At 46.0% G+C, this 60,948-nt stretch overlaps 1 protein-coding gene and 1 long non-coding RNA gene across 2 annotated transcripts; one reads left to right on the top strand and one right to left on the bottom strand.

Annotated features, from left to right (window-relative positions):
* Positions 1 to 15,204: 15,204 nt before the first annotated feature.
* On the top strand, positions 15,205 to 15,928 carry LOC145539921 (uncharacterized). The gene is made up of 2 exons (XR_014078057.1): positions 15,205 to 15,358; positions 15,567 to 15,928. It is a non-coding gene; the product is annotated as an uncharacterized LOC145539921 (long non-coding RNA).
* A 4,720-nt stretch (positions 15,929 to 20,648) lies between these two features.
* Positions 20,649 to 28,724, bottom strand: LOC145539576 (BOLA class I histocompatibility antigen, alpha chain BL3-7-like). The gene is made up of 4 exons (XM_081573642.1): positions 28,715 to 28,724; positions 28,489 to 28,603; positions 27,103 to 27,149; positions 20,649 to 22,942 (listed from the first exon to the last, which is right to left on the bottom strand). The coding sequence occupies exons 1-4, from the start codon at positions 28,722 to 28,724 to the stop codon at positions 22,086 to 22,088; spliced, it is 1,029 nt and encodes a 342-aa protein (XP_081429768.1). The 3' UTR covers positions 20,649 to 22,085.
* Positions 28,725 to 60,948: the final 32,224 nt, after the last annotated feature.

Raw genomic sequence — 60,948 nt, 5'->3', positions numbered from 1 at the left:
CTCCTGCACCCCAGGGTCGCCTGTCCCCCCACACATCTTCACGTCCTGTCCCTGACTCACATCCAAGGCAAAGAACAGAGCTAGGGAGAGAAAGCAGTGGGGTCTCAAGGACGCATAGGGCAGAGGCGCTGGGCCAATGGGAGTACTTGCCCCATTCGACCTGCTTCTGGAGCTTAGCTGTATCCCAGAGGTGGGGGTGCAGGAGAATTCCCATATTGGTGGGCCTGAGAAGGGGAAACTGAGACCCATCTCCAAGGCAGGAGGTAAAACTGAAGGCCAAGGCCTTCCCTGGTGGCTCAGTGGTAAAGAATCTGCCTACTGATGTAGGAGACACAGATTCGATCCCTGGTCTGGGAAGATCCCACATGCTGTGGAGCAACTAAGCCTGTGCACCACAACTATTGAGCCTGTGCCCTAGAGCCCTCATGCTGCAACTACTGAAGCGGGCATGCTCTGGAGCCTGTACACCACAATGAGAAGCCTGAGCACCGCAACCAGAGAGTAGCCCCTGCTTGCCACAACTAGAAGAAAGCCCGCACAGCAACAAAGACCCAGTACAGCCAAAATTAAATAAATAAAATTATTTAAAAACAAAAACTGAAGGCCAGCCTGCACAGGAGCTCTGCTGCCCACAATTCAGCCTTTTAGCCAAGGAAGTTGGCCAAGGCGGGGGCGGGTGGGGGGTGGGCAGCCATCGTCCAGTGTGATTCAGGGGTGCCTGCAGGGACAATAGCAAACCCAGGTGGCAGTCACAGTCTCTCTGCAGCTCAGCCCATCCCTCCCTCCATGGGCCTTCAAGACCAGGCTGGCTCAGCCCATCTACTGCCCCAGAGATGAATGACAATAGGTCAGATTCAGCCTGGGGCTGGGTTGAGACCTGGAAACAAGTCAAACAGCTGGGCAGGAGGAAGACTGTAGGCGGATGGAGAACCTTTGTGACCCATGGATGTGAGGGCCAAACTCGAAGGCAAGTTAGCACACCCTTCTCAACCATGCGCTGGAGCAACAAGCCTTTGCAGCAAAACGAAAAATAGAAAAATGAGTGATCAGGAATAGTTAAGAGCAAAACAATCATTTTCTTGCAGATGATATGACCGTCTATGTATAAAATCCAGTAAAATATCCTGATTAATAAAAGTGCAGTAAGATTTGTAGAGAACAAGAGCAATGCACGAAGTTTATAGTATTTCTTTGCAATAGCAATAACAAGTGGGAATTATAAAATATTCATAGCCACAGTAAAATCAATGACTTTCATAGTTGTGGCAAAAGCTAACAAGTATGAAAGCTCTTGGCAGAGAATACAACAAATGTGCTATTGAAAGATATAAAGAAAGCATTTAATATATGGGGAGAAGGGCCAATTTCATGGATAGAAAGATTCAATTATGCAAGTGAACTCTCCAAAATCTTTAAATTCAATGATAATTCAATCAAAGCTCTATCAAAATTATGGAGAACTTAAAAAGCTGATTTTAAAGAATGTGTGTAAAGGAATAGCTTAAGAAATGCTTGGAATGATACAGTACCTGGTTGGGGGATCAGGGGGGAGGCGTGGATGAAACATACTGGACAAGAGTTGATTATCACTGAAGATGGGAATGGGTTATACTACTGGGCCCGACTCGTGAGAGTCCCTTGGATAGCAAGGAGATCAAACCAGTCAATCCTAAAAGAAATCAACTCTGAATATTTATTGGAAGGACTGATGCTGAAGCTGAAGCTCCAAATACTTTGGCCACATGATATGAAGAGACAACTCACTGGAAAAGACCCTGACAATGGGAAAGATTGAAGGCAGGAGGAGAAAGGGGGCAACAGAGAATGAGATGGGTGGATGGCACCACTGACTCAGTGGACATGACTTTGAGCAAACTCCAGGAGACAGTGAAGGACAGGGAAGACTGGTGTGCTGCAATCCATGGGGTTGCAAAGAGTTGGATAAGACTTAGCCTCTGAACAACAACAACTACTTTTGCATGTTTAAAATTTGTAATTTTATAATTATATTATAAATTTATAATATAAAGCTTAAAAAGTTTGAGAAGAAAAACTACCTAAAACTTTTTTTTTTTAGAAAAAGCCAAATTTGGATTACTTATAAGAAAGTGAATATATCAACGGTACAATAATCAAGAGTGTGACAACAGCACAGCAGTAGAAAAGCAGGCCAACGGAGAAGAGCTCAGACAGCCCTGTACGTGTTTGAGGACTTGGGGAACTGACAGTGTTGGCATTGCCAGACGTTCAGTATGTAATGTGGGGAGACTGGACTTCTCAGTCAGAAAAACCATTCAGGGAGACTCCTGCTTTATGAATAAGATGAATTAAAGCCTAAATGTGACCACCCAAAAACTAGTAGGATGAAATATAGATAATACAGGATTTTGTGATCATGAACATGGTGTGAGAAGAGGAAAGGGCAGAATAATTACTGCAGCATGGTGACATTTGCGTAAAGCAACACTTTCAAAAACAAGTTTGGATAATAGATACATGTACATTCAGTTCACTTCAGTTCAGTCGCTCAGTCGTGTCTCACTGTTTGCGACCCCATGAACTGCAGCACACCAGGCCTCCCTGTCCATCACCAACTCCCAGAGTTTACCCAAACTCATGTCCATTGGGTCGGTGATGCCATCCAACCATCTCAGCCTCCGTCGTCCCCTTCTCCTCCTGCCCTCAATCTTTCCCAGTATCAGGGTCTTTTCAAATGAGTCAGCTCTTCGCATCAGGTGGCCAAAGTATTGGAGTTTCAGCTTCAACATCAGTCTTTCCAATGAACACTCAGGACTGATCTCCTTTAGGATGGACTGGTTGGATCTCTTTGCAGTCCAAGGGACTCTCAAGAGTCTTCTCCAACACCACAGTTCAAAAGCATCAATTCTTCGGCACTCATCCTTCTCTATAGTCCAACTCTCACATCTATACATGACTACTGGAAAAACCATACCCTTGACAAGATGGACCTTTGTTGGCAAAGTAATGTCTCTGCTTTTTAATATGCTGTCTAGGTTGGTCATAACTTTCCTTCCAAGGAGTAAGCATCTTTTAATTTCATGGCTGCAGTCACCATCTGCAGTGATTTTGGAGCCCAGAAAAATAAAGTCAGCCACTGTTTCCACTGTTTCCCCATCTATCCGCCATGAAGTGATGGGACCGGATGCCATGATCTCAGTTTTCTGAATATTGAGCTTTAAGCCAACTTTTTCACTCTCCTCTTTCACTTTCTTTAAGAAGCTCTTTAGTTCATCTTCACTTTCTGCCATAAGGTTGGTGTCATCTGCATATCTGAGGTTATTGCTATTTCTCCCTGCAATCTTGATTCCAGCTTGTGCCTCTTCCAGCCCAGCACTTCTCATGATGTACTCTGCATGTAAGTTAAATAAGCAGGGTGACAATATACAGGCTTGACGTACTCCTTTTCCTATTTGGAGCCAGTCTGTTGTTCCATGTTCAGTTCTAACTATTGCTTCCTGACCTGTATGCAGGTTTCTCAAGAGGCAGGTCAGGTGGTCTGTTATTCACATCTCTTTAGGAATTTTCCACAGTTTATTGTGATCCACACAAAGACTTTGGCATAGTCAATAAAGCAGAGGTAGATGTTTTCCTGGAACTCTCTTGCTTTTTCAATGATCCAGCAGATGTTAGAAATTTGATCTCTGGTTCCTCTGCCTTTTCTAAATCCAGCTTCAACATCTGGAAGTTCACAGTTCACATATTGTTGAAGCCTGGCTTGGAGAATTTTGAGCATTACTTTACCCGCCTGTGAGATGAGTGCAATTGTGCAGTAGTTTGAGCATTCTTTGGCATTGCCTTTCTTTGGGATTGGAATGAAAACTGACTTTTCCAGTCCTGTAGCCACTGCCGAGTTTTCCAAATTTGCTTACTTATTGAGTGCAGCAGTTTCACAGCATCATCTTTTAGGATTTGAAATAGCTCAACTGGAATTTGGAGAAGGCAATGGCACCCCACTCCAGTACTCTTGCCTGGAAAATCCCATGGACGGAGGAGCCTGGTAGGCTACAGTCCATGGGGTCGCTAAGAATCGGACACGACTGAGCGACTTCACTTTCACTTTTCCCTTTCATGCACTGGAGACGGAAATGGCAACCCACTCCAGTATTCTTGCCTGGAGAATCCCAGGGATGGCGGAACCTGGTGGGCTGCTGTCTATGGGGTCGCACAGAGTTGGACACGACTGAAGTAACTTAGCAGCAGTAGCAGCAGCAGCAACTGGAATTCCATCACCTCCACTAGCTTTGTTCATAGTGATGCTTCCTAAGGCCCACTTGACTTCACATTCCAGGATGTCTGGCTCTAGGTGAGTGATCACACCATCTTGATTATCTGGGTCATGAAGATCTTTTTTTGTATAGTTCTTTGTGTATTCTTGCCACCTCTTCTTAATATCTTCTGCTTCTGTTAGGTCCTCGCCATTTCTGTCCTTTATTGTGCCCATCTTTGTATGAAATGTTCCCTTGGTATCTCTAATTTTCTTGAAGAGATCTCTAGCCTTTTCCATTCTATCATTTTCCTCTATTTCTTTGCATTGATCTCTAAGGAATGCTTTCTTATCTCTCCTTGCTATTTTTTGGAACTCTGCATTCAAATGGGTATATCTTTCCTTTTCTCCTTTGCTTTTCGCTTCTCTTCTTTTCACAGCTATTTTAAAGGCCTCCTCAGACTTCCATTTTGCTTTTTGCATTTCTTTTTCTTGGGGATGGTCTTGATCCCTGTCTCCTGTACAATGTCACGAACCTCCGTCCATAGTTCACCAGGCACTCTGTCTATCAGATCTAGTCCCTTAAATCTATTTCTCACTTCCACTGTATAATCATAAGGGATTTGATTTAGGTCATACCTGAATGGTCTAGTGGTTTTCCCCACTTTCTTCAATTTAAGTCTGAATTTGGCAATAAGGAGTTCATGATCTGAGCCACAGTCAGCTCCCGGTCTTGTTTTTGCTGACTGTATAGAGCTTCTCCATCTTTGGCTGCAAAGAATATAATCAATCTGATTTCGGTGTTGGCCATCTGGTGATGTCCATGTGTAGAGTCTTCTCTTGTGTTGTTGGAAGAGGGTGTTTGCTATGACCAGTGCATTCTCTTGGCAAAACTCTGTTAGCCTTTGCCCTGCTTCATTCTGTACTCCAAGGCCAAATTTGCCTGTTACTCCAGGTGTTTCTTGACTTCCTACTTTTGCATTCCAGTCCCCTATAATGAAAAGGACATCTATTTTGGGTTCTAGAAGGTCTTGTAGGTCTTCATAGAACTGTTCAACTTCAGCTTGTTTAGCATTACTGGTCGGGGCATAGACTTGGATTACCGTGATATTGAATGGTTTTCCTTGGAAAGGAACAGAGATCATTCTGTCATTTTTGAGATTGCATCCAAGTACTGCATTTCGGACTCTTTTGTTGACTATGATGGCTATGTACTACTATGACTGTGTGCATATGTAAATGTTTTTAAAGTAATGTAATAATCCAAACCACCAAACTGTTTACCACTCGATTAGTGAGAACAGGCCTGTGTGTTGTTTGTAAAGGATTCCTAAACTGTATCTGTTATTTTTTTTAAGAGATTAGAAATAGATGTGACAAAATATATAGCTAAATTTGGGTTATGGGAACACAATGTGTTTCGTAAAAATTCTCTGTACTTTTCCTGTATCTTTAAATTTTTTAAAAAATTGCAGAAAACCCAAAGATATAAGAAATAACAATATCAGTGAACAAAATGAGAGCCCAGACAAGCTCTCTTAGGAAAAGAGAAGGAGGAAGAGGTGTAAGGACTCAAGGAGAGCTCTTTCCTGGGCACGGGGAGTAAACCTGGAGTCACTCAGGACACCAGGTGTGCATCTGCAAAGCCATTAAGAGACTCGGAGGCCGACAGTGGAAGCCATGGGAAATATCCTGTGTATAATTGGTGCTCTCAAAGATAAGAACAGAAGAAATAAAGGGGGAAATTCAAGATGTGAGTGCATAAACATATCTCTTAAAAAATGAAAACTTTTAATCTGTTGGTCCCATGTTCCAGGAATAAAAAATGATACAAGAGGATGGGTATAAAACACCTGGATTAAGTAACTCAAACTTCAAGGATAGAGAAAGCCCCCTGGGGTCTAAAAGGAAAAGTATCAAAGGCAGGAAGAGGCTCAGACACCAGGACCAGAAGAGGGGCCAGATCACCAGGCAGTTGGAGGGCTCTCTCCCAGCCTGCGGCAGCTCCCACACAACGTATGTCATATGCTCTGTATGTGGCACTCCCCTGCCTCCCCTGGTCTCCCCTGCCCCTGACAAATAAATGCCAGGCCCTGGTCCTTGGAATGTGTGAGTGCCATCTTGTGTCTGTCCTGGAACAGCTTGTGTCCCTGAATGTGCGTCCTCCAGACTCATCCATTCTGTTGCACACTGAGAATCCCCTTCTTTTCCAGCAGCCTCGGCATGTGACGAAACCTCCCCACTCCCCACTTATCACCAGTGTAGCTTCTTGCTTGGTTGTACTGATCAAACATGTGTCTTTGACTCCACTGCCTTAAATGGTGCTCTAGAGCATGACCATGAGCATCGGATGGGGGACTCAGAAAGAGTCGCAGGGTCCAGAGGGCATGGTGTGGGGAGAGTCAGCTGTCTGCCCTCCTCACCTTCAGCAGCAGAGCTCCAGGGCTGAGAGTCTCATGGCAGCTCCGCCTTCCAGACTCCAGTGTGGTAACTGACTGGAAGCTGCTAAGCCAGTAATTTTCCTGACTATGTGACTTTGTGGACATGCAGAAGGCCCTGCAAAGTCACTTGAAGTGAACATATGGGCTGTGACATCTCATTTGTGAATTTTGTCAGCAGAAAACACATGGCTTCATTAATGACATGGCATTCGATTAAGTTTAATCATTTAAAGTTATTACCACCATTAGGCCAGACAAAGTCACCAGTAAGTGCTTTACTGAATTCATTAGCAGATGTAAAAAGTCGCTGGGGAACATGTCATCTTGAAAGCTCAGCAAATTGGCAAATAAAATGACAGAGAATCTCACACTCGGGTGCTCTTCAAAAACCAAAATGTGTCTTGTCCTCTGGAACAGACTCCCCTGCAGACCTGAAACCCCACTGTTCTGTGGGCAGCTGGTGGATCCGAACTCTTTCCTGGTTGTGTCCAGCTCTGCAGACCATGAGACCCCCCAGTATCTGGAGCCCTGGAGCCCAAACAAGATGAGCCCACGGGGAGGCAAGGAAAGCCATTCCTCTTGCCAGTCACTGAGACTTTCCCCTGGTCTGTCCCACGGCTCAGCCTAGCTGGTCTTGACTCATGCCCCCATCTTTCGTTCCAAGAAGTAAGACCGATTTCTTGTGATATTGCCTGTCTGACCTCCATGTGCGTTTCAGCAGCATGTGAGAACCAGTGACCATCTCAGGCTCTGGTCACTCATACCCTAGCCAGCTGCTCCCTAGCCTCTGTGCCCAGACCTCAGCTGATTGCCCCCAGTCAGGTGTGTTCTGAGGGCTGGGCCTTTGAACCATCTAGGTAGTGAGGTAAGGGTGGCATGGTCTTGGGAATGATCTTCCAGGCAGCAATGGCAGAGCCCCAGGATCTCTGAACAGCTGAGGGTTGGCATCGTTTCCAGAAGAAACTGGAACCCTGGTCCTGCACTGCCAAGACCTAGGGTCGGCCACTCCCTTTTGAGGGCATCAGCTCCCCTGGACTTGGAAGACCCCTGACCAGGAGGGTTCAGAACCCTTCAGATGAGAACCTGCCTGCACTTGTCTCAGGAAAGCAAAGAGGCCCCAGGAAATGGTGGGCGAGCCCAGAGGGGAGCCCGCCTACAACTGGCCCCCAGCATCCCGCAAACTGTCTGGGATGGGGGGCATTGTGGTGCCAGGCCCCCTTCCCCTGCTGGCGCTTGAACCATCCAGACCTTCGTGTCATCCTCTTTAATCCTCTTGTCCCTGGGTGTCCACATCCCCAGGCGGAGGCCAGGGTGGCTTTGGGGCATCACTCTTCCCTTGGCTGAGCTTCTCCCAGTAAATGGTTACCAGCGCGCCTCTGCTTGGTTCATAAGCACCCTGACCACACGCTGGAGGAAGGAAGTTTTATATTGAAACAAAATCAATAAACACTCCAGATCCAATGGCCATTCAGTCACAGCAATGCCAGCTCCCCCTTGTCAGGCTTCTGCAGGAATGTTGTCCCATGGAACTGATTTCCGAGGTGCCCACACCTCGTCAATCAATTTGAATTCTTCGTGAAGAGGCTCTCTGACCTGCCTAAGTTCAGACCCTACAGAGCCCTGTCCCCACTATAGTCTAGCTTCAGGAACTGAAGTCCTCAGAGCCCATCCTGATACTGCTCTCCCCCAAACCCTTCTCTCACCTCTGAGTGCTGCAAACAGCCCCATATCTTCCTGGAAAGAGCAAGGTGCTGACTTCGCTTGCTTCCATGTCTGCTCTGCTCCTTCGCCTGCCCCACAGTCCTCTCTCTGGGTGCCAGATCAAGTCCCCAGACCCAGCGCAATACGAATCATGTCTTCACTTTGATTTCACTTAATTTCTATCTCAGTCGAAAGGCATCACTCTGACACCAGCAGGAACAGGAGCCTGTGAAACAGGTGATCCCTTCAGAGGAGAGTGTTCATGGCTAGCACAGTCTTGCTGGGGAAATAAAGATAAATCTGCCTGCCACAACCACTTTGTACCTGGCCCACTGAAGGAGGTGGTTTGATTGCAAAGATCTGTGAGCTGCCTGATAATAAGAGTCCCCGGGTGACTGATGAGAGGAGAGGAACGGGAAACACCATCTGGTTTTTAAGGAAGGCTGGTGTGGGAGGGCGCCCCTGCTCCATGCCCTCCTCCCCAAGCAGCAGCCCCACCCCCTTGTCACCCACCCATAATGTCCCAACCATTTCTCCCCAGCTCAGCCTACCCTGGCAGACCCTAAGCCCTAGGTTCTCGCCTCATGGTGCCAATCTGCACAGTCCACACTTTCAGACTGGGTCTGTGGCTGCTGTGATGGTCTGAGTCCCATTACCACCCCACAGTGGGTGTCCTTGAGGGCTGGGAAGTTTCTTGCTTTTGTTTTGATAACATCCCCTTACACATTCTTTCCATTGTCCCCTCTCTGCTGTAAACCATCTCTTTGTTTCCCTGCTCTACTCCTCTAAGCCTTGTCTCCTGACCATTCCACTTCATTGTTACCTCTGTTTTTGTTGGTGTTAAGTCACCCAGTCATGTCTGACTCTTTGCTACCCCATAGACTGCAGAACACCAGGCCTCCCTGTCCCTCACCATCTCTGGGAGTTTGCCCAAGTTCATGTCCATTGCTTTGGTGATGCCATCCAGCCATCTCATCCTCTGTTACCCCCTTTTCCTCTTGCTCTCAATTTTTCCCAGCATCAGGCACTTTTTTAATGAGTTAGCTGTTCGCATCATGTGGCCAAAGTATTGGAGCTTCAGCATAAGTCCTTCCAGTGAGCATTCAGGGTTGATTTCCTTTAAGAGTCACTGGTTTGATCTTCTCACTGTCCAAGAGACTCTAGGAGTCCTCTCTAGCACCATAGTTTGAAGGCATCAGTTCTTTGGCACTCTTCCTTCTTTACAATCCAGCTCTCACAACCATACATGATGGCTGGGAAGACCATATCCTTGACTATAGGGACTTTTGTTGGCACAGTGATGCCTCTGATTTTCAACACTCTGTCTAGGTTTGTCATAACTTTCCTGCCAAGAAGCAACTGTCTTCTGATTTCATGGGTGCAGTGACCATCCACAATGATTTTAGAGCCCAAGCAGAGGAAATCTGTCACTGCTTCCACCTTTTCCCCTTCTATTTTCCATGAAGTAAAGGGGCCAAATGCCATGATCTTAGGTTTTTTTTAATATTTAGTTTTAAGCTGGCTTTTTACTCTCCCCCTTCATCTTCATCAAGAGGTTCTTAAGGTCCTCTCTGCTTTCTGTGATTAGAGTTGTTGATGTTTCTCCAGCCTATCTTGATCCCAGCTTGTAACTCACCCAGCCCAGCATTTCTCATGGTGTGCTCAGCATATAGATTAAATAAACAGGGTGATAACAGACAGCTCTGTTGTACTTTCTCAATCCTGAACCAATCAGTTTTTCTATACAGGGTTTCAACTGTTGCTTCTTGACCTACATACATGTTTCTCAGGAGAAAGGTAAGATGGTTTGGTATTCCCATCTCTTTAAGAGCTTTCCACAGTTTATTATGATCCACACAGTCAAAGGCTTTAGTGTAGCTGATGAAACATAGGTAGATGTTTTTCTGGCATTCCCTTGCTTTCTCTATGATCCATTCCCACTAAAGCACGGCTACTATATGTTGGCCTGCTTACCTCCACATCCTCTGGTCAGGGACCCACACCCCAGCTGCCTGACTGCTAGCCTGAGCCTCACCCACATCCACACTCATCAATGGACGCTCCTGGTGGCCACCGCATCTCAGAGTCTGGGGGGCTTCAGAAAAGCTCCTGCACACTGTTTGGAAAACCAGAAGGAGAACAGTAATAATTTTATCCTCCTGCTCCTCATCTTGTGGATATTTAAAAATGCTGCCCAGTGCATGAAAATTAACTCAAAATGGATTGAAGACTTGAACGTAAGACCTAAAACCACAAACTTCTGGAAGGAAAACATAGGCTGGGTCATCTGGCAGGTGCTCCTTTTCCCACCCTCTCCCGGCACTGAGCCTCCGCTGTGGCCAGAAGCCCCACACCTCGCTCCTCTGCCCGGACCCTTTCTTGGGTCTGAATTTCCCCCGCAACCTGCTGGTGGCTGAGGAGTCAGGAAGGCCAGAACCAGAGGAAGAGGATGTAAGAATGGAAGCAGAGTCCAGAAAAGAAGCTGCTCTTACGCCTGGAGGGCAGAAGAGGGGTGTAGCCTCAAAGGCAGGGGGAGGAAAGGAGCTTCACTGTGAGAGGGTAGAGGAATATTGACCACGTTTTCTTGGTGGCTGAGAAAATTATTTCATAACCTCAAGAGAAGCGTACAGACCAGAACCTTTGGAGACAACCTTATAGAGGAAGCACACCAAATTTGAATTTCAGTGAATGATTATATTGTCCACAATAATAGTGATGTATTCTTTTCTATCAACCTTGTTCTGAGTTTCATTAGACAGTTGAAAGCCCATTTAAGAAGGAATCTGGGAAGATGGTGGCAATTTACTGTTTTCGTATTTTCTCCAATACTCCCAGATAGACATACACTAGATTTGAAAAGCAAAACTAACAACCTAATCGTTCAGTTCAGTCCCTCAGTCGTATTTGACTCTTTGCGACCCCATGGACTGCAGCATGCCAGGCTTCCCTGTCCTTCACCAACTCCCAGAACTTGCTCAAACTCATGTCCATCGAATTGGTGATGCCATCCAACCATCTCATCCTCTGCCATCCTCTTCTCCTCGTTCCTTCAATCTTTCCCAGCATCAGGGTCTTTTCCAATGAGTCAGTTCTTCTCATCAAGTGGCCAAAGTATTAGAGCTTCAGCATCAGTCCTTCCAATGAATATTCAGGACTAATTTCCTTTAGGATGGGCTGGCTGGATCTCCTTGCAGTCCAGGGGACTCTCAAAGAGTCTTCTCCATCACCACAGTTCAAAAGCATCAATTCTTCAGTGCTCAGCTTTCTTTATAGTCCACCTCTCACATCCATAGATGACTACTAGAAAAACCATAGCTTTGACTATACAGACCTTTGTTGGTAAAGTAGTGTCTCTGCTTTTTAATATGCTGTCTAGGTTGGTCATAGCTTTTCTAAGGAGCAAGCTCCTTTTAATTTCATGTCTACAGTCACCATCTGCCGTGATTTTGGAACCCCCCAAAATAAAGTCTCTCACTGTTTCCATTGTTTTCCCATCTATTTGCCATGAAGTGATGGGACTGGATGCCATGATCTTTGATTTTTTTCACGCTGAGTTTTAAGCCAGCTTTTTCACTCTCCTCTTTCACTTTCATCAAGAGGCTCTTTAGTTCCTCTTTGTTTTCTATCATAAGGGTAGTGTCATCTGTATATCTGAGGTTATTGATATTTCTCCCAGCAATCTTGATTCCAGCTTGTGCTTCACCCAGTCCGGCATTTCACATGGTGTACTCTGCATATAAGTTAAATAAGCAAGATAACAATATACAGCTTTGACATACTACTTTTCCAATTTCGATGTTCCATGTCCAGTTCTAACTGTTGCTTCTTGACCTGCATACAGATTTCTCAGGAGGCAGGTAAGGTGGTCTGGTATTCATTTCCATCTGTTTAAGTATTTTCCACAGTTTGTCTTCATCCACACAAAGGCTTTGGCGTAGTCAATGAAGCAGAAGCAGATGTTTTTCTGGAATTCTCTTGCTTTTTCTATGATTCAACAGGTGTTGGCAATTTGATCTCTGGTCTCTCTGCTTTTCTAAATCCAGCTTGAACATCTGGAAGTTCTCGGTTCATGGAATGTTGAAGCCTCGCTTGGAGAATTTTGAGCATTACTTTGCTAGCGTGTGAGATGAGTGCAATTGTGTGGTAGAATTTGAACATTTTTTGGCATTGACTTTCTTTGGGATTGGAATGAAAACGGACCTTTTCCAGTCCTGTGGCCACTGATGAGTTTTCCAAATTTGCTGACTTACTGAGTGCAGCACATTAACAGTGTCATCTTTGAGGATTTGAAATGGCTCAGCTGGAATTCCATCACATTCACTAGCTTTGTTGGTAGTGACGCTTCCAAAGGCCCACTTGACATAACACTCCGGAATGTCTGGTTCTAGGTGAGTGATCACACCATCATGGTTATCTGGATCATTAAGATGTTTTCTGTATAGTTCTTCTGTGTATTCTTGCCACCTCTTCTTAATATCTTCTGTTTCTGTTAGGTCTATACCATTTCTGTCCCTTATCATGCCCATCTTAATATCCACCCAATACCCAAGGATCGCGCAGTTCTGGAACAATCTGAACCCTATAAACTCAAAACTAACAGAGCTCCCCCAGCACCCAGATTCCTTCTCTCAGGAGAAACACCTGAGTCCAACAAAATCGAGCAGATTGCACAACAGGGGCACAGGGAGAAGAGCAGAGGGGGTTGATTTCTTAATGTCCCAGGCCAGACTGTTCATTGCTTTGTGAAAACAGCAAAAGAGAAAGCACCAGGGCTGTGAAGTTAAAGCGCTATGTCCACCCACTGCTGCCTCCTAGACTCAGGAGAAGCCTTCATTTGTCTTATTTTTTACGATAAGCTGCAGTGGACAATCACAAGGGAAATCTACAAAAGCATTATCAAATCCCTGCCTACCTTATCTGTGTGCCAGGAAAATACAGGCCTTCCTGCATATTGAAACATTCCCATAATGGCACAACTATCACAACACTGACAGGAGGAAACCACCAGTCCTGGGAGTATGGGCATGGGCCCTGTTTTTCTGAGACTAATGTTTTTACATTGCAGTCAGATTTAGTGAGTCAATACTCTGATATCATTGAGAATCAAAATTGTGTGAGTGAAAGGTGATGTTTATACGATGGGTGAGGTTAAGTAAAAACACTGTATTCCCAAATTCAAATGGTATAAATACGAAATGACAAGCTTTGTACAGAGAAGGACTGAAAACAGTGCCCAAACCCGATCAATAGTCACCCCCAAGCGAGCAGATTTCTCATTAAAACCATCTGTGGCTTCTGGAAGAAATGGAAGATTTCATGTCTGAGTCGGGAAATGAACAGTCTGAAACACTGTGTCCACCAGAAAGCAAGAAAGCCACCATGGGTCACCAGGTCCATGTCAAAAACATTCAGTGAGGAGGCCCCCACTGACTAAAGATGTGAGAATTATCACATTGAAACATTGAGTTTCCCTGCGGCTCAGTGATAAAGAATCTGTCTGCCAATGCAGAAGACATGGGTTTGATCCCTGGTCCAGCACCTAAGCCTGTGCGCCACAACTACTGAGCCCATGGTCCAGATTCTGGGAGCTGCAACTTCTAGAGCTTGTGTGCCTAGAGCCTGTGCTCCACAACAAGAGAAGCCACCACAATGAGAAGCTGGTGCGCCACAACGAAGAGCAGACTCTGCTCACTGCAACTAGAGAAAAGCTCGTGCAGCAACGATGACCCAGCACAACCAAGAATAACTAAATAAAAATTTTAAAAACACATCGAATGTTTAAATCCACGAGTTAATAAAGACATTAAAACAAAATAAAAAGCACAAGATCTAAATTGAATCTAAAGATATAAGTAGTTGATGAGGGAAAGTGTTTTGTTTTAAATAGAAGCTTGGAATTAAAATGTCATTGTTTCACAACTCAGATTATCTGGGCAAACCTAGGTGACCATTTTCAAAGGCTGCTAACATCACCTAAGAGAGACAGAGAGAGATAGAGAGAGATCTCCCCAGGCAGGGGTCCCCATGATAGGAGCCTGCTGTGTTACCTGGAGCCTGTACACAGCACAGCTGCCTCATCCTTTCACAGCCCTGTGTTCTCCTGGCGAAACAGAAGCTGTGGATGAACAGATCACCACCCCGGGTGTTCTGTTTTGTTAAGCAATTGTTGTTAACTTTTTGCTTAATAATAGAAATGCAATTACCTTTGTAAAGCACTCCCCATCTTTTAGAGAAGGGCTTCCCAAGCAATGCTAGTGGTAAAGAATTCACATGTCAATGCTGGAGACACAGGAGATGTGGGTTCAATCCCTGGGTTGGGAAGATCCCCTGGAGTAGGAAATGACAACCCACTCCAGTATTCTTGCCTGGAGAATCCCACAGAGGAGCCTGGCAGGCTACAGTCCATGGGGTGGCAAAGAGTTGTACTCAACTGAGCACATGCACACACACACGCACATGCGCATGTGCACACAGACACACATACACACACACACACAGGGTAGATGAAACAGTAGAAGAGAGACCATCCAGAGCAGTGACTGTGAGTGAGCGTGCTGTGTCAGGTCCTGCCTGGAGTGTGCGCTGGAGCAGGTCTCAGAGGCCCTGATCACAACCGCGGTCACCATATGAGCTGGACGTGCTGACTAGCTTGGCTGTAGCAACCGCTTCACTTTGTGCTTTTATCTCAAGACAGCACGAGGGCCTCCCTGAATACACACTATTCTGGTTTAAATTTAAAAATGTAAATGGTGAGGAGTTGTGACACCACACTCCAGCTAAATGCCACCTTGTGGCAGAAGTGCCACCCCCTTCCCCTCTGCAGTCCTAGAAGCAGGTGATGTCATAATCAAGTGTGGGGTTGAGAGGCATGGGTCACTCAGCCCTGGGAGCAGGGCCCCCAAAGAGCGCCCCCGACACTCCTGAATCCGGCTGTCTTCTTTCCTCTGATTTTCTCATCTACACTAAGGGAGGGCTCGCAGACCAGGAGCAGGTGTGGAGCACAGCCGAGAGCCTCTCGTCCTCCTCAGAGCACCATGCATGCTCCCGGCAGGGTTGCTGTAGGACTCTGCCCACAGAGGGCAGGGGGTGGAGGGCTGGGGGTGGTGGGGGTTGGCTGGAGGCCTCTGTTCCTCCCACAGAGCTGGTCCGCCAGGCTCTCTGTGACTTTCTTTTCCTCTTTCCCAAACCTCCATTCCCAGAGTGCTTCCTGAGGGTCAGTGGGGCTGGGGCCTCCCGACACCATCCCCGTGAAGACAGATGATCATCTGGGTCACGTCCACTCTCAGAAGACTCCAGACTTGCAGAGCCGAGGCAAATCCAACCCAGCCTTTTCTCCCCAAACTTGGGCACCTCCATCACGATCATGTGCCTCTAGCCCGGGGGCTTCTGTCTGAGCTGCAGGGGCGGAGCCCATTCCCTCCCACTAGAGACCCTCACTCTTGCCGTGCCCTCTGCCTGCACCATCCCGCTCGCCTATCGTCATGTCTCTGTGTGGCCGTGATTCAGATCTGTGCACTGACACGTCTGTATCCCCCAACATGATCACAAACTAGCACTCCAAGCTTTCTTACCTGTGCTTCAGCAAGGCCCCTGTGGGGGCCTACCTCCCCGTCCCCCCACCTCTGTGCCCAAAGGCCAGCTGCAGTGCTGGGCCCAGAGTAAGGGCTCACTCTTTCTGCCCCTTGGTCTCAAGTCTGCCCGCCGTCCCCTCAGAGCAAGTTTTGTTAATCCCCCTCCTAACATGTTGTTCCATTTCTCTGAAGGGAGGAAATGGGTTCTGATCCTCCCTAAGCAGAGGCCAGTTCCCTTGCCAAGACTCCTCACAGGTGTGGCCACCAGCAGTGCACCTGGGGCCAGACAGCCTTCCCTGAGCTCTGGGCCATGCTCCTGGATGGGGCAGAGGGGTGGGAAGGGGGAGCAGAGACAGGAACCCATGGCTCCGAGGAGCAGGTGCCCAGATTCCTGGGGGTCATTTCAGTCCCAGGCACTGCCACCCCCAGGAATCACGATGTCCTGGGCAGGTTGGACCCAAAAGAAGCCTCATTTGGGAAGGGTTTGTCTGGGTTCCCAGGAGTCAAGCTCTCCTTCTACAGAAAAGTCAACCTATAGCAGGCCCTTCAGCTGCCTCTCCAGTTTAATTACAAAGAAGACAAGTGCTCACTGGCTCAGTGCCTGCTATTCTGAGACTTAGGGGTTTTGCTAGGAGGAGGCAGCCATGGGCCAGCTCCCAGTGTGACCACAAGCCACACAGGGCCAGGCTCCAGCTACATCTCAGCTCTGACCCAGACCCAGGCCGTTGCAGGATTGCTGTCTCCTGCTCTGAAGAGATGGACAGACAGGAGCCCCGCTGGACTGAATAATCCTATAAAGCGCTCAGTGGCCTGAAAAGAATGTTTTTTCAGCTTAATCTGTTATGATACGTTATTTGAGAATGTAATCTGCGGTGTGAACCACCAGCAGACTGACCGCCCTCGCTGGCCTAACGTCCCTGTCTCAGCTGACAGGGTCTCTTCAGAGCCATCCTCCAGCCCCGTCATGCAGGCCGTGAACATTAGCCCACACAAAAAGTGAATTCATTCAGTCCCTAGTAACCAGGGGAGCTTGCCACTGACAGAGGTGGGCACCAGGCTCTGCAAACGAAGGAAATGCAGATGCCCACATTCTCCAGCAAAGCAGTTAATCCAAACCCTTTAGTCCTTTCTGAGAACCTGTCTCCCCTGTTTGGATCACACCATTGGAGGGCAAGCATCAGGGTCAGACACCTACTTGGATGCTCCCACAGCCACCCAGCACCTCCTCCTCTCTGCCCAGCAGGCACTGCCCTCAGCCCTGTGGTCACAGGCCTGGCCTGGAGGAGGGCGTGCAGGGCTGCCTCACCCGGACACGTACTCTGGGGAAGGCCACGGCCCAAGGGGACACATCAGATGGAGGGACCCCCACCCCATCTTCGGGATCCAGTCTCCGGGCTTTGTGGGGCAGAACAGCAGGGTTTCAGGGTTGTAGAAGGAACGCGGGCTTGCAAGAAGAGAGCCTGGGTTTAGAGTTTGATCCTGCCTGTCACTCCGGCCTTCCAGACTACTCACTCAGTTCCCGCACAGGGACGTGGGCGGGAGGTGAAGGTGGACCCAGTCTGCTGGGCAGGCACCAGTCACAGCGGGCCGTGCTACACTCTGCCTTATTCATGCACCACATCCCAACTTCTGCTGGGGAGGAAGGTCCGCCACCTCCTGGGTGGGCTTCAGGCACCGCACTCCAGAGAGAGGTGGGGTGCTGGGACCCTACCTACCAGCCTGGTGCCTCCTGCCTCACACACTCCCAGCTGCAGGGGGATCTGCGGCCCTCACTACACAGGGCTCCGCCCACACAGCATTGCCCCCCAGACAAGACACACAGGCCAGTTTGTCCTGGGAGTAGGAATGGTCCTCGCACTTCGGACCAGGAAGGGCCAGCAGCGAGCTCACGGCACGTGGGCAGATGAGGCTCCTCCAAGCCAGTGGGGCCTTAGCAATTGGGAGAGAGGGGAGCTACCGCCATCTAGTGGATTGTTCCTCCTTTGCCTGTTTTTTCTTTTTTTTTTTTATTGTTATTATAAACTTTTTTTTAATAAATTTATTTATTTCAGTTGGGGGCTAATTACTTTACAATATTGTAGTGGTTTTTGCCATACATTGACATGAATCAGCCATGGGTTTACATGTGTTCCCCATCCTGAACCCCCTTCCCACCTCCCTCCCCATCCCATCCCTCTGGGTCATCCCATTGCCCCAGCCCTGAGCATTTGTCTCATGCATCGAACATGGAATGGTGTTCTGTTTCACATATGATAATATACATGTTTCAATGCTATTCTCTCAGAACATCCCACCCTCACCTTCTCCCTCAGAGTCCATAAGACTGTTCTATGCATCTGTGTCTCTTATTCTGTCTCGCATATAGGGTTATCATTACCATCTTTCAAATTTCATATATATGCATTAGTATACTGTATTGGTGTTTTTCTTTCTGGCTTACTTCACTCTGTATAATGGGCTCCAGTTTCATCCATCTCAATAGAACTGATTCAAATGTATTCTTTTTAATGGCTGAGTAATATTCCATTGTGTATATGTACCAGAGCTTCCTTATCCATTCATCTGTTGATGGACATCTAGGTTGCTTCCATGTCCTGGCTATTATAAACAGTGCTGCAATGAACATTGGGGTACAGGTGTCTCTTTCAATTCTGGTTTCCTGGGTGTGTATGCCCAATTGAGCGTTTTATATAATGTATATAAGGCCTTGCTTTGTTCTCATTGTATAAATTTAATCAATAATACTCTTTTTTTTTTTTTTTCCACCATGTGGGTAACTTTACTGGCTTACTCAGCCTTATGCTTTGTAGACTTTTCTTTGGTTTTCATGCAAACCAAATGCCAGGCAAGAGAATGGAGGAAGAGAGTTCTGAGTAGAGACTTGATGCTCCTCTGAAGGCCCTCAAGTGAGACTTGTAGGCAGCTGGCAATCTGGGAAGTTGATGTGTTGTGGGTGATACATTTGTCCCCTGAGTCCAGGAGTCTGTGGGTGTAGTTTCATTGGGTATGGGGAGGGGGAATGGATGACCACTTCCTCTCTGACCTCAGTTGGATCTTCCAAGATTCAAACATGAGTGGTCAGCCAAAGGCTTGTGGTTTTGCTAGAAGTCCATTTGCATGAAAAACTAAGGACATTTCCTGGGCAGAGCTGGTTTACTTTGGGTGTAGTAAAAAAAAAAAAAAAAGAGCAAGCAAACAACTTTAGTTATAAAAGGGCAGAGGTGCTTCTGAATACAGCACAGATACTACATTTGTACTTGACTTTCAGCCCATGCCCTGAGTGTCTAAATACAACTTGTGGAAGGAGGGCTCCAGAGTCTGTCCTTTCCCTGCAACATGCTTTCAAATAAAAAGGGGGCCAGGGTAGGAGGGATCCATTTAATCTGGCAACTTTGATCCCCACCCCAAGTAAGGTCACTTAAAAACACATATACGGGGGGAAGGGTGGGTGGGTATGATGAATTTGGAGCAATAATACTCTTAAAATATATTTTAATCACTGTCCTTGAGTTTGCAGTATACACTCACAACTAATCAGAGTCTTCTTTCAGGTGACACCACACCACTTTGTGGGCAGTGCAGGCTCCTCCTAACAGAATATAGGTTTTTCTGCTATCCACTTTCTTATATGTTAGCAAGGAAAAACTGGACTTTGAAACAAATTATTTATATTACTACCCCCAAAATGAAGTCCTTAGGCATAAGTCTAATAAAAGATATATCAGACATATGAAGAAAAGTACACAATGAAATCAATAAATATCTAAAGAAAAGCAAAGCTAGGCCATGTACATGGGCAGGAAGACACAGCACTGTCAAACTCCCAGGTCTTCCTGATCATGATTTACAGATTCAATAGAATGCCAGTCAAAATATCTACAAATTATTTTGGGGGTATCAATAAACTGATTTTAATGTACATATGAAAAGACAAAAGACCAAAAACTAACCTGTCATTGAAGGAGAAAAACAAAGTTGGAACAAGGACACTACCTAACTTTAATACTTAAAGTCACCATAAAGCTACAGTGATCAGAACACTGTGGTATTAAGGAAAGACTAGACAGGTAGTTCAGTGGAACAGAGCAGAGAGCACAGAGAGAGTCATGCGAACATACCCAATAATTCTCTGAAAAAAGCACACAGGGACTTCAATGAGGAAACAATAGTCTTTTGAACAAATGGTGTTGGAGCAACTGGACATTTAGCCACAAGCAAAATAATGAATTTAGATGCAGATCGTACACCCTTCACAAAAAAAGTGTTTTGCAGAGTTAAATGTAAAACATAAAACTGTAAAACTCCTAGAAAATAACATAAGAGAAAATCTGGGTGACTTTGGGTTTGGAGGTGACATTTTAGATTAAGTGCCAAAGGCAAGATACATGTCAGGAAAAAATCGATAAATTGGACTTCACTAAAATTTTAGAAATTCAACCCAGTTAAAAAGGATCTTACTTATCTGTGGAATCTAAAAAACCAAATTGACACAGGTGGTGCTTGGAGGGGGGAACAAAGTGGGTGAAGAGGGTTAGAAGTAGAAACTTGCAGCTATAAAATATTCCTGTGGTTGAAATGTACAGCAAAGTGACTATAATTAATACTATGTTCTATACTTAAAATATGATGAGAGAGTACATCTTAAAAGCTCTCACCACAAGGAAGAACATCCTAACTATTTGCCTTATTTAATTTAGTTAATTTATATAATTTATTTATTTATTTTTTTTTTTATATTAAGGCTAAACCTTTATTTATATAAGTCTCTAACTATTATACCTTTATTATACAGGCTCAAGATGTTAATAGCAAAAACATAGCAAGTAAATATATACCGAATAACAGTTTTAGAGAGTAGTATTTCTTATGTTTTCCAATAGGCTTTCTTCCCCTCGAAGGGTTCTGTGCCCATTGGGACCTTTTGTGCTTACAGGCTCTCAATGCTGTTTATTGTTGAGGAGCAGTCATGCACATTAGCTCTAAAGGCACAGGCACATTTATCAAGCAAACTAAGATGTTAACAAGAGTTTAGATTAAAATACTCTATTTTATGGATAATCTTATAGAGTGCTGCCATTTGGGGGGCATGTCGATTAGAGTTTTAAATTGACCTGGTTAGGAAAGGATCAGGGAAGGCCTTCTGCCTAAGTCACAGAAATTAGGGAGCAGTCTATTATAGCAAGCATCAGAAAGATATCATCTTTAAGGTGAGCGCTGAGGCAGCTTATCGAAATCCCTGAGGCCTGAGTTGCTTTGCTCGTCAGGTCTTCTCCTCATGACCTTGTCATGGGTGGGATCTCATGTGCTGGCTCCTGGCAGGGAGGCCTGGTGTGCTTCGGTTCATGGGGTCGCAAAGAGTCGGACATTACTGAGCGACTGAACAGAGTAATCTAAGAAAACACTGCTACGATCTATGTCCAAGTATATTTTGCTTATAGTCTCTTCTAAGAGACATATGGTGTCAAGTATTGCATTTAGTTCTTTAAACCATTTAAAATTTATTTTTGCATATGTTGTGAGGGAATGCTCTAATTTCATTGATTTACATGTAGCTGTCCAGCTTTCCCATGCGCTGGGAAGTTTTTGATTATTGATTCAGTCTTCTTACCTGTTATTGATCTGTTCAGCTATTCTGTTTCTTCATGATTTTGTCTTGGTAGGTTGTGTATACCCACTTCTTCTAGCTCCTCCAGTTTGTTTGCTGTATAATCATTCACAGTCGTCTTTCATACTCCTTTGTATTTCTGTGATATCAGCTGCAACATGCAAGAGTCTTGAAAGACAGAGACTACATCCTTCCATGAGAGAGGAAAACTCAGTTCCCCAAATATACAGCTGGGAAAGATGAGGCACTCTTAAGTCACATGACACTTGCTGAGCTGTGACTCTGGACATAATGACACATATTTGCTGGGTGTGTACACAAGGCATTTGGCAAAGGTGGTGAGTGGCAGTAGTGACATTCAGTTGCCAACAGCAATAGTGGTAGCAGTTCTAGCCACATAGTTGAGTGTCCAGCATCAGGGGTGTCGTGGTAACAAAGGCAACTATGCCCAGCAACAGAGCAGTGGTTCCTGTATGTAATTCAGTTTAGAAAAACATCAAGAATTTTGTTCCTGAATATGCTGACTCAGACCCTTGTATCACTCAGCTCCAGACAAAGCCATTCTCTAGACTGTGCTTGGTACTTGCAGTCTGAGAGTAGATCCTATTTTTTCCTTTTGGAGAGTAACAATATCCTGAGCGCTTCTTCATCCAGATCACAGCTCCAGCCACCACAGCCACCATGAGGAGAACCAGGCCAACAATGATGCCCATGATGGGGACGGAGGGCTGAGGAGGTTCCCATCTCAGGGTGAGGGGCTCCTGAAGCCCCTCGTGCTGCACATGACACGTGTATCTCTGCTCCTCTCCAGAAGGCACCACCAGGGCCGCCCACTTCTGGAAGGTTCCATCTCCTGAAGGCCTGGTCTCCACAAGCTCCATGTCCTGGGTCTGGTCCTCCCCATTGCGTTGCCAGGTCAGTGAGATCTCCTCAGGGTAGAAGCCCAGGGCCCAGCACCTCAGGGTGACCTCATGGTCAGAGATGCGGTGATGAGTCATGTATGTTTTGGGAGGCTTTGTTTGCTTTTGTGCCAGCGCTCTGTTCAGACCATCCTCCTTGGTTTGGTTGTAATATTGCTGCACATTCCTCAGATTTAAGTGGAAAATCTTCATCCGACTTGTGAAGATCTTGGTCTCATCATCAAAGTAACTTGGCTCCTCCCTCAACCAATGAACACAAGACTTTGCCTTCATCTCTTCACTGTCATAGCGAATGAAGGGCTGGTTATCCACGAAGCCAAAAGCCATAAATGAAGGGACTCCTGGACCCGGTTCAGACACAACTGAGTAGAAATACTGCAGAGAGTGTGACCCGACGGAAGGAAGCCAGAGATGACCTCCGGTATGATCCCTTGGCACCAAGTCATCGAGCAAGGTGATCAAGTGGCAAATTTCCCAGGCTCAGCTCCTCCGTCTCATCCAACCTCCATCAGGAGACTCTTCCAGCCTCATCATCTCACCCTCGTCCTCCAAAGTCACAGGCCTGCGAAGCTTCCAGCAACAGGAGAAGAAAGTAAGGAGGTTATAACGCAGGAGTCTGGAGTCTCCATACAAGTACCATCTACTCCTCCGGCCCCCCGCCTCCTTGTTCCGCAGGCGCCGCTAGGCCCTCCCGCGGCCGCCCGCCGACACCCCTGCTTCCACTGACACGAGCCTCTCCTATATAATTTATTTTTTTGCTGCACTGCATGGCTCGTGGGATCTTAGTTCCCCTGCCAGGTATCGAACCCATGCCTCAGCAATGAAAACATGTAGTCCTAACCATTGGCCTGCCAGGGAATTCACTGAGTTTGCCTTTTAAATTTGTTTACTTCCTAAATGGGTATGCCTGTATCTTTGAAGTATTGACCAAATATTTCCCTAATTGTTCTGTGTTTCACTGGCAGTTTACCATATTGTTTTGTTATAATCAGTCCTGTTCCCCACCACCCCAACCCCCAAGCCCCCCACAGCCATGAAGATATAAGAAGTAACACATTGAAAGGAGTGGAGGAGTTGAAAGTTTGTAGCCATCATGGAATGGACTGGGTTTGAAGAGGGAATTCATAGGGCCTGGACTCCATCTTAGGCCTGTTCATGTTGATCATGCTCGGCCACCTCTCTAATGGACTTTAAACTCTGTGCTTAGTGCCTATGGAAACGACAATAAAAGGATAAGACCCCCTCTGGACAGGGAAACCTTGAAGATCATATCCAGGTTACTCATCGCCTAAGAGAAAACATACACTAATCACCTCTGTCTCTGGACAGGCCATAAATTTTTCTGTACCTATCAGAGTGTAATCTCAGGCTTATTGATTATTGGCCAATTGTTTAACCGTTTGAACACATAACACATGAATGATGGGATTATTGTGATTGTGTTTACCCTTCCTTTGTTTATGTAAGTCTCAAAGAATTTGGGGTGGTGAGTTCGGACACGTACACATGGGGTATAAAAGACTTTCACAAATGCTGTTCAGGGTCCTTGGCTAACAGAAGACTCTGCCTTGGGCCCACCGGTGTAATAAACTGGACTCCACTACCTGCATTGTTCTTCTGAGTGAGTTTGTTTCCCAGAACACGTGGCTACAACAGGCTGAGCAAGAAGCCCCAGTAGATGTTAAACCTGGAGAGGAAGTGGTTGGAGAGCAGGATGTTTCCATGGTCTCCACCAATGGCTCTTTAGTGATAGGGACAGAATGCAGGGACAAGATAGGTGATTAAATAGTTCATCCCTGAAGGAGAAAATGGCATCCCGCTTCAGTATTGTTGCCTGGAAAGCCCTATGGACAGAGGAGCCTGGGAGACTACAGTCCGTGGGGTCACAAAGAGTCCGACACTACTGAGCAACTAAACCACCATCTCCTTCTTAAACTGCCCTCCCACCTCCCATCCCATCCCACATCCCTAGGTTGTCACAGAGCATTGGTTTGAGCTCTTCGCATCATACAGCAAATTCCCACTGGCTATCTATTTTACGTGTGGTAATGTATATGTTTCAATGCTGCTCTCAGTTTTTCCCACCTTCTCCTTCCCACGCTGTGTCCACAGATCTGTTCTCTATGTCTGCACCTCAACTGCCGCACTACAGAGAGCTTCATCAGTTCATCAGTACCATCTTTCTAGATTTCCTATATATACATTAATATACTATATTTGTTTTTCTCTTTCCAGCTTACTTCACTCTGTGTAACAGGCTTTAGGTTATAGAGGCTCTAGTTATAACTGGCTCTAGTTATCGATCTCACTAGAACTAACTCAAATTTGTTCCTTTATTGTATATATGTATCATAACTTCTTTATCCGTTCATCTGTTGATGACATCTAGGTTGCTTCCATGTCCTGGCTAATGTAAATAGTGCTACAATGAACATTGAGGGTACATGTGTCTTTTAGAATTGTGGTTTTCTCAGGGTAGGTGCCTAGTAGTGGGATTTCTGGGTCATATGGTAGTTTTACTCCTAGTTTTTAAAGAAATCTCCATACTGTTCTCCAAAGCAGTTGTATCAATTTACATTCCTGCCAGCAGTGCAAAAGAGTTCCCTTTTTCCCACATCCTCTCCAGCATTTATTGTTCGTAGATTTTTTGATGATGGCCATTCTGACCAGTGTGAGGTGATACCTCATTGTAGTTTTGATTTGCATTTCTCTAATAATTTAGCAGTGTTTAGAATTTTTGTGTGTGTTTATTAACCATCTAATACAACTGGTTGTATGTATGTTGACTTTTGAATGGTATCTACAACAATGTATATTTAGATTGTGTTCTTCCTGTAACTAAGGATACATCTTCACAAAAGAATAAAAGTCAATTTCAGTAAAAATAAATCCTTTTAAAAAGTTGGATTATAAACTAGTTTACTTTGTAACATTAAATGTACTTTTATCAAGAATGAAATTATTTGTTTCATACTTAATTATACTTCTTGTTTTGTTTCTATAATAAAATTCTTAGAATTAAAAAAAATATTTCACCCCACTAAGGATTGTAAGTAGAAAAATGTAGGAGACCCCTGTAAGTTAATGATCACTGGAGAAAGCAGTATTGCTTAACCACAAAGCCAAGCAGTCTTGCTTAACAACAAAACCATGTGACAGAAGCATGAGACATGCCCCAAACAATGAAACAGTGGTGACATGAGACCAACATCCTGACTGGTGAGCTCAATAAGTTAGTGATCCCTAGGACATGCTCTCTGCACACATAAAAAACAATAATCTGTGGGCCTTGCTTGACCATGTAGGGACAAGAAAACTCCCCTGCTCAACTTGGAGGAAGAGCTGATCACGGAAGCATGATGTCTACTCAAGAAAGACAAAGAAGGTCTCCTCCCTCTCCCCACTTTTCCTCTGATTGTAAAACTGTAGCCAGTAAATTCTCAGGGCACGTTCTATTGTAATAAATCACCTCTTAACTACCACTTTCCTCTAGCTGAATTCTTCTCTACACTGAGACATAAAGAACTGTGTACTAGAGCTCTTCAGAGCCCTCCAGAAATGACACCGATCGATTTCATTAGTGGTTGGAATCTCAGTGAAATAAGCACACATCTAGTGTGTTCTGAAGGCAGGGAGGAGAATCAGAGTCCTACTCTGCTTCAGGACTTTGCACGGCAAGGGTCTGAATACGCAGCCGCCAGACTCAGCCTCTGCAATATGAATCCCCACCTGTGGGGCTGCACAGGTCTGAAGCCCTAGAGCTGGGCTGTGTTCTTTTGTTGCACAGCATGTGGGGGTGGGTGGAGTGGGGGCTGTGCTTCCTGGGCCTGAGTGCCCCTGCGGCAAAGTGTAGGCCTTGAAGGAGATTCCCCCGCCCCATCTGACACTTCTGAATCCAACATCCTCCTTTTCTCTTTATGGGGAGCTGGGCAGACACGTGGATGGCTAAGGAGCTTGAAAGCGGCTGCAAGGTTTTAAAAATCCCACCAGACTGATTCTCTGCAAGGCAGTGTTAATGTCCTGGTGTGTCACTGATGTAGCTGATTGTGAGTGATTGAACCTGTTCAAGAGACCTGCCTGGATGGTGTCAACTTCAAAATAGTCACAACCTTAAAGTTGAGAGTTATGTTATACTCAGTGGGAATTTTTAGGACTTCAACACAGGGAGACGGCATCTCAAGCCACCCTGAGAGAACTGCTCCGAGGAAGTGAGGAGAGGAGCCAGGTTATCCACAAATTTGCGACTAAGGGCAGGTAGTCTGAATATCAAAAGTATTTTTGTGAATTAAAGAAAACCAGATATCACATGTTAAGGAATTTAGTGCTTTTCTATATATTGGAAGATGCAAGACTCTGGGCTCACTGACATTTCTTTACCGTACATCTCAGTTATCTGGGCCAGTATCTGGTGTGTTTTTGTTGCAGAAACCAGTAATCCAGAAACCAAGCACCATAATCGGAGAGTTGGAGAACTCAGGTTTATTACGGCAGCAGGCCCAGAGGAGGTAACACTCCAAGCTCTGAGCCCTGAACAAAGGGATTACAGGGTTTTTATAGACAGACTATAGTGGGCATCACTAGCTTTTAATAAGCTGGTTTAAACTAAAGGGTTTCGTTCATGGGGAGGGGGATGCCTGACCTGTACACAGACAGGCATGATTAAGCAGCTTTGCAGGGGCCGGGCAACTGCAAAGAGCAGGACAAGGGCGAGTGAGATAAGCTCCCGTTCCTAAGTCCCCACTTTCTGAGACTACGTGACCTAGTGACCTACGTGATCCAGACTTTGCAAGGAGCAAGCTGAGTAACAGAGGCAGAAGGAGCAAGAGGTTATGTACAATTTTAACTTTTCCTGTTCATTTTCACGTCCTGAGCTCCTCAGGGCTCACCGTGGGGGATGGCTGCAGTCTGATGACTACCAGACTGTGCAGGTATTATTCTCCTTCCTGGGTGCCCTTAGAAGGGCTGGAACCGCCAATGGCTGTGACCTCCTCATTTACTGATACAGCAGGAAATATTCCATTTCTCAACAGTCAGTGGGGTGTTGTGGGGGGCAGGGGAGGCCTCAGGAGCACACTCTGGATCAGGAAGGGCCATCTCCTCCCTTGGGAAGGCGACTTTGGTGGTCCACATCCTCACCATGCATTGGGACCATCTTTTCAGGTACCTAGGGAGGGAGCAGGAGGAGGCTGGGTGGAAGTGTAGGTGCCATGGGTGGTGAGGGGTAGCAGGTCCAGAGACACAGGGCTGCTTGACTGCATCCCACAAGGGCCACACCCATAGCTTTCCGTTCCCAGACACTCTTTGTAAAACGCAACAGATGAGAGGGCAGGGCAGCTGGTGACAGATCTCTGAGAGGTCCTTGAAGCCTGGGGGACGTGTTTAAATTAAGTAATAGGTGTCAAGACATTTTGTTGAAGAAAGTGCTACCCAAATGTAAAGTGTTGATTATTTCTGCAATAATAACCGTGAGACTTCCCTTGATCTCTACCTTCTTTGAGGACCCGAATAATCCACGAGGAAGCAAGATCCAGAGTTATGTCTCATCCCACAAATACCCACTTATTAACTATTTGACAGACTTCAGTTGGGAGCCATCGGTGACACAGTGAGGTGAAGAAGATGCTGGGCAGGCAGACACCCTACCCCCCCCACCCCACCCCATGTTTGGGGACTTTCCTAGACTCCCAGAACCATCCTGCAACCCTGTGGTGTGTCTCACTGCACCTACCCATGTTTTCAGAGGATTCTGTCTTTTAAAACACTCTCCTGGTATTTAATGAGTCAATGATTATTTTATAAATGAAATTTTAGACAAAACTGGCTCACTAGTTATGGAGAAAATCACTCAAAGACTGGCTTTAAAGGAGCTTTCAGAGATGCAACAAAGCAGAGAGGTACCCCCTGGAGACAGATTCCTCTTGTTCACTCTCAGCTCTGGCTGGATGGCCTCATGGAGAAAATGTCCCACACATGGACCAGGAGGGCCTAGAGGGTCTGTGTGCCCTTGGAGGGGCCAGTCACTCACACGCCCTCTGTTTTCACAGAATCGGGGTCCAACACAGAATAGGGAAAGAGTCGAGGTGGTGGAGTAGTGGGGGCTGCAGCAGGCACCTTCCCAGGGTCTGCGAGGTTTGTCTCAGCTAGAACAGAGGGCGAAAGGGTGGGGAGGGTGCTCACTAGTACAAATACCAAGGAGTAAAGCTGAGGAAGGACAGAGAAGCCACGAGACCCCAATTGTCCAGTTTCCAGACCATGTCTCATAACGCCCAGTCCTTCCCCAGGCCGTGGCCCCAGTCATTGGGAACATACAGTGTGCTGAAAGAAAGATGGGGAGGGCTTTCCTTTCCCATGGTCACAAGTAACAAGACTATGATTATTCAGGTCAGTTCAGCCGCTCAGTCGAGTCCCACTCTTTGTGACCCCATGGACTGCAGCATGCTAGGCCTCCCTGTCCTTCACCATCTCCCGGAGCTTGCTCAAACTCATGTCCATCGAGTTGGTGATGCCATCCAGCCATCTCATCCTCTGTCCTCCCCTTTCTCCTCCTGTCTTCAGTCTTTCCCAGCATCTGGGTCTTTTTCAATGAGTCGACTCTTCACATCAGGTGGCCAATATATCGGAGCATCAGCTTTAGTATCAGTCCTTCCAATGAATATTCAGGACTGATTTCCTTTACCATTGACTGATTTGATCTCCTTGCAGTCCAAGGAACTCTCAAGAGTCTTCTCCAACACCACAGTTCAAAACCATCAATTCCTTGGCACTCAGCTTTCTTTATAGTCCAACTCTCATATCCAGACATGACTATTGGAAAAGCCATAGCTTTAACTACGTGGACCTTTGTCAGCAAAGTAATGTCTACTTTTTAAATGCTGTCTAGGTGGGTCATAACTTTTCTTCCAAGGAGTAAGCATCTTTTAATTTCATGGCTGCAGTGACCATCTGCAGTGACATTGGAGCCCAAGAAAATAAAGTCTGTCACTGTTTCCACTGTTTCCCCATCTATTTGCCATGAAGTGATGGGATCGGATGCCATGATCTTAGTTTTTTGAATGTTAAGTTTTAAGCCAACGTTTTCACTCTCCTCTTTCACTTTCATCAAGAGGCTCTTTAGTTCATCTTTACTTTCTGCCATAAGGATGGTGTCATCTGCATATCTGAGGTTATTGATATTTCTCCCTGCAGTCTTGAAAGCAGCTTGTGCTTCATCTGGCCTGGCATTTTGCATGATGTACTCTGCATATAACTTAAATAAGCATGGTGACAAAATACAGCCTTACAAACTCCTTTCCCAATTTGAGGCCAGTCTATTGTTCCATGTCTGGTTCTAACTATTGCTTCTTAACCTGCATACAGATTTCTCAGGAGACAGGTAAGGTGGTCTAGTATTCCCATCTCTTTAAGAATTTTCCAGTTTGTTGTGATCCACACAGTCAAAGCTTCAGCATAGTCAATAAAGCAGAGGTAGATCTTTTTCTGGAACTCTCTTGCTTTTTCTATGATTCAGTGGATGTTGGCAATTTGATCTCTGGTTCCTCTGCCTTTTCTAAAACCAGCTTGAACATCTGGAAGTTCACGGTTCACATATTGCTGAAGCCTGGCTTGGAGAATTTGAAGCATTACTTTACTAGCGTGTGAGATGAGTGCAATTGGGTAGTAGTCTGAATATTCTTTGGCATTGCCTTTCTTTGGGATTGGAATGAAAACTGGCCTTTTCCTGTCCTGTGACCACTGCTGACTTTTCCAAATTCACTGGCATATTGAGTGCAGCACCTTCACAGCATCATCTTTGAGGATTTGAATTAGCTCAACTGAAATTCCATCACCTCCACTAGCTTTGTTGGTAGTGATGCTTCCAAAGGCCCACTTGACTTTGCCTTCCAGGATGTCTGGCTCTAGGTGAGTGATCACACCATCATGATTATCTGGGTCATGAAGATCTCTTTCGTAATGTTCTTCTGTGTATTCTTGCCACTGCTTCTTAATATCTTCTGCTTCTGTTAGGTCCATAGCATTTCTGTCCTTTATTGTGCCCATCTTTGCATGAAATGTCCCATTTGTATCTCTAATTTTCTTGAAGAGATCTCTAGTCTTTCCCATTCTATTGTTTTCCTCTATTTCTTTGCATTGATCACTGAGGAAGGCTTTCTTATCTCTCCTTTCTCTTCTTTGGAACTCGGCATTCAAATGGATGTATCTTTCCTTGTCTCCTTTGCCTTTCACTTCTCTTCTTTTCTCAGCTATTTTTAAGGCTTCCTCAGACAACCATTTTGCCTTTTTGCATTTATTTTTCTTGGGGATGGTCTTGATCACTGCCTCCTGTACGATATCATGAACCTCTGTCCATAGTTCTTCAGGAACTCTGTCTATCAGATCTAATACCTTGAATCTATTTATAATTTTAACTGTATTATCATAAGGGATTTGATTTAGGTCATACCTGAATGGCCACTGGTTTTCCCTACTTACTTCAATTTAAGTTTGAATTTGGCAATAAGTAGTTCACAATCTGAGCCACAATCAGCTCCCGGTCTTGGTTTTGCTTACTGTATAGAGCTTCTCCATCTTTGGCTGCAAAGAATATAATCCATCTGATTTTGGTATTGACCATCTGGTGATGTCCATGTGTAGAGTCTTCTCTTGTGTTGTTGGAAGAGGGTGTTTACTATGACCAGTGCATTCTCTTGGCAAAACTCTGTTAGCCTTTGCCTTGCTTCATTTTGTACACCAAGGCCAAACTTGCTTGTTACTCCAGGTATCTCTTGACTTCCTATTTTTGCATTCCCGTCCCCTATAATGAAAAGGACATCTTTGTTGTTGTTGTTGTTAGTTCTAGATGGTCTTGTAAATCTTCAAAGAACCATTCAACTTCCAGCTTTTCAGCATTATTGGTTGGAGCATAGACTTGGATTACTGTGATATTGAATGAGTACAACAGTGCATGCACAAGACCTTTTGAAAGAGTATCTTCATTACCCCATTGTAGTTTGGTCTCAGGTCAAACAACAGGAAGGGATCATAGCCCCGCCCATCAACAGAAAATTGGATTAAAGGTTTGCTGAGCATAACCCCACCCATCAAAACAAGACCCAGTTTCCCCCACACTCAGTCTCTCCCATCAGGAAGCTTCCATAAGCCTCTCATCCTTGTCAGAGGGCAGACAGAATAAAAACCAATCATAGAAACTAATCAAACTGATTACATGGACTGCAGCCTTGTCTAACTCAATGAAACTATGAGCCATGTCAAATAGGGCCACCCAAGATGGATGCGTCATGGTGGAAACTTCTGACAAAACACGGTCCACTGGAGAAAGGAATGGCAAATCACTTCAATATTCTTGCCTTGAGAACCCCGTGAACAGTATGAAAAGGCAAAAAGATATGACACTGAAAGATGAACTCCCCAGGTAGGTAGGTGCCCAGTAGAGATGATTAGACTCAGAGTCCAGTGAGGACCAGACACAGGCCAAGTTAGACCCAAGTCAGAGCCTAGTGAGGCAAAGTGTCAGCCATAGTGAGAACCGAAGTCAGTTCATAGAGAGGACCAGAGTGAGGCTGTAGTAAGGATGAGAGTCAGGCCCTAGTGAGCAAGAGTGTCAAGAGCTAGTGAGGACAAGAGTCAGTCCATAGTGAGGACCAGAATCAGAGCCCAGTGAGGACCAGAGTTAGGCCCAACAAGGCAAAGTGTCAGTCTGTAGTGAGGTAAATAGTCAGGCCATAGAGAGGACCAAAGTCAGTCCTCAGGGAGGACCAGAGTCAAGTCATAAAAGCACCAGTGTCAGTTTCCAGTGAGGATCAGAGTAAGGGTGTACTGAAAACCAGAGTCAGGCCATCATGAGGACAAGAGTCATGCATAGGGAGGATCAGAGTTGGGCCATGGTGAGGACCAGAATCAGGGACCTGTTTGGAACAGAGTCAGGATTCAGGAGGCAAAGAATCAGGCCATAGTGAGGCAAAGATACAGGCCATGGAGTACAGAGTCAGGCCATAGTGAAGACCAGAGTCTGGTCCTAGTAGGGACAAGAGTCAGGTCAAAGTGAGGACCAGAGTCGAAGTGTAGTGAGGACCACAGTTTAGGGCCAGTGAGGACCAGACTCAGGGAACTGTGAGGCCCAGAGTCAGTGTCTAGTGAAGACAAGTGTCAGGATGTAGAGAGGATGAGTGTTAGGCCCTAGTAAGGGAGAGAGTCGGCCCTAGTGAGGACCAGCATCAGGGCTCAGTGAGGACTAGAGCTAGGTCCCAGTGAGGCAAAGAGTCAGGTCACAGAGAGGACCAGAGTCAGACCGTAGTGAGGACCAGACCAGCTGTAGACAGGACTAGAGTCAGGGCCCAGTGAGGACAAGACTCAGGCCCCAGGAGGCAAAGCGTCAGGTCACAGAGAGGACCAGAGTCAGGCCATAGTGAGGACCAGACCGGCTGTAGACAGGACTAGAGTCAGGGCCCAGTGAGGACCAGACTCAGGCCCCAGGAGGCAAAGCGTCAGGTCACAGAGAGGACCAGAGTCAGGCCATAGTGAGGACCAGACTGGCTGTAGACAGGACTAGAGTCAAGGCCCAGTGAGGACCAGACTCAGGCCCCAGGAGGCAAAGTGTCAGGTTATAGTGAGGCAAAGAGCCATGCTGTAGAGGAGAGCAAAGTCAGGCTGTTGCAAGGATCAGAATCAGGCCAGAGAGAGGCCCAGAGTCAAGCTGAAGAGATAACCAATGTCAGGGCAAAGTAAGGACCAAACTCAGGGCACAGTGAGGACCAGAGTCAGAGCATAGTGAAAAGCTTTGTAAGGGAATATTGAGAAGCAATATCAGGTCACAGAGAAAAAAAGAGTGAGGCCGTAATGAGGACCAGAGTCAGAGACCAGTTAGGACCAGACTCAGGGCCAAGTGAGGACTAGAGTTGGGGCCTACTGAGGACCAGAGTTAGGCCCCAGTGAGGACCAGACTAAAGGGCCAGTAAAGACCAGAGTCAGGTCCAACTGAGGCAGAAAGTCAGGCAGTAGTGAGGAGCAGATCCAGGCTCTACAGAGGACAGAGTGAAGCCATAGAGAGGACCAGAGTCTGGTGTAGTGTGGACAAGAGTCAGGCCATAGAGGACCAAACTCAGGGCCCACAGAGGACCAAATTTAGGGCCCAGTGTAGACACACGTCAGCACGCAGTAAGGCAAAGCGTCAGGCAACAATGAGGCAAAGAGTCAAGCCATAGAGAGGACCAGAGTCATACCATTGAGAGGACCCAGGTCAGGCTGTAGTGAGGACCACATTTGGCCATAGAAGGAAACAGGTTTAGTCCATAGAGAATATCAACAGTTAAGACATAGAGAGGATCAGACTGAGGGTCCAGTGAGGATGAAAGTCAGTTCTTAGTGAGGACCAGAGTCAGGGCATTTTGAGAAACATTGTCAGGTAATAGAGAGGAAAGAGTGAGGATGTAGTGAGGACAGGAGTGAGTGTATAGTGAGGACCAGTTTGGGACCATAGTGAGGACCAGAGTGAGACTGTAGTCAAGACCAGAGTGAGGACAGTCAGGACCTAGTGAGGACAAGAGTCATGCTTTCATGAGGAATAGAACCAGTCTGTAGTGAGGACCATAATCCAGGCCCAGTGAGGACAAGAGTCAGGACCAGTGAGGTAACATGTCAGACTGTGGTGAAGCAATAAGACTGGCCAAATAGAGAACCAAAATCAGGCCTTAGAGAGGACCAGAGTCAGGCCATATTGAGAACCATAGTTAGGCTATAGTGAGGACCAGAGTCAGTCTGTAGTGAGGACCAGTGTCAGGCCCAGTGAGGCAAAGTGTCAGGTCATAGTAAGGGAAATAGGCTGTATTGAGGACCAGAGTCAGGTTGTGGAGAGGCCCAGAGTCAAGCAGCAGAGAGGACGTAGTAGAGGGCACAGAGAGAAACAGACTCAGGAGTCAGTGAGGACTGGAGTCAGTGCATAGTGAGGACGACAGTCAGGCCCTAGTGAGCACAAGAGACAAGACCTAATAAGGGTGAAAGTCATGCCATAGTGAGGACCAGAGTCAGCCATAGTGAGGACCAGAATCAGGGCCCAGTGAGGAATAGCGTCAAGCTCCAGGGAGGACAAGCTTCAGGCCCAGTGAGTAAGAGTCAGGCCCAAGTGAGAAAAAGAGTCAGGCCACAGCAAGGCAAAATTAGGCAGTTGGGAGGCAAAGAGTCAGATTCAGGCCCTAGTCAGGATGAGAGTCAGGGCTCAGTGAGGACTAGAATCAGGGCTAAGGACCATGCTCAGGACACAGTGAATACCAGAGTCAGGCTGCAGGGAGGACCAGAAACAGTGCCTCATGACAAGGACAGTCAGGGCCCAGTGAGGCAAACAGTCAGGCCGTAGGGCAGACCAGAGTCAGGCCAGAGTGAGTACCAGGGTCAGGCCTACTGAGAACCAGGCTCAGGCTGTAGTAAGAACAGAGTCAGGACATAGTGGCAACAAGAATCAGTCCATATTGAGGACCGTATTCAGGGCACAGTGAGGTTCAGATTTAGGCACCTGTGGCTAGATAGTCAGGCCCAGTGAGGAAAGTGTCAGGCTCCAGTGAGGCAGAGTAGGCCAAATGAGGCAGAGAGTCAGGCTGCAAAGATGTCCAGAATCAGGCCACAGTGAGGACCAGAATCTGGGTCCAGTGAGGTCCAGACAAAGGGCTCAAGGAAGACCCAAGTCAGGGCTCAGTGAGGCAAAGAGTCAGGTCTTCCTGAGGATGAGAGGCAGGACCTAGTGAGGGCCAGAGTCAAACTATAGTGATGACAAGAGTAAGGACATAGTGAGAACAATAGTCAGGGTCCATGGAGGGAGGACCAGGGTCAGGGTCTAGTGGGGCATAATCAGGCCCCAGTGAGGCAAACAGTCAGGCCATAGAGGACAGTGTTAGGCCATTATGAGGATGAGAGTCTGACCATGGTGAAAACAAGAGTCAGGCCAAAATGAGGACGCCAGTCAGGACCTAGGGAGGATGAGAGGCAGACCAGAGTGAAGATGAGAAATGGGCCCTAGTGAGGACCAGAGTCAAGCCGTAGTGAAGACCAGAGTCAGGGCACAGTGAGGACCAGACTCAGGGCACAGTTAGGATCAGAGTCAGGGTGTAGTTCGGATCAGAGTCAGCGTTTAGTGAGGACAAGGGTCAGGATGCAGAGAGGATGATTGTTAGGCCCTAGTGAGGACCAGAGTCAAGCTGTAGTAAGGACCATAGTCAGGCCACTGTGAGGAATAGATTCAGGCAAGTGAGGACCAGAGTCAGGCCCTAGTGAGGACCAGAGTCAAAGCATAGTGAGGGTCAGAATCATGCCCCAGTGGCGAAAGAGCCAGACCCCTGTGATGAAAGAGTCAGGACCCGGTAAAGCAGAGTCAGATCACACAGGAGTCCAGGTCTGGTGACTGTGAGGACCAAACCAGAGTCAGGCCATAGAGAGGACCAGAGTCAGGTCATAGTGAGGAAGAGAGTCAGGCCTTAGTGAGCACAAGAGTCAGGCCCTAGTGAATATGATAGTCATGCGTTTGTGAGGATCAGAGTCATTCCGTAGTGAGGAACAGAATCAGAGGCCAGTGAGGACCAGAGTCAGGTACAGTGAGGTAAAGTGCCAGGCTGTAGTGAGGCAAAGAGCCAGGCCATAGAGAGGACTAGAGTCCAGTCTGTTGAGTGGACCATGTCAAGTCATAAAGAGGACCAGTATCAGGGCCCAGTGAGGAATAGAGTCAGGGCATAGTGAGGACCATAATCAGGGCCCAGTGTGGAATAGTATCAGGCTCCAATAAGGGCAAGAATCAGGCTCTAGTGAGGCAAAGAGTCAGGCCATAGTGAGTCAAAGTTTCAGGCTGTAGAGGACAGAATCTGGCCATGGTGAGGATGTGAGTCAGGCCAAAGTGATGACAAGAGTCAGGCCGTAGTGAGGACCAGAATTAGGGCTCAATGAGGACATGACTCATGTGCTGTGAGTACCAGAGTCAGCGCTTAGTGAGGATGAGTGTCAGGACGTAGAGAGGACAAGGGTTAGACTAGTGAGGCAAACAGTCAGGCCCTAGTGAGGAGCAGATCAGGCCCTAGTGAAGACCAGAGTCAGGCCACAGTGAGGATCAGCATCAGGGCCCACTGTGGACTATAGTCAGGTCCCAGTGAGGCAAAAAGACAGGGCGTACTGAGGCAAAGAGTCAGGCGGTAAAGAAGACCAGAGTCAGGTTGTAGTGAGGACCAGAGTCAGTCTGCAGTGAGGACCAAAATCAGAGCCCAGTGAGGAACTGAGTCAGGCTAGTGAGGCAAAATGTCAGGCTGCAGTGAGTTAAAGAGTCAGGACATAGATAGGAACAGATTCAGGTTTAGAGAGGACCAGAGTCAGTCTGTTGAGAGGACCAAGTCAAGTCATAAAGAGGACAAGTGTCAAGGCCCAGTGAGGACCAGAGTCAGGGCACAGTGCGGAACATATCAGGGCCCAGTGTGGAACAGTGTCGGGCTCCAGTAAGGGCACAAGTCAGCCCTGGTGAGGCACAGTGTCAGGCCAAAGAGGACAGAGTCAGGCCCTAGTGGGGACGAGAGTCAGGCCGTGGTGAGGACTGGAGTCAGGCAGTTGTAAGGATGAGGACAATAATTAGAGGCAGTGTCTACAGGAAAAGCTTTTATCTCTATGCCTGAGACTGCCTCTCACTGCGCACTGATGCCTTGCCTCTTTCTATGCCTTACACTCCCTCTCTCTATGCCCTGACACTTTTCCTCTCTGTATGCCCTGACGATGCCTCTCACTGTTCCCTGATGCCGTTCCTCTCTCTATGCCCTGATACTGTCCCTCAGTAGAGGAAAAGCTTCAGGGAGTAGTGAAGGGCAGTGTCAGGACTTAGAGAGTGAAAGGAGTCATGAAATAGTTAGAGCCAATATCAGGTCACAGAGAGAGAAAAAGTGTCAGCATAGTGATAAGCAGTGTCAGGACCTACAGAGATGAAGCGCGTCTGGCGTAGTTATAGGCAATGTCAGGGCCTAGAGAGAGGGGAAGTGTCAGGGTGTAGTGGGAGGTAATGTCAGGAAATAGAGAGAGTTAAGGCATCAGGTCATAGAAAGAGGAGAAACTTCAGGGTGTAGCGAGAGGCAGTGTCAGGGCATAGAAAGAAGAAAAGCATCATGGTGCAGGGATAGCTACTGTCAGGGCAAAGACAGGAAGACGTGAGGGTGTATTTAGAGGCAATGTCAGGGCATACAGAGAGGAAAACCACCAGGACATAGAGATTTAAGATGTCAGGGCATAAAGTGAGAGGCAGTGTCAGGACATAAAGAGAGGAAAGGTGTCAGGGCAGAGAGAGAGTTAAGTTGTGAAGATATCGAGAGAGGAAAAACATATGGGAGTAGTGAGGGACAGTATCAGGGAACAGCGAGAGGCAGTGTCAGAGCATACAGAGAGGAAAAGTGTCAGGGCCTAGAGTAAGGGAAGTTGTTAGGGCACAGAGAAAAGCAGTTTAACGGCATAGAGAGAAGACAGGCATCAGGGCATGTTCAGAGACAGCGTCAGGGGAAAGTGAAAGAGGAAAGTCATCAGGGCTTAGAGAGAGGCAGTGTCGGGGCATAAAGAGAGGAAAGGTGTAGGGCATAGAAAGAGGAGAAGCGTCAGGGCATAGAGAAAGGAAAAATATCAGGGCTTAGTAAGAGGCAGTGTCCATGCACAGATAGAGGACAGATTTGAGGGCATAGTGAGAGGCAGTTCAGGCATAGAGAGAAGAAAAGCATCAGTGCATATGAGACTGAGTGTCAGAGCACAGTGAGAGGTAAGCATCAGTGTGTGGTGAAAGACAGTGTCAGGGCATAGGGAGAGATATGGTGTCAGGGTGTAGTGAGAGGTAGTGTCAGGGCATAGAGAGATGAAAAGCAGCAGGGAGTAGTGAGAGAAAGTGACGTTCATAGAAAGAGGAAAGGAAAAGCATAGAACAAGCAGATAGGCTGTATAGGACATTCATAGAGGAAAGGCGTCAGGGCACAGTCAGAGGCAGTGTCAGGACACAGAGTCAGGAAAGGCATCAGGGATTAGTGAAAGGCAGTGTCAGAGCACATATAGAGGAAAGGTGTCAGGGCATAGTGAGAGGCAGTGTCAGTGTATAGATGGAGGACAGAAGTCCTCACTTCCCTCACTTCTTTCATCATAGTGAGGGCAGTTCAGGGAAGAGAGAATGGAAAAGTGTCAGGGCATAGAGGGAGGGAAAGTGTCAGTTCGTAATGAGAGTGAGTGTCATGGCTAGTGAGAGGTAAGGCATCAGGGTGTAATGAGAGGCAATGTCAGGACATCATGAAGTAAGATATCAGGGTGTAGTGAGAGATAGTTCACGGCATAGAGACAGGAAAAGCATCAGGGTACATTTATAGGCGGTGTCAGGGCATTGAGAGAGGAAAGTCTTCAGGGTGTAGTGTGAGGCAGTTTCAGAGCATAGAGTGATGAAATACGTCATGGAATAGTGAGACAGTGTCTGGGTATAGAGAGAGGAAAGCCGACAGGGAATAGGGAGAGTCAGTGTCAGGGCATAGCGAGAAGAAAATTGTCAGAGCAAAGTGAGAGGCAGGGTCAGGATATATAGAGAAAAAAGGCATCAGGGAATAGATGCATTGTCAGGGCATAGACAGAGAAAAGGGTCAGACTGTAGTGAGAGGCAGTATCATGGCACAGAGAGAGGAAAAGCATCAGGGCATAATAAGACACAGTTTCAGTCATAGAGAGGAGTAAGGCATCAGGGCTGAGTGAGAGGCAATGAGAGGGTAAAAGGCAGGAAATATAGGGGTCTCCAAATGGAGGAAATAGGCTGCAAGTGTCAGGTGTTTTTTATCTCTCTCTTAAGTGACAGAAGGAAAAAAACTACAAGTGTCAGAGTTTTTCTCTTTTCCATACAAAATTAAAAGGTTTCCTTTAAAATTCTGTGTTACCATGAGGACACCTGGTTCCACCTGAACTTAACTTTTCTCAAACCTTGAGCTAACCAATGCGTTTTTCTTATGAAAATGTTTTTCTTAAGCTACCTTAAAGAACTATGTATTTACCCTAGACTCTGTCTTTCTTTAAGTCAGTTCTGCCTAAGACTCACAACCAACTTGACAAACCAGTATGTTTTACTCAACAAACCAGTATGTTTTACTCATGCAAATGTACTCTTAAGCTATGTTAATGAGACTATGTATTTACTTGGAAACCTATCTTTCTTCAAGATTCATGTCAATCGTTTTATGGTCTAGGATGACTCTCCTTGTGCCAACCTTATCTCCAAATGCATGTTGTGGGTGAGGGACCTGGTGCCACTCTCTGAGTTTTGAGACATTTCCTTTCTTTTGTTAGCAGCCTGCTAGTAGGTATATAACTTCCTGCTAAAGACTAGCAGGGGGCACTCTTTCTGCCCCCTTCTGATGTCTGTGTCAGAAGCTTTCTCTATCTCTTTTATACTTTAATAAAACTTTATTACACAAAAGCTCTGAGTGATCAAGCCTTGTTACTGGTCCCAGATTGAATTCCTCTCCACCAGAGGTCAAGAATCCCAGCGTCTTTCATGGCTCAGCAACAACATTTCAGCATTGTCAGGGCATAGAGAAGGAAATGTGTCAACACAGGGTGAGAGACATTGTCAGGGCATAGAGAGAAGAAAAGCATCAGGGCTTAGTAAGAGGCAGTGTCTGACTTAGACAGAGGCAGTATCAGGGCATAGAAAAAGAAAAGGCATCAGGAAATAGTTAAAGGCAGTTTCAGGGCATAGAGAGGACCAGAATCAGAGCCCAGTGCAGAACAGTGTCTGTCTCCAGGGAGGACAAGTGTCAGGCCCCAGTGAGGCAAAGATTCAGTCCATTGTGAGGTGAAGTATCAGACCACAGAGGACTGAGTCAGACCATGGTGAGATGGAAAGTCATGCTGTGGTCTGGACGAAAGTCAGGCCAAAGTGAGGACAACAGTCAGGGCCTAGTGAGGACGAGAATCAGGCCAAAGTGAAGATGAGACTCAGGTCCCTTGAGGACGAGAGTCAAGCCTAATGAGGACAAGAATCAGGTCAAAGTGAGGACGAGAGTCAGGCCTAGTGAGGGCCAGAGTCAGGTCTCATTAAGGACCTGAGTCAATCCTAGTGAGGACAAAAGTAAGGCTCTAGTGTGGACCAGAGTCAGACTGTAGGGAGGACCACTATCAGGGCCCAGTAAGGACCAGAGTCAGTTCCCAGTGAGACAAAGAGTCAGGCTGTAGAGTGGATCAGTGTCAGGCAGTGTGAGGACCACAGTTAATCCACAGTGAGGACTAGATACAGGCTGTAGAAAGGACTAGAGTCAAGCCATAGAGAGAACCAGACTCAGGGCCAAGTGAGGACCAGATTCAGTGCATTGGGAAGATAAGAGTCAGTGTGTAGTGAAGACCAGAATCAGGGCATGTTGAATAACAGTATCAGGACATTGTGATAAGCAGTGTTAGATAAAAAGAGGAAAAGAGTGAGGATGTAGTGAGGACCAGAATGAGGACATAGTGAGGACGAGAGTAAGTCAGTAGTGAGGACCAAATGGAGGCCATAGTGAACAGAAGAGTATGGATGTAGTGAGAACCAGAGTCAGGCCCTAGTGAGGAGGAGAGTCAGGCCCTAGTGAGGATGAGAGTCAGGCCCTAGTGAGGACGAGAGTAAGGCCCTAGTGAGCACGACAGTCAGGTCCTAGTGAGGACTGAGTCAGGCCTTAGTGAGGATGAGAGTCAGGCCCTAATGAGGACAGAGTCAGGCCCTAGTGAGGACGAGAGTCAGGCCCTAGTGAGGACAGAGTCAGGCCCTAGTGAAGACAGAGTCAGGCCCTAGTGAGGACGAGAGTCAGGCCCTAGCGAGGACAGAATTAGGCCCTAGTGAGGACGAGAGTCAGGCCCTAGTGAGGACAGAGTCAGGCCCTAGTGAGGACAGAGTCAGGCCCTAGTGAGGACCAGAGTCAGGCCTAGTGAGGACAAGAGTCAGGCCAAGTGAGGACAAGAGTCAGGTCAAGTGAGAACCAGAGTCAGGCCTAGTAAGGACAAGAGTCAGGCCTAATGAGGACCAGAGTCAGGCCATAGTGAAGACAATATTCAAGCCACTGTGAGGACCAGGGTCAGGCTCTAGTGAGGACCAGAGTCAAGCCGTAGAGAGGACCAGACTCAGGGCAGAGTGAGGGTCAAACTCAGTGCATAGTGACGACCAGAATCAGTGTGTAGTGAGGACCAGAGTCAGGGCACAGTGAGAAGCTGTGTCAGGTAATTGAGAGGAAAAGAGTGAGGATGTAGTGAGAACCAGAGTGAGGCTGTAGTGAGGATAAGAGTGAGGCCATAGTGAGGACCATAATGAGTGTATAGTGAGGACCAGAATGAGAGAACAGTGAGGACCAGAGTGAGGTCATAGTGAGGACCAGAGTGAGGTCATAGTGAGGACCAGAGTCAGGCCCTAGAGAGCAAGATAGTCAAGCCCTAGTGAGGATGAGGATCATACTAGAGTGTGCACCAGAGTCAGTCTGTAGTGAGGACCAGAATCAGATCCCAGTGAGGAATCATGTTTGGCTCCAGTGAGGACAGGTCTCTGGCCCCAGTGGGGCAAAGAGTCAGGCCACAGTGAGGAAAAGAGTCAGGCCATAGAGAGTACCAGAGTCACACCATAGAGAGGACCAGAGTCAGACCATTTTGAGAACCAAAATCAGGCTATAAATAGACCCAGTGTCAAGCCTTAGAGATGTCCAGTGTCGGGGCTTAGAGAGGACCAGACTCAGGGCCCAGATGGGACCCTCTGCATCATTTGGACCTAACTCTTGCCTCACTAGGGCCTGACTCTTGTCCTTACATGAGCTTCCCATTGTTCCTCACTGGGCCCTGACTCTGGTCCTCACTATGGCCTGACTCTGGTCCTCACTACAGCATGACTTTCATCCTCATTAGGGCCTGTCTCTCGTGCTCACTAGGGCATGACTCTCGCCCTCACTATGCCCAGAATATGGTCCTCAATGGGCCCTTAGTCTGTTTCTCACTGGGCCCCGACACTGATCCTCTCTTCTGCTTGACTCTTGGAATCTTTATGGCCTGACTCTGGTCCTCCTTATGGCCTGACACTTTCCATCATTACGACCTGACACTTTGCCTCACTGGGGCTGACTCTTGTCCTCTCTGGGTCCTGATTCTGGTCCTCATAATAGACTGACTCTGGTCATCACTATGGCCTGACTCTGGTTCTCACAGTGGCCTGACTCTGGTCCTCTCTAAGGCCTGACTCTGGTTCTCGATATGGTCTCACTCTTTGCCTCACTATGGACTGACACTTTGCCTCACCAGGCCTGACTCTGGTCCTCACTGGGCCCTGATTCTGGTCCTCTCTACAGACTGACTCTGGTCCTCACTATAATATCACTCTCCTCCTCACTAGGGCCTGACTCTGGTCCTCACTACATTCTCACCCTGGTCCTCACTACGGTCTCACCCTGGCCCTCACTACTGCCTCACTCTGGTCCTCACTATATTCTCACTCTTGTCTTCACTATATCCTCACTCTGTCCTCACTACATCCTTTTTCTTTTCTTCTCTATTACTTGACTTTGCTTCTCAAAATGCCCTGACACTGGTCCTCACTCACAACTGATTCTGGTCCTCACTGGGCCCTGAGTCTGGTCCTATCTGTGGCTTGACTCTGGTCCTCTCTAAGGCCTAAATCTTTTCCTCTCTACAGCCTATGATGGTCCACAAAATGCCTGACTCTGGTCCTCACTATAGCCAGACTCTGTTCCTCTCTATGGCCTGGTCCTCTTTACAGTCTGACTCTTTGCCTCACTGGGTCCTGACTTGGGTCTTCTCTGAGCCCCAAGTCTGGTACTCAATGGGCCTTGAATTCTCTATGACCTGATTCTGGTCCTCACTATGGCCAACTCTGGTCTTAATTACGGCCTGACTCTGGTCCTCTCTATAGCTTTACTCTGTCCTCTATATGGCCTGGTTCTGCTCCTCACTATGGCCTAACTCTTTGCCTCAGTGGGCCCTAGTCTGGTCCTCTCTGGGTCCTGACTCCTGTCCTCACTACAGCCTTACTCTAATCCTTGTTAGGGCCTGACTCTCATCCTCACTAGGCCCTGACTCATGTCCTCACAGGGCCCTGAGACTGGTCCTCATTTTGGCCAGACACTTGTCCTCACTAGACACTGACTCCAGTCCTTCCTGTGTCCTGACTCTAGTCCTCACTAAGGCTTGACTCTGGTCCTCTAGGGACTGAATCTCATCCTCAACACAGCCTGACTCTCGACCCTACTATGCCCTAACTTTGTCCTCTATGACCTCTTTTCCTCACTACAGCCTGACTCTTTGCCTCACTGGGGCCTGACTCTTGACCTGAGTGGAGCTAGACACTGTGCCTCACATGGCCCTGATTCTGTGCCTCACTATAGCCTGACTACGTTCCTCACTATGGCATGATTCTCATCCTCACTAGGCCCTACTGGGCCCTGACACTTGTCCTGTCTAACACTGGTTTGACTCTGTCTGATCTACAGCCTGACTCTTTCCCTCACTATGACCTGACACTTGGCCTCACTGGGGCTGATTTTGGTCATCACTGGGACCTTATATTATTCCTCACTACAGACTGACTCTGGTCCTCACTATGGCCTGACTGCAGTTCTCACTACAGCCTGATTCTGATCTTCTCTACAGCCCAACTCTGGTCCTCTCTATGTCTTTACTCTGTCCTCTCTATGGCCTGACTCATGTCCTCATTTTGACCTGACTCTTTCTCACCACAGTCTGACTCCGTCCACACCATGGCATGAATCTGTCCTCTATGGATTGAAACTTTGCCTTCGACGGCCTGACCACTTGCATCACTGAATCATGATATTGTCTCAGTGTTCCTGAATCTGTCTTTACTGGGCCTTGATTCTGGTCCTCACTATGGCCTGACTCCTGTCCTCACTATGCCCTGAATCTAGTCCTCACTGGACTCTGATCTATTCCTCAAAGAGATCTGACATTGGTCTTCTCAATGGCTTGACTCTGGTCCTCTCTATGGCCTGACTCTGGTCCTCTCTACTATCTGACTCCACCTCACTACAGCTTGATGATTTGCCTCACTTGTCCCTTACATGGGTCCTCACTGGGCCCTGTGTCTCGCCCTCACTGGGCCCTGTCAGTGGTCCTCACTATAGCCTCACTCTTGTTCTCACTAGTGCCTGACTCTCATCCTCTCTACATCCTGACACTTGTCCTTGCTAGACGCTGACTCTGATCCTCACTGCCCCCTTATTCTGGTCCTAACTAGGCCCTGATTCTGGTCCTTACTATGGCTTGACTCTGCTCCACACTAGGACCTGAATCTCGCTCTTACTTTGGCCTGACACTTGTCCTCACCATGGCTTGACTTTCATCTTCCCCATGACCTGATGGCCTGACTCCATCCTCTAGGGCTGCCTCTATGTCTCAGTACAGCCTGACACTTTGCCTCAAGGGGCTTGAATCTCATACTCACTGGAGCTGACAATGTTCCTCACTGGGCCCTGATTCTAGCTATCACTACAGCCTGACTCTGGTCTGACTACAGCATGTTTCTTGTCCTCAATGGGGCTTGACTTTCATGCTCACTAGTGCATGCCTCTTGTCCTCACTACACCCTGAATCTGGTCCTCCCTTGACCCTGAGTCCGCTCCTCACTGGGCCTTGATACTAGTCCTCTCTATGGCTTGACTCATATCCTCTCTATGGCCTAACTCTGGCCCTGACTACGGCATGTTTCCTGTCCTCACTAGGGTCTGACTCACATGCTTACTAGGCCCTGTCTCTCATCCTCACTACACCTTGAATCTGGTTCTCACTGAGCCCTGAGTCATTCCTCATGGGGCCCTGACACAGATCCTGTCTATGGCTTGATTCAGGTCCTGCCTATGGTCTGACTCTGGTCCTCTCTTTGGCCTGGCTCTGGTCCTCTCTACGACCTGATTCTTGATACAGGCCTGAATCTGGTACTCCCAGTGTCCTGAGTCTAGTCCTCACCACGACCTGAATCTGGTCCTCAATACTGCCTGATTCTGGTCCTCACTAGGTTCTGGCATTTGTCCTCACTAGAGCCTGACAGGATCATCTCTATGGCCTGATCCTTTTCCTCCCAACCACCAGACTCTTTTCCTCACTACAGCCTGAATGTTTTCCTCACTGTGCCCTGATTCTCTGGTTTTCTGGGGCCTGACTCCTGTCCTCAGTTGAGTCTGACACAATTCCTCACTGGGCCTGGATTCTTTTCATCACTAAGGCCTGTTTCTGGTCTGCACTACAGCATGATTCTGGTGCTCACTGTGGCTTGACTCTCATGCTCACTAGGGCCTGACTCTCATCCTCAAGATGGCCTCACTCTGGTCTTCACTATGGACTTACTCTGGTCCTCACTATGTCCCACTCTGGTCCTCACTGCAGTCTCACTCTGGTCCTCACTACAGCCTGACTCTGGTCCTCACCAGAGCTTGACACTCATCCTCATTAGGGCCTGATTCTCACCCTCATTTTGGCCTAACCCTCATTCTCACCACCTCCTGACTCTCATCATCACCATGGCCTGACTCTCATCCTCACCATGGCATGACTCTGTCCTCTATGGCCTGACACTTTGCTTCACATGGACTGACTCTTTGCCTCACTGTGGTATGAATCTTGTCCTCAGTGGGGACTGACTCTGTTCCTCACTGGGCCATGACACTGGTCCTCTCTATGGCTTGATACTGGTCCTCTGTATGACCTGACTCTTTGCCTAACTTGCCTGACACTTTTCCTTACTATGCTTGACTCTTGTCCTCACTGGGCCCTGACTCTGGTCCTCTATGTGGACTGACTCTTTGCCTCTCTGCATCCTGATTCTTTGCCTCACTGGGACTTGTCTCTGGTCCTCACTGGAGCCTGAGTCTGGTACTCACTGAGCCCTTATGGTGGTCCTCTCTACGGACTGAGATCCTCACTATGGCCTGACTCTAGTCCTGACAATGGCATGTTTCTTGTCCTCACTAGTGTCCAAGTCTAGCGCTCACTAGGGCCTGTCTCTCGTCCTCACTACATCTGAGTCTGTTCCTCAGTGGGCCTTGACACTGGTCCTCTCTATGGCCTGCATCTGGTCCTCTCTACGGCCTCTTTCCCTCACTACGGCTTGACATTCTGCTACACTGGGCCTGATTCTGGTCATCACAGGGCCCTGACTTTAGTCCTCACTAGGGACTGACTCTAGTCCTCACTAGGGCCTGACTCTCATCCTCACTAGGGCCTGAGCCTGGTCCTCTCTATGGCCTGAGTCTTTGCCTCCCAACTGCCTGAACTCACTAGGACCTGATACTTTGCCTCCTTGAGACCTGACTATTTGGCTCACTGGGCCTTGAATCCTGTTGTCACTGAAGCCTGACACAATTCTAACCTGGTCCTCACTATGGTGAGGATTCTGGCCCTCGCTATGGCCTGACTCTGAGCCCTAACACTGCCACTTACTATTTGCTGACGTCTTTCCATTCTATCCTCTAACGCTTATTATCTCTGTATGCCCTGAACTGGCTCTCACTACATCCTGACTCTTTTCCTCTCTCTATGCCTGACACTGCTTTTCGCTCAGCCCTGACGCTTTTCCTTGCTCTATGCCCTGACGTTACCTCTCACTAGCCTGATGCCTTCCTCTCTCGATGCCTTGACACTGCCTCTCACTATGTCCTGATGCTTTTCCTGTCTCTCTGCTCTGACCCAACCTCTTACTACGTCCTGGCCCCTTTTCTCTCTCTGTCCCTGACATTGGCTCTTACTGCACTCTGACACTTTTCCTCTCTCTGTGCCCTAACACTGCTGCTCACTGAGCCCTGATGCTTTTCCTCTCTCTGTGAGCTGACACTGCCTCTCATTGCCAGTTGATAAATATTGCACTGTGTACACATACCCCATCATCTGTATCAATTCAATTGTGCTTCTACAATTAGCTTGATTCACAGTCTTGGCTATTGTACCTGACATGGTCCAAATCACAGGGTTACCCGTCTTTTCTTTTTTAATATTTGGCTATAATCTCAACCTCACCGAAGTTCAAACATGAGACACAAGCCAGCTCAGGCTCCAGGGATGGGATGGCTGCCCAAATCAGGGAGGTTGCAGGGAATAAATTAGGTGTTGGCTTTTTTCTTTTTGTTGTCTTTAATCCTATGCTGAAGTTGAGTCAGAGTACAGTCGGTTTGCAGGTTTGTGCTTGCCGTTAGTGTACAACCCCCGATTCAGTTATGATGTGTATATATATATATATATATATATATATATACAGTGCATCTGTTCCTTTTTGAACTCTTTTGCCATAAAGATTATTGCAGAAGCTCAAGCAAAGTTCCACTTGCTGAACATTAGGTCCTACTTGAGCATCTATGACAGCTACAGATTTCTGTGTATATATGGAAGGAAGGAAAGAGATAATCCTTTTGGATTATCTATTAAAACTACAGATTTCTGTGTATATGTAAGTACCTGCCTCTGAATTCATCCCTGCCCTTTCTCTTTTTTTACTGTAACCCTCTGTGTTTGATTCTCAGAGTCTCCTTTTGGGTTGTAACCTAGTTCTTTGTATCTCGTTTTCAATTTTTCCTACAAGGGACATCAAAGGCTATTGTCTTCCTCAGTCTGGTTGATTTCACCTAGTGTATGATCCTTCAAGGTCCATCTTCCTAGCAACCAGTGGCATAATTTCATAATCTCATTTCAATTTCAATTGAAATTTCATAATGGTGCTTTTTCATGGCTGAGTAATTACCCATTGTCTATATGTAACACATCTTCTTTAACCTTTAATCTGTCAGTGGACATTTTGCAGCTTCTGTTTTGGCTGTTTCACGTAGAGCTGCAGTGAATGTTGGGGTGTACGTATTTTTATTGAAAGATGACTTTCTTGGGATATCGGCCCAGGTGTAGGGATGTCTGATCCAAGGACTGGCACTCTTGAGAGATTTTTTTTTTCTTTTTTATGACATGCGGAGGCTATGCTTTCTAGTGGCTGTTGTCAATGTCCATTTCCACTGAACATGTAGTGGGTTTACCTCACCTGCCGGCTCGCTCCTGCATTTACTATTTGTAGAGTTGTGAGGATGGCCAGTCTGACTGGTGGGATTTGATTTCCCATTATTTTTTTGATTGGCATTCCTGCAGCAATTAGGGATGCTGTGCATCTACTTCTGTGGTGGAGGTTTGCTTTTTTTTTTCTTGTTGTTTTCTTTACATTAAAGGGTGTGAGGAAAATTTACTATGGCAATTGGCTTCTTGAAACTCTGTTGTGTTTGGAATTTATTTCTGCAACCCCCGTCTGGGAGATTTCCTATGGGCAGCTGTCATTAACAGAAACCCCAGGCCTTGTGAATTAGAGGTGCTGGTCAGCCTCTTTGATCAAGTTGTAGTTACAGGAAATGTTTGCAGGTGACTGCTCTTTTTGAAGCACATCTCTGGTTCCTGGGAAAGTTAGCATCCTGGACTGTGGATTAGAGTGAATTGTACCTGAGCAAACACCCAAAGGCTTGTGTTTCACTACTTTTCTCCCGTAAAGCATCACACACACACTGGACTAATCACTACCGGGTCCACAGCGCCCTGCTGAGTGTGCTTCAATGCCTAGGAGGCTGCACTCCAGGAAGAAGGCTTGAGCTGGAATGCCCAGCACCAGGGCATGTGCAGGGTTCATAATATTTGTTCTCAAGTCCCTGGAGGCCTGGATCCCACTGGGGAGTCTAGTCCGAGCCAGAACATAGCAGATAGTAGGTATTTAAAAAGGGTTCGATGAAGGACACACTGCCAGGCTGTGTTGAACTCACCCCAGCCCAGCAGTGGGACTTAAACCTGCTTAGGCCCCAGGGATGGGGTAGCAGCCCAGTTATGGAGGTCGGGGTGAATAAAGTAGGCACTGCTTCTCTTTCCTTCTCTTTAATATCATGTCAATGTTATGTTGCAGTATGGACAATTTGCAATGTTCTGATTGTTGTCGTATGTGGCCACCTGATTCAGGTGTCAAGCATCTATGAGATATGTCTATTCTTTTTTGGATTTTTTTGCCATAGAAGGTCAAATAGAGTTGTGAGCATCAGGTCCTGGTGGATTATGTATCTCAGATACAGTTTTCTATGTATACAAGGTAGGAGGAAGGTAGGAGATAATTTCTGTGGATTCTCTCCTAGAGATACAGATTTCCGTGTATAGGTTAGAGGTACAGATTTCCATGTATATGGGAAAGTAAGGAAGGAAGAGGATAATCCTTGGGGATTATTGATTACACATACAGGTTTTTATGTCTATGTTAGTTTAGATCTCCTCTAATTCATTTTCAGGCCCTTCACATTCTTTTCTGGTTTTTTTCCTTTTTCTTGGAGCCCTTTGTTTGTGTTTGAAATCTGAGTCTCTTTGGGCTCGTATATTTGATACTTTGTATGTCTATTGATATTTTGCCTAGAAGGTACATCATACACTACTGTCTTCCTATGCCTGACTGACTTCTCTTAGAAATGATCTTTTAAGGTCCGCCCCTGTGGATACCTGGGGACATGTGACCGCAGGTTCAGGATTTGGGTGGGGGATCACCATGGAAACTGTGGACGTGTGACCCCACGTACCATATCTGGGAGTGGGGTCACCTTCGATAGTGTCCACATGTGACCTCAGTTGTAGGGTCTGGGGGTTGTATGGGTCTCACCCCTCTGCATGAGTCAGGATTGTGTGTGCCTGGAGACCCCCCTCTCCCCTTTTCCTGTAGCTTGTCTTGTTCCTCTGAGATTTCCAGCATCTGAGTTGAGGGTGTTGCCCTGATTTACCTGTGGTCCTTTGTCTCCTCTTGTTACATTCATATGAGGTCAGGCGCCTTGGGGCAGCTGTGCTCCATTCTCCGCTGAGTGACCGATAACCCCTGGTATGCAGTTTCTGAAACCCACGTGAGATTCTGGCGCTGACACAGTGAAGCTCATCCACTGACCCCATGTTGTGGTGAAGGAGAGGAAACATGTTGCAGGTGCTGAGCAAGGAGGCTAGGCCAGACCATGCTTAAAAGGCTCACACTCCCTGAAGGCTTTCGTGGGAAGTTTAAAGACAAGGTTAAGGAGGTGGTTATGGAGTTGGTGATCTGCTCAGGGACCTTCTCCTGACTGGCTAGTGGTGAGGTCATTGGGAGTCAGTATCATCACTTTCTGGTTGTAACAGGTCATGCTTGTGGGCAGCCTGCAGTCAAATTCTCCACCTGGTGGGGCTTTCAGTGTGTATAAGACAGCTCACAGGACATGGCTCAGAACATTATCTATAGCCCTTGAGGAACATAGGTACTTCGTTTAACGGCTTAGTTGATGTTTTGTCTTCTTTGACAGTTTTCCTTTCTTTCTGCTTGTTTTCATTTCTCGCATTAAATATTACTCTTTGGAACTCAGAGAAGCCTGGGAGTCTAAAGGCTTTCTATAGACAGGAGGCAGGCAGAGGAGATGCCATGTTTTCCCTTAAAATTTGATTACTTTTTGAACTAATGGATTAATTAATGCTTTGTAGGATCTTCTCCTCATGTTTTATTCCCACATCTTCCCAGGAAGGTCAGTTTCAGTGATTAAAGGACAAGGTAGGGACTTCCCTGGTGGTCCAGTGGCTAACAGTCTGCGCTTACAATACAGGGGACCCAGGTTCATTCCCTGGTCAGAGAACTAGATCGCACATGCCACAGCTAAAATATCCCTTGTGCCAGGCCGGACCCAGCCAAATATTATGACAAATAAATTACAAATATAAAAAACAAAAAATTGTAAATAAAAATAAAATATTTGGTAAAACCCATATGTAGCCATTCTTGCAAGTCCTTATTCAGAGAATATATGGCCATGCTATGTGTGGAAATAGATTTAAAGGACTAGATCTGATAGACAGAATGCCTGATGAACTATGGATGGAGGTTCGTGACATTGTACAGGAGACAGGAATCAAGACCATCTCCAAGAAAGAGAAATGCAAAAAAGCAAAACGGCTGTCTGAGGAGGCCTTACAAATAGCTGTGAAAAGACGGGAAGTGAAAAGCAAAGGAGAAAAGGAAAGATATACCCATCTGAATGCAGAGTTCCAAAGAATAGCAAGGAGAGATAAGAAAGCCTTCCTCAGCGATCAATGCAAAGAAACAGAGGAAAACAATAGAATGGGAAAGACTAGAGATCTTTTCAAGAAAATTAGAGATACCAAGGGAACATTTCATGCAAAGATGGGCTCAATAAAGGACAGAAATGGTAGGGACCTAACAGAAGCAGAAGATATTAAGAAGCAATGGCAAGAATACACAGAAGAATTGTACAAAAAAGTTCTTCACGATCCAGACAATCACAATGGTGTGATCACTCACCTAGAGCCAGACATCTGGAATGTGAAGTCAAGTGGGCCTTAGGAAGCATCACTACAACAAAGTTAGTGGAGGTGATGGAATTCCAGTTGAGCTATTTCAAATCCTGAGAGATGATGCTGAGAAAGTGCTGCACTCGATATGCCAGCAAATTTGGAAAACTCAGCAGTGGCCACAGGACTGGAAAAGGTCAGTTTTCATTCCAATCCCAAAGAAAGGCAATGCCAAAGAATGCTCAAACTACCACACAATTGTACTCATCTCACACGTTAGTAAAGTAATGCTTAAAATTCTCCAAGCCAGGCTTCAGTAATACATGAAACGTGAACTTCCAGATGTTCAAGCTGGTTTTAGAAAAGGCAGAGGAACCAGAGATCAAATTGCCAACATCCAATGGATCATAGAAAATGCAAGAGAGTATCAGAAAAATATCTATTTCTGCTTTATTGACTATGCCAAAGCCTTTGACTGTGTGGATCACAATAAACTGTGGAAAATTCTGAAAGAGATGGGCGTACCAGACCACCTGATCTGCCTCTTGAGAAACCTGTATGCAGGTCAGGAAGCAACAGTTAGAATTGGACATGGAACAACAGACTGGTTCCAAATTGGGAAAGGAGTACGTCAAGGCTATATATTGTCACCCTGCTTATTTAACTTATATGCAGAGTACATCATGAGAAATGCTGGGCTGGAGGAAGCACAAGCTGGAATCAAGATTGCCAGAAGAAATATCAGTAACTTCAGATATGCAGATGACACCACCCTTATGGAAGAAAGTGAAGAGGAACTAAAGAGCCTCTTGATGAAAGTGAAAGAGGAGAGTGAAAAAGTTGGCTTAAAGCTCAACATTCAGAAAACTGAGATCATGGCATCTGGTCCCATCACTTCATGGCAGATAGATGGGGAAGCAGTGGAAACAGTGGCTGACTTTATTTTTCTGGGCTCCAAAATCACTGCAGATGGTGACTGCAGCCATGAAATTAAAAGACACTTACTCCTTGGAAGGAAATTTATGACCAACCTAAACAGCATATTAAAAAGCAGAGACATTACTTTGTCAACAACGGTCCATCTAGTCAAGGCTATGGTTTTTCCAGTGGTCAAGTATGAATGTGAGAGTTGGACCATAAAGAAAGCTGAGTGCCGAAGAATTGATGCTTTTGAACTGTGTTGTTGGAGGAGACTCTTGAGAGTCCCTTGGACTGCAAGGAGATCCAACCAGTCCATCCTGAAGGAGATCAGTCCTGGGTGTTCACTGGAAGGACTGATGTTGAAGCTGAAACTCCAATACTTTGGCCACCTAATGTGAAGAGCTGACTCATTGGAAAAGACCCTGATGCTGGGAAAGATTGAGGGCAGGAGGAGATGGGGACGACAGAGGATGAGATGGCTGGATGGCATCGCCAACTCGGTAGAAATGGGTTTGGGTGGACTCAGGGAGTTGGTAATGGACAGGGAGGCCTGGCGTGCTGCAATTCATGGGGTCGCAAAGAGTTGAACATGACTGAGCGACTGAACTGAACTGACTATGTGTCTGCAGACAGGATCCTGTAACAATTAGAGAGATGTCACCAGATAGGCCATGCTTCTAATACCAGAACTGTGAGAGGCAGTGTTCTTGGCAAATAGGCAGGATTTGTGATTGTTGAATTCATTCACTTGTTTTAATCTTTCTTTGAATGTATGTACTTGAGACAAAGCAGGACACTGTCATCCTTGTGCCCCCCACTCCCCCAACTGCTGCCACCATGTCCTCCACCTGCCTTTTGTCTGTGGAAAGTTTCAGTCAAAAAGTAAGTTTAATCAGTGAAATGAGAAATGTTGAAACAAAGGAAAACAGCCAAAGGACACTAAACAATAACAATTCTGTCATTAAGCATCGTCAAGGACCTTTAGTTCTTTCTCAAGGTCTATAGATAATATTCTGAGCCACATTCTATGAGCTGTCTTATAGATACCAAAACACCAGGTGGAGAAGTTAGCTACATGATGACCAGACTGTACCCAAGACATGAGCTGGCACAACTCAGAGAACTGGCCACAGAGAAATGGGGACAAACTGACCCTGGAACTGAAGATTAACTGTATCTAAAACATGATGACACTGGTCAGACCTCTGCTGACCAGTTTCAAGATGACTGTCAGAGCTGACTGGGCTGTTTCTGCATGTAGCCCCTCTCCCGCATTCCCATCCCCTCCCCTAGCCTCCATCTATTCAAGTTATCACCCCCTGCTTGTCGGTGATGGGAATGCCCTTTGGACAGACGTCCACCACCCCGCTCCCCACAGTTGCCAACATCTAAAATAAAACACACTTTCCTTTGTGCCAACCTGACTTGTTTATTGGCTTTTGAGCAGCAAACAGCCAGACCTCACATACTTTTTCAGTAACATGTTGATTAACAATTGTTTTAATAAATAATTAGGTATTGGTTTAGGTTTATTTTATTGTCAACTATCAGTGGGTTTATGCATTCTGATATAAACTTTATGCAAGGAGAAACATTTCTTGTTACTAACAGGAACAATATTGCCACTATTAATTAATAAATTCAGTTTAGTTCAGTTGCACAGTCCTGCCCAACTCTTTGTGACCCCATGGACTGTAGTATGCCAGGATTCACTGTCCATCACCAACTCCCAGAGCTTATTCAAACTCATGTCCATCAAGTCGCTGATGCCATCCAACCATCTCATCCTCTGTTGTCCCCTTCTCCTCCTGCCTTCAATCTTTCCCAGCATCAGGGTCTTTTCCAATGAGTCACTTCTTCGAATCAGGTGGACCAAGCATTGGAGCTTCTGCTTCAGCATCAGTCCTTCCAATGAATATTCAGGACTGATTTCCTTTACGATTTACTGGTTGGATCTCCTTGCAGTCTAAGGGACGCTCAAGAGTCTTCTCCAACACCACAGTTCAAAAGCATCAATTCTTTGGTGCTCAGCTTTCTTTATGGTCCAACTCTCACATGACTACTGGAAAAACCATAGCTTTAACTATACGGAACTTTGTCGGTAAAGTAATGTCTCTACTTTTTACCATGCTATCTAGGTTGGTCATAGCTTTTCTTCCAAGGAGCAAGCGTCTTTTAATTTCATGGCTGCAGTCACCATCTGCAGTGATTTTGGAGCCGAAGAAAATAAAGTCTCCCACTGTTTCCATTGTTTTCCCATCTATTTGCCATGAAGTGAAGAGACCAGATGCCATGAACTTCGTTTTGTGAACGTTGAGTTTTAACCCAACAGTTTCACTCTCCTCTTTCACTTTGATCAACAGACTCTTTAGTTCCTCTTCATTTTCTGCATAAGGTTGGTGTCATCTGCATATGTGAGGTTATTGATATTTCTACCAACAATTTTGATCCCAGCTTGTGCTTCATCCTGCCCAGCATTTCGCATGATGTGCTCTGCATAGAAGTTAAATAAGCAGTGTGACAGTATACAGCCTTGACATACTCCTTTCCAATTTAGACCCAGTCTGTTGTTCCATGTCCAGTTCTAACTGTTGTTTCTTGACCTGCATACAGATTTCTCAGCAGGCAGGTAAGGTAAGTGCTATTCCCATCACTTTAAGAATTTTCCACAGTTTATTGTGATCCACACAGTCAAAGCTTTGGGATAATCAATAAAGCAGAAGTAGATGTTTTTCTGGAATGCTCTTGCTTTTTCTATGATCCAATGGATGTTGGCAATTTGATCTCTGGTTCCTCTGCCTTTTCTAAATCAACTTGAACTTCTGGAATTTCTCAATTCACGTACTGTTGAAGCCTGGCTTGGAGAATTTCAAGCATTACTTTGCTAGCGTGTGAGATGATTGCAGTTGTGCAGTAGTTTGAACATTCTTTGGCATTGCCTTTCTTTGGGATTGGAATGAAAACTGACCTTTTCCAGTCCTGTGGCCACTGCTGAGTTTTCCAAATATGCTGGCATATTGAGTTCAGCACTTTCACAACATCATGTTTTAGGATTTGAAATAGCTCAGCTGGAATTCCATCACCTCCACTAGCTTTGGTCATAGTGATGCTTCCTAAGGCCCACCTGAGTTCAGACTCCAGGATGTCTGGTTCTAGGTGAGTGATCACACCATCGTGGTTATCAGGGTCATTAAGATCTTTTTTGTATAGTTCTTCTGTGTATCTTGTATAGTTAATATATTAGTCTGGTATTAATTAGTAGTTGATGTATTTATTACTGGTATTTAGGTGACTGTGTGGTTGACCTTGAATGCTTTCTTAAATGATAACTGCTTTTAAACTAACTGTGGTATTATATATGCTTATTCTCTATAGACATTTGTTTTTGTTGTTGTTTATTTGCCCAATCATGTGACACCACGGACTCATGGTCCGCCAGGCTCTGGCCCAGCCTGGCCCACCCTGGCCCACCAGGCTCCTCTGACCACAGAGATTCTCCAGGCAAGAACACTGGAGTGGGTAGACATGCCCTCCTCTAGGTAACCTTCCCAACCCAGGGATCTTCAAGTTCCCTTCATTGGCAGGTGATTCTTTACCACTGAGCCACCAGGGAAGCCCCGAGATTTTAACTAAAAACCTGTATCTAAAAACTTATATCTTTTAAAATAACACTGAAAGTTATGTTAAAAGTTACATTTTTTAATTTATTTTTTTATTAAGGATAATTGTTTTACAGAATTTTGTTGTTTTCTGTCAAACCTCAACATGAATCAGCCATAGGTATACATATCTCCCCTCCCTTTTGAACCTTCCTCCCATCTTTCTCCCATCCCACCCCGCTAGGTTGATACAGAGCCCCTGTTTGAGCTAAAGTTCTTTTCTGGACAACCAGCTATCACGAGGCTTATTAGCTCTATTCATAAATCATAGGATGTGTTCTTGTAAAATGTCCTTGTAAAGCAGCTCCTCTGGCTCCAGGATATTTAACTTCTTTCATCATCCTTTAAGGTACTTTATCCATAGCACCAGCTTTAAATTTCTATCTTCTACACAGAGATGTTAAGTGAGTCTTTTATTTACTTATGAGAGTTGTATCTGGTGGGAAGTTTGGTCTGGTTTTAACACAAGTGTTCTGAGGTTTAAAATCTCCTCTAGGCTTCACTTTGATCCATCCAAGCACAATTTCCAGGATGCTTATCTTGTCAAGACTTATTTCCTCTTGTATGTGAGGAGCTTATTAATGGGTTATGAAGTTATTGATATTGGAGGGGGTGACTCTGTGTGCTTCATGACTCAATCAAGCTCTCTATTCTTTATTTACCACTAAATTCTCCTTTGATTTTTTTTATTTCCCAAAAATTTTTGTATAAGTTATGTTCCTGAGCGACAAAATGTAACCTACATCTTCCCCTCCCATTGGGTGCACCTTGACCGAACATCTGGTAATTATGGTAATTATGCTTTCTGCTGTTCCTCACCAGGGTTCCCTGAGGATGGGGTTCACCAGAGTCTGTCGGTTATCAAACAGGCTCCTCTAGAGGAGTGTGAATCACTGCCAAGTTCTCTGACTTTTAGGCTGATGTGCATCCTATTCTGGTGAATAATTTTGTTGTTATAATTATGTGAATGTTTATGAGGGATATAAATCATATTTATAATTATAAATTATATCATGAGGGATATAATTATGTGAATGAATAGAGGGATATCTAATCCCAGTGTGGATCTTCACTGTGGTGTAATCAGAAGTGTTAAATTCAGCTTCATAGCTTATTTATATCTTTTTTATTATTTTATTTTTATTAAATAAAAATTTATTAAATAAGCATTTTATCTTTATTAAATTGTTTTATTTTTGTTAAATAAGTTTTGTATTATTTTATTTTTTAATTTAAAAACTTGTCTTCCACTTTCATTGATATGTAATTGACATATAGAGACTATATAATTTTAAAATTGGAGAAGGCAATGGCACCCCTCTCCAGTACTCTTGCCTGGAAAATCCCATGGATGAAGGAGCCTGGTAGGCCACAGGCCATGGGGTCGCTAAGAGTCGGACACGACTGAGCGACTTCACTTTCACTTTTCCCTTTCATTCACTGGAGAAGGAAATGGCAACTCACTCCAGTATTCTTGCCTGGAGAATCCCAGGGACGGCGGAGCCTGGTGGGCTGCCGTCTATGGGGTCGCACAGAGTCGGACACGACTGAAGCGACTTAGCAGCAGTAGCAGCAATTTTAAAATATACACATCATAATAAGTTGACTTACATACACAATGAAATGATTACCACAAAAAAATTTGGTGAACATTCAATCTTTAAATACAACATTAAATAAATAGGAAAAATATTTTTTCTTTGTGTTGCAAGCTCTCAAGATTCTCTTAACTTTCATATGTAACATACACAGTGTTAATTTCAATTCATAGCTTATTCTCTTTTAGCTATGGATTTTTACAGCTTCACTAGGACTTAACTTTATTTTGAAGTAATCCTTAACATGCTTTACACTGGATTTCTACTGATACGAGTTAATCTTAGGACCAAAGTGGCTGACATACAATGTGTCAACCCTAATCAGTTAATACAGCTCACTCAGGCTTTTTGTGTGTGCTTGGTTTCTCAGTTGTGTCTGACTCTTAGAGATTCCATGGACCGTAGCACACTGGGCTCCTCTGTCCATGGGATTCTCCAGGCAAGAATATTGGAGTGGATTGCCATTTCCTCCTCCAGGGGATATTCCCAAGCCAAGGATGGAACCTGCGTCTTCTGTGTCTCTTGCATTGCAGGTAGGTTCTCTACCTGCTGAACCTCTTATGGTTTACCTTTCATCCCTGCCATTTCCCATGGGGCAGGGTTACACAAGGCAGAGTTTTTCTGCACCTGGTGTATGCTCTTTTTAATCTTATATGTTTAGAGACCATTCTCACTGGATGCAGATAATTGCATGTGTAATTGTATCAATATTAGACATTAGTAGACTGAAACTTGTATGTTTATGGGGTTATTAAATCCATCTGTGTATTTACAGGGCTTCACTTTAATTATTAAGCTACATCACCAGATTGAGTAGAACTTTGTATGTATTAAGAGTTATGCATTTAAGTGATATATTGGTATTCAGTGTAGTAGTCTGGGCTGGGCTAAAATTAGAATTGAAATATTTATCTTTTTTTCTTTTGAAGGTTATTAAAATGTGCTTTATTGCTTATTTTGTTTGAGGTACATGGCAGGTCCAGAGAGATGTCTTTTTTTTTTTTACATATATTATCTTTTTTATTGGGGTATAGTTGCTTTTCAATCTTGTGTTGGTTTCTGCTATACAATGCAGTGTATCAGCTACAGTATACATATATCCTCTCCCACTTGAGCCTCCCTCATCTCCATCCCACCCCTCTAAATCATCACAGAGCACGGAGCTAGGCTCCCTGTACTAGGCAGCAGCTTCCCACCAGCTGTCTCTTTTACACATGGTAGAATATATATGTTAATGCTACTCTCTCAGTTTGTCCCACCTTCTCCTTCCCCCACTTTGTCCATAAGTCTCTTCTCTAAGTCTTTGTCTCTAGTGCCGCCCTGCAAATAGGTTCATCAGTACCTTGAGTCAACATTTTACTTCAGTAGACAAGCATATGGGGGTCTGTACATGGTTTCACTAGCTGGAGCACAGTTAGCTCCTCATGCTGTCTCCTCCTTGCCCAGTGGCCAGAGACAGACTGGTCTGGAGGGGGAGGGGCATGTATTCAGCAAAACCAACTGGAAAATGGGACAGCAGAGAAGACAAAATTGTGACAATTAAAGTGGCTCTGCATGGTGGCTTTTGTTAAAAAAACAAAAACCCAGTTCCAGGAGCCCCTCCAGTAACCAAGCCTGCAGCTAACATAGAGCATCTGTATTAAACCCAGCCACTCCACTCTCAGCACATTGCCACACAATCATTTACATGGAGTTTGTCAATTTACTGGGCTTCTCTGGTGGCTCAGCTGGTAAAGAATCTGCCTGCAGTGCAGGAGGCCTGGGTTGGATCCCTGGGTTGGGAAGATCCCCTGGGAATGGCTACCCACTCCAGTATTCTGGCCTGGAGAATGGACTGCATAGTCCTTGGGGTTCCAAAGAATTGGACACAACTGAATGACTTTCACTTTCACTTTGTCAATTTATTATAACTGCTGCACTCAACAACACTTTGATATACCACGGCTATCTCTGCCGTTTGCTACTGCAAAATCATGCAGAATATATTGATACAGCTCAGTTCAAGTGTGGCTTTCCATTAAACAGCTTCAATTTACTCATCCATATGATAAACATTTAACCATGGTCAGAGTGGACCTACCCAGCTTACAAGATGGTTTTAAAAATCAAATGAAGTAATACATTTTTCATTAATTAATTTATTTATTTTTCACTGTGCTGGGTCTTCATTGCTGCTCAGGCTTTTCTCTAGTTGTGGCAAGTGGAGACTACTCTGTAGCTGTGGTGTGTGGCTTCTCATTGCAGTGGCTTCTCTTGTTGTGGAGCTTGGGCTCTAGGGTGCAGGCTCAGTAGTTGTGGTGCATGGGCTTAGTTACTCCACAACATGTAGGATCTTCTTGGACCAGGGATAAAACCAGTGTCCCCTGCACTAGGAGGCAAACTCTTCACCACTGAACCACCAAGGAAACCCATGAAGCAATTTAGACATGAGATAATTTTATGGAAGCCATGTGTGTGTGTTAAGTCACTTCAGTCATGTCTGACTCTTTGCGACCCCAGGGACTGTAGCCTACCAGGCTCCTCTGTCCATGGGATTTTCCAGGCAAGAATACTGGAGTGGGTTGCCATTTCCTTCTCCAGGAGATTTTCCCAACCCAGGGATTGAACCCGGATCTCCCTCATCTTAGGCAGACGCTTTACCGTTTGAGCCACCAGGGAAGTTGAAACATCTGTCCAACCAGTGGAACAGGCAAATTACCTAGTTGCCATGGGATTTTTAATTGGAAAATTGCTGACTAGATCCAGGTATGGTATGGTATTTTAAATTAGTGTCTTCCTTTATCAGATAATTTCAATAATTTGAGAACGTGAGAAAGAAACAGCACATCATTTGTCTTCCATAGTTCGTGATTGCTTAAAAAGGATGTTGGATATTCTGCATCCAAAAGAGTGGAAAGCTCTTAGTCCTCAGGGCAACAAGCATTATGTTGTAACTCTGTTCCCTTGGACACATGAAGCTTTAGAAGTTCCTGTAAACCCAAGTTCAACGCTGTTCCTTTGCTTAAG

The sequence above is a fragment of the Giraffa tippelskirchi genome, chromosome 2 (assembly GCF_054371585.1).
Source record: "Giraffa tippelskirchi isolate mGirTip1 chromosome 2, T2T-mGirTip1v1.2.pri, whole genome shotgun sequence".
Lineage (NCBI taxonomy): Eukaryota > Metazoa > Chordata > Mammalia > Artiodactyla > Giraffidae > Giraffa > Giraffa tippelskirchi.
Note: the sequence above shows the minus strand (reverse complement) of the source record. Positions and strands in the feature narration are given on the sequence as shown.

Excerpts from the sequence above, each read along its gene's own strand:
- LOC145539576 (XM_081573642.1), bottom strand. Across the intron at positions 27,150-28,488 it reads TCTGTGAAAACAGAGGGCGT|TTGCCCGGCCCCTGCAAAGC; the intron begins GTGAGTGACTGG and ends TGCTCTTTGCAG. Across the intron at positions 22,943-27,102 it reads TCATGCCTGTCTGTGTACAG|CCTGGGAAATTTGCCACTTG; the intron begins GTCAGGCATCCC and ends GGAGGAGCTGAG.